This window comes from Carex rostrata, chromosome 28 (genome assembly GCF_964058835.1).
Source record: "Carex rostrata chromosome 28, lpCarRost1.2, whole genome shotgun sequence".
In the NCBI taxonomy this organism is placed as follows: domain Eukaryota; kingdom Viridiplantae; phylum Streptophyta; class Magnoliopsida; order Poales; family Cyperaceae; genus Carex; species Carex rostrata.
In genome coordinates, this window is record NC_135945.1 from 2,901,987 (window position 1) to 2,962,886 (window position 60,900).

Genomic DNA, 60,900 nt, shown 5'->3' on the forward strand with positions numbered 1-60,900 from the left:
TTTTTAAAAAGATAGAAAATAAAAACTTACGGTTCAGCTGAGAAGAATGGTGAAAATAACGTGAAATGAATCTCTCTCTCAACTCTGTAATATAAATAAATTGCGTAGGGTGCCCTCTGCCCCCCGAAGCGGCCACTGTGCCCGCTGGCCCCCAAAGCGGCCAGCCCGCTGGACCTAGAAGCGGCCCATATAATCGCCCGCTTCCCCTCACAGCGGCCCGGTTCTAGCTGCCTGCTTCCCTTCGCAGCGGCTATGCGAATTTTACAATTTCCCCCACCCCATGGCGTTTTGATTTATTAATTTTAATAAAATGGTATTTTTTTAAATTTTGGCCATATACATCCATCTATACATATTTGTTTCTTTTGAAAAATCTCAACCGATCAAACCCTTCGAACACAAATCTCAAAGCTATTATAATATGTTAAACATTGGAGAGGGATTTGATAATTAACTCAATTGGAAATTGAATTCGGGTCCGCCATTCCTCCCTCTCTTCGTTCCTCTTCTCCTGTTCGCGCAAGACAGAGGCAAAGCCTCCTCTTCTCTCTTCTGTCTCTGCTTGGTGCGCCCCACACAAGCCTCTCTCCCTCTCGTCTCTGGCTGACCCGTGGTCCCACTCAATCTCTCTCTCTCTCTCTCTTCGTTGCTTCTTGGAGAAGGAAACAGAGAAGGCCACCCGTATTAAATTTGAACCTGACGCGGGTCTTGTCCATGGCAGAGAAAGGGTACGATTTGGAGCGCCTCTCTCTTCTCTTTGAGTATTTGTACCTCTTTTCTCTCTCTCGTTGGAGTTCTTAGTTTGTTTGATTTCCCCTCATGTGTTGAGAAATTCTGCCATTGCCCCTCTTTTTTGTTTTCCTTTGGTTATTGCAAAATTACCCGACCCGTTAAGGATTTGGTGGTGCATTCCGGTGCTGACTTTGTTGGTGCTTCTGATTTCTCTGTTGTATCGGTGTGGTGGTGAATTTGCTAGTTGACAGCCGTGAAGCGAGGTGCTTCCTTAGTATCGGCCACTTTCCATCTTCCTCTCTATTGCTTGCTAAATCAGGTAAATCTTCTAATTTTTTGTTTGATTTCTCGATTGTTGTTGTATCAGGTTTTTGAAGTGTTGAGATTGCTTGCTCGGGTTGTTGATTTTCTCAGCAAGCCAATGCACGTGGCTGTGTTGCCATGCTCTCTGACCTGTGCCTTGGCTGTGCTCCTTGCTCTGTTCTGGTTCTATTTGCCTTGACCTGTGCCTTGCGCTGTTTTGCTGGCTATGCGCTTTGCCTCTGACCTGTTGCCTTGTTTTCTGTTTTGCTGGTCTTCCTTGTGCTTGGCTGTGTTGCTGTTGTGTTGACTTGCGAAGTGCTGGTACCAGTGGTACTAGCCCAGTATACTACTGGTATTGTGCTGATTTTGTGTGTATACCAGCCATTGAACTGATAGGGACCATTATGCAAATTATCCCTAGATGGTGTAAATAATTTAAGTAAAGGGGGCAAAGTGTAAATTGGTGAAATTTATATATATGGCCGGCCATATGTATGTATTTATGTTAATTATGGGCCTTTAAATCAAATGGAGTTGGATTAAAAATAATTGATAAGTCAAATGGGCCGGAAGGTATAAAGGAATCGAATTAAATCAGATGCTTACGTAAACCAAACTAAAATAACCCAACACATTTAAAATAAAATAGAAGTTTCATAATAAGTTTTTAATTTAAAACATTTCTTTAAACATTTTCGAACTTGTACTAAAACTCGTGGCTAATTAATAAAGGACAATTAATTAGCAACGAAAAATATTTATTTGACTTGGATTCTAAATTTTTATAAAAGAAATTTTGTATCTAAATTACAAAATGACTAAAATATATTAGAATCAAATATTAGTTTAGTAATAATTATACAGATTACATATTTTATTAAAATAGTAGCATTAGTCGAAGTTAATAATAAATTTACTTTAAAAAAGAATCGCATTCGATCGGTTATGGAAATGAGAGCTCATTTAAAATAAATTAAACTAAATAAGTAGTTAGAACACGTTTAAAAATACCGTAACTCACAGATAATTATTTTGCGAATATTTCGACATTAGAATTTTTACAAGAAATTTATCTTCAAATTAAATTATTAAAAATATAAATTATTTTAGAATTAAATTATATTAATTTAGATCAAAGTAAATAATTAATATCTGACTAACCAGTTCAGTCAGACTGACTGAATTGGTAATTTTTATAAAATCAAAATAATCGAGAATTTGACTTACACATTAATTGGGGCGAGGGTTAGAATAAATTAGAGTAGATCTTAATTAGTTATAATTACGTAATTTTAGATCAGCAGATCCCGTACGAGCTTGATCATTAGGCTGATCCGGCTGACCCGTAGTTCGGAGCATACGCGGAGCACGCTAACTTCGCTGAGGGTTAGCCACAGAGACTCCAGCCCTACAGGTGTGGGATATCTGAATTATCTTTTTCGTGGGCGTACTCTTACTAGTCGTTCCATCTGACCTGACATCCGCACTTTATTTTTAAGTAGATGCATTAAAACTTTAGAGCATGTTTATCCTTTCTGCACTGTAGATAGATTTGCATAAACCCTGAAAAACCTGAATTTACTGTATTTTAGGAGTAGAATAATTAAATAATATTATAAATATATTATTAGAATATTAGGTTATTAGTTGTCTCCTTCTCGTGGAAGACAATATATTATTATTATAATACGTGCATACGCATGCATTGGTGAGAGCTGAGCAGAGCCGAGTGACTTCATTCCGTTTTGGTGTCACTTGGCATGGGACGGCCCGACAGCCACTGAGATGAGGGTCACTTGATCCTTGGATGGCTTTAGGATTTATATTATATGTATAAACTTTGATTATATGTCATTTTCGATCATTTTACTATTTGATGTGAGCAGTTCCAATCTCAAGTTCTGTGGCATGATACGATTCGGGAATTTATTCCTTCCTTACATTAGGAGCTACTTTGCCTATAACGGAAGTTCCCAAGGTCCAATGCGGGCCTTGTGGAATGATGTGCATAGCATAATGCCGACGAGCCTTGATGCTGATCCTATTGGTCTGGCCGGACGATAGAGTTCTCTCTTGCTCATGAGGGAAGAGATTAACAATTTTACGACTTGCATTGTATGATTTCTCCTATTGGATATGTTTGGGTGATGAATCCTTAGGCAAGATGACACACCGAATTTTGATATAACCATCGGCTAGTGTGCTATTATCTTGTGGGCAATGCTCGATGCCACTAGGCAACGTGTATCATTGCACTCTGATCACAGTCCTTGGATTATATTGTTTGGATCTTTTGATCCTATTGGCACGGCACGGGGTGATTTACTTTATCCATATTATTATTATTATTATTATTGTATTTGGGCACACAGTGCAAGGAGTACTGGATTCCGACTTGATTTATATCCGATATTACACCTTGATTTTATTTTGGATTTATTCCGCATGTTGGCATAATAGAATAATTGCATCATGGCATCATTCAAAAGTATTATAAATTATATTAGATATTAATATAGGTTCACACATGTGCATATTTTTAATTGTATTCATTTTATAGATAAAAGTGCTTTGACCATAGAGGATCCCTGAGGGGATAATTCTGGGTCACATACTGGGCGATTCGTCGCTCACCCACAAGTTGTTTCGTGAGTTTTAGGTACAGGTTCTGGTGGTCCGCAGCAGGAGATGTTAGGAGCTGTCCCTGAGGGCCACACCACTTGACCTAGTTAGGGTTAGGCTTTTGATTAGGTTTACGAGTCCCGTATTTCCTGTGTTATATATATGGGCTCGATAGATCATGTGTCCCCTTCTATAGATGGTGTTATTTGGATACGAGATGGATCGAATTATATGTTATGTATGTGTATGTTTATTTATTTGCTATGTTAGTGATGCTTGATACTTATATTATTTTGCTTCCGCTGCTGTTTGATTTATTATTTATGATTAGCCTTGCGTGCTTAATGATTAATTAAGCACGAGGCGAGGTTGATCACACCTTAATCCAGAATTCCTGGTGTGGGGTGTGACAATAAGGGTACCACAGCATATTTTGGCTGACAAGGTTGCTTCAAAGGTTAAACTTTGGTGGAAATTTGCTAAATGTGTTGCTATTTTTTTATCAAGCAAGTACGCATTGTCATTTTGATTTATCACTAAAGAACGCATCGAATTTAGACTACGCTTGAATATTTTAGCATATTTAATATAACATTTTTGCTTGATGCATGGTGACAAGTACACGACTCCATAATAATTCATCACAACAAAGTAGACACTTTTTGCGAGGGAAAAAACGCTTTTATGATGGTCGTCCATCGCAAAAAGTACCGTTGCAAAAAAAAGTCACTTTTTTATCCTCACGAAAAGTGTCTCATTCTTGTTGTGATGTTTTAAAGTTCGTAATTTGAATATAATACAAATATAATGTAAAAAGAATTTGTTGTTTTGTAAATAAGATTTGGTAAATAATATGCCAATCTATTGCTATTTTGTTTTAAAAATGTAGTTATGTAAATTTCATAATTGTAGGTAAATAACACTCTGATGTCTGTACAATTCTGAAAATTCACAAATAATTATAAAAGATACCCAAGAAAATAAAACAAATATAATGCAAATATTATTTATAAAACATTATTAACATTCATGGCTAAATGTTACATTATTTTTCCACACAAGTTGTATTATTTGATAGACCACAGGAGATCAATGTACTAACAATTTGGCATTGATAGATCACAAGTAACCCATCAAACATCTTACATGCATGAACTATTCAATAAAATTAACTCAAAATTGTCATAAAATTACTTACTGTTCTTGAGCAGCGGAGTCGTGGAGGTGCTAAAGCAAAGAAAGTGGCGGAGGCAACGCCTGGCTGCTCTTTTCTCGTGTTTCGCAGAGAGGAAGGGAAGGGGACAGAATCAACGAGATGGGAGAGATGGAGCAGGGCAGAGCAAGAAGGGGGCGGGGCGGAGCAATAAGGGAGCGGGGCGGGTAGGATTTGGCGGAGCAAGCTGGCGGTGACGGGTGGGGTTTCACAGACAGAGAGAGGGCGCAACGGTTGGGGTTTCACGGACAGAGAGAGAGGGCAGCACGGGGTGGGAGTGGAGAAGAAAGGAGGTCGCTTCAAGATCCGTGCTGCGGATCTATAATTTAAAGGCCGGGCCGCTGATATTTTCCCCGCTTCCAAACAAAAATTTGGGGCCGCACATTTCCTTCAAGATCTGTGCGGCATATCTGTAATTTAAAGGCCGGGGCACGTATTTTTTATGTGGGGGGGGAATAATAATTCCGGAGCGCGGATTTTTTATGCGGGCTGGGTATTTTTAAAATTCCAGTTAGAACCTGGTTATTTTTAATAAAATATTTTTTTTTAGATATTTTTAAAAATCTCGGCCATAATATTATCAAACCAAAAGTTGCAATATTAATAATTATTAAGCCTACGGGCGTTTAAACAATAAAAAAAAAATTGCAATATTATCAACCATGCATTTATTTTCCGCTAGTTGCATGTTCCGTGATAGTTGTTTATGTGGGCCCCACCACGTGATTTTTGTCCACTTCTTACGTGGATCTCGAAAAAAATATATGAAGCGGGGATGGCATGTTGGATTATTATTTCTTCACCATTATAATAAAAAGATTCAGTTTAAGTTTGTCAGTTTTACCAAAAAAAAATGCGCCTAACGACATATATTTCAGAACACAACATAGCAATGTTATTAGATTCGGACCGGACATTGGCCAAGTAAAGGTCCGGATCATTGGTTTATTGGTCAGATCGGTGGGTCAACTAATTCATCTGTTGGTTTTTTGTAATTGTTATATTTGATGCTGAGATGTTATTTCTTACTTTACTGACGTTTTATTTGAAGTAATATTTTGTGTATATAATTTAATTTGAGCAAAGTCGTTAACTATATAATTAAAACGAGAATATTTATATATTTTCTAATTGATATACATCAGCTTTTTACAATTTATTACATAAAACATCAAAGTGACAATTTTCATAATTATTTTCAAATGTTAATAGTATATCAAGTCTTGTCAGCATAACATCTAAAAATGATACCATGTCTATATTTATGTAGATTGCAAATTTTTTACCAATTAAATATAACCCCCTTTTATAATAGAACACAAGCATGTACAGATTAAAAACAAATAGAAACTATTTTTACATACAAACAGAAACTTTGATAGAGTTGAATTGTAAATTCCATCTTTACACAACAAAATAATGTTACATACATACATACATGAAAAACAACTAACAACGTTTGAGAATATATGTAGCATATTTTTTCTTGCAATAAAAAATAAGAATTGATATTTTTTTGTAATATACAAAAGTTAACCACTAGCTCATAATATTTTTTTTTTGGCATAAGCTTTCAACAATCTAGTGCTACAGTGTATTTGGTCTTAAATTTAAAATAAATAAATTGAGAGTGAGTCTATGGTACTATGCATATTACGATTTGTTACCGTGCTACGGCTCTATATTCGAGTTCTCAAATTCTAACGGACGATCCGAACCGTTCATCTTGTTCTCCATATTAATATGTGTTTGGAGACCAAATTTTACATTTTTTTGAATTTTTTTTACTATTTGTTTAGATTTATTGAAAATCACTGTTTTTGGATGGTCCAGATTTTTCAGATCAAGTGATTTTCTAAATATCTAAAAAAATAGTAAATTTTTTTCAAAAAATGTAAAATTTGGTCTCCAAACACATATTAATATGGAGAACAAGATGAACGGTTCGGATCGACCGTTAAAATTTGAAAACTCAAATATAGAGCTGTAGCACGATAAGAACCCGTGATATGCATAGTACCATAGACATACTCACAAATTGATAAGTTACTTGACGTCTTGAGCTATTTCCCACTACAATTAAAAAATATTAAATAAAAGGATGAAGACAGGAAGAAACTTATGATAGTGGGATGCATTACTTTATGAGTGTAATTTAATGTTATTTAACTCATGTGAAACATATCAGTCCAATCGAGAAGGACCCACTTTTCTTTAGCCCAATAGTCCTTTTATTTAATATTTTTTAATTGTAGTGGGAAATAGCTCAAGACGTCAAGTAACTTATCAATTTGTGAGTATGTCTATGGTACTATGCATATCACGGGTTCTTATCGTGCTACGGCTCTATATTCGAGTTTTCAAATTCTAACGGTCGATCCGAATCGTTCATCTTGTTCTTCATATTAATATGTGTTTGGAGACCAAATTTTATATTTTTTTGAATTTTTTTTACTATTTGTTTAGATTTATTGAAAATCACTGTTTTTGGATGGTCCAGATTTTTCAGATCAAGTGATTTTCTAAATATCTAAAAAAATAGTAAATTTTTTTCAAAAAATGTAAAATTTGGTCTCCAAACACATATTAATATGGAGAACAAGATGAACGGTTCGGATCGACCGTTAGAATTTGAAAACTCGAATATAGAGCCGTAGCATGATAAGAACCCGTGATATGCATAGTACCATAGACATACTCACAAATTGATAAGTTACTTGACGTCTTGAGCTATTTCCCACTACAATTAAAAAATATTAAATAAAAGGACTATTGGGCTAAAGAAAAGTGGGTCCTTCTCGATTGGACTGATATGTTTCACATGAGTTAAATAACATTAAATTACACCCATAAAGTAATGCATCCCACTGTCATAAGCTTCTTCCTCTCTTCATCCTTTTATTTCGCTGATTTTATCAGTTTTGCCCAGCCGAGTTCACTTCAAATTTGAAATTTGTTTTGAACCGGCTTTTTTTATCAAATAGTTCAGTGATTTTTTTGATATAATTGGCCGGTTAAATCAATTTTTTCCGGTCTAAAAGCATAACCGATTCTTTAAACGAACCAAACTGGATAGATGACCGGTTTCAATTTTTTCTGATCTGCATATCCGGTCCAGTCCGATTCTAATAACACTGCAACATAGAGACAGTTAGGACCCGTTTGGCAGATTACTATTCATCATAGGAAAAAAAATTTGCTCAAACTGAAATTTTTATTCCCACGGTGAACAGTAAAATTCAATTCAAAATTTTCAAAATCCATACTCATTCCTATTCCGAATAGTTAAAATAGTTTGATCAAAATTTTACATATTAATATTTTCAAAATCCATACTCATTCCATATTAATATGCTGAACGGGCCCTTATTATACATCATGCGCAAATTTCAACGAAGATCAATGACTGTAATTAGTGGTTTGCTAAACCCGTTAGGGGTTGAACCCGTTTTGCCCGGCCCGTACCCGTTACCCGTGGTACCCGTACCCGTTGCCCGGGTACAAACGGGTAGACGGGTAATAAACGGACCGGACAACATAATTTTGAAAAAAACCCGTTGTACCCGTACCCGTCTACCCGCCAACCCGTACCCGTCTACCCGCCAACCCGTACCCGCCTACCCGTACCCATCTACCCGTACCCGTACCTGACCCGTTACAAAATTTGAATTTCAAAATTTTTTTGGCGGCACCATATAGAATTCAGATCCAGTGCAATACCTGACTTTGTAGAATGAGATCTGAGTCATCAATTTTAATTTGGCATGAATCTCAAAACGGACTCCTAAATCTAAACTCCATCCGGGATGTCCTTTAACTTGGCACGAATCTCAAAGCATAAAAATTCAGAAAAAAACAGAAAGGAAAAAAAAAAAAAAAAAAAAACCCGCCCTTACCCGGGATACCCGTACCCGTCAACCCGCAACGGGTACGGGTAATAAACGGGTAGGGTAGTGGTTTTGGGAAAACTACCCGTCTACCCGTTGCGGGTTGTACCCGTACCCGTCCTACCCGTCTACCCGCCCTACCCGTTACCCCTAACGGGTTACCCGGAACGGGTCACGGGTAACCCGTTAGCAAACCACTAACTGTAATCGAGGATCGAATAACAAGTTCGGTAGATATATTTCCGTTTTTGCTAACCATTTTCCACTAGCTGCATGTTTGGTCAAACAATCCAAATTATATATTCTTTAAAGAAGGTGAGAGTAGTTCACGTCGGCCCCACCGCGTGGCTTTTGTCTACATTTGTTGGAATTGCACAACTCTGCTTTTTCAAATCAAACTATCTATTTGTTTTGAGGTTTGTGCTTAAAACTCTAATTTTTAGATTAGAGTGAAAATTGTAATATTCGGATTAGTAAAAATATTGTTTGAATTATACATATTCTGCCACAAGCACATAGACCATGGGAAATAATCACACCAACCACACTTTGGAAATCCTTGTTAGTTGTAAAAGATTTCATGGAAGTCTCAATTACATATATACCTGGAAATGGTCTTCACATCAGATTCTGGCAAGACAAATGGAGGGGAACTCCTATGATGTACCAGTATCATAATCTATACCAGCATACATCGGAACTGGAATTGAACCTGCAACAGGTTAGAGGGCAAGGACAAGGGCAATGGGATCTGCACTTGCATAGTCAACTAACAGAGGAAGCACACGAAGAAAAAGAAAAGCTCATGCAGGATCTACAACAGGTCACCTTGGAGGGACATATACATGACTCTATTATTTGGAACTGGACTTTGCATAAAACATTCTCAGTGGCATCTTTTTACAGGGTCATGACTCACCACCCAGTAATTGAAGATGCAAGATCAACAATATGGAACCTAAAGGCGCCACTCAGGGTGACCATCTTTACTTGGTTAATGTTGAGAAGGAAGATACTTACTGTTGACAATCTCATAAGAAGGGGCTGGCAGATGTCGAATAGGTGTATTATGTGCAAAAATGCGCAAGAAACAGTGCAACACTTGTTTGGGACTTGCTCTTATATCACACAACTGGTACAAGTCATCACCAATACAATGCAAGGCATGCCTCACTGCCAATACTTTACTGATAGAAGGTATGAGGAGGCTATCGTGATATCTAGATACAAGTTCATCAGAAAATTGCAACTCATAGTATGCTTTGTACTTTGGAGAGAGAGATGTAGAAGGATATTCATGGAAGAAAGCAAAAATTTGAGCATACTGACAATGGAAGTACGGGCAGAGTTTCAATCTTGGTTCACTGACACCGAGTAGCAACATATACTGATAGATGCTATTCACTGTATTTCACCTTCCATTAGAATTTCTCTCTTTTTTTTTCAATTTTTACTTTTTCTTCATGTTTTTCTATTTTTCTTTATTGTTTTCTTTTACGATTAAATAAGCCTAAGGGAAAAATTGTAAAACCTGACACCCCTGGTGTCTGATAAATGAAACTTAGAGGTTTGACCTCTAAATTTTCACTCAAAAAAAAATAGTGAATAGTTTTAACCGATAAATAATAGTGTTAACAATATGCTAATTAAGAGAAAAAATATAAGTAAGTGGGGTCTTAAATGATTTGTCACAACGTGGAGATAACATAAAATAATAACAATTTTGTCATTTCGAGATTGTGTTGACGAAAATCCGAGAAATAATTATTTTTCTCTCTCTTCACATTTTTGAATAGTAGCTATTTCAACATTTACAAGGAATAGAGAATAACAGCTATTTTAACTATTCCGAATCGCAAAAAAATGTTGTTTGAATACATATTGTTATTTCGAATAGCCGCTTCTAGAATAGCCTCTATTCTTGACACATCCAAACATACCTAAAAGATGATATGTTGAAGCATACTTTCTTTGTGAATAAATTATATGTTATTGTACGTAGTCTTAAAAACCTTATTTTTCTATATTTTTCTTATCATTTACAATAGTTGTTATCTCCAACAAATTAAAAATAATTAAAATTTAAACAAAAATAAGAATGCAACATAAAATATTAGCTAATAACAATAAAAAAATGAAGATATATATATATAACAATAGAATGGAAAATCAATTTGTAAAAATTAAGAACCAACTGCTTTTTACAATTACAACGCCAACAATAAACAACTAAATTAGCAAAATAATGGGTTTCAAAAGTTCTCCATTTTACAAATTTACCTCTCTGATAGGGAATATTACAAAACATGGAAATTTTACAGATCAATATTGTTTATTACCAGGCTCAGAATAGCATCCACAATCTCACACAAGTAGCAAAGCACTGGTAAAGTGCAGATTAGGATCGGTACAATCGATATTGTTTATTTTATTTTTTTGAAAACTTGGTAGAGACTATCAAGTATGAATTATATAAATGTGTTTACATCACAATCCTACTTAAATATACACAAATATATGCTACTCTCTCGTCCTTTCTGTACCCAACATAAATCTATGGTATGTTGCACTAACTCCCCTACAAAATTGAAACCATAGCATCTCATTTTCTCGATAATCTTAGTTGCGAGTAGTGCCAGAGGCATAATCGAACCTCTAAAGATTACCTCATTTCTCTATTTCCACACATGCCACAACACACTATAAATCTATGGTATATATGTTGCAATATGAACTAATGCCATCCATATATAGACGATGTTACATATGTAATGATTGATGATGATTGTAATATAGAAAATGATCATATTGTTTTGTAGTTCTTTTATATGTAGTGGTTGGCCGTCTAGGTAAACAGTAAGGATACTAATAATTGGATCTGGAAGGGTAATAGAAGAGTACTGTTTGAATTAATACTCAATATGCTTTTTAAATATTGAAAAATGAAATGATATCTCTTTCCATTGTATTTTTAATTTTCGAATCTCAATACATTATTATTGGACTAAAATAAGAGACAATTGATCCGAAATTAAAATTAGATTGCATCCACTTTCCATAGCCCATAAATGGGGACTCTCACACATATCAAAACAAATAAATCTGAAATTAGCAACCAAGCAAAGGCCAAATGGAGTAACAGAACCAAGGATGGTGGAAATATTAGAGTCAAGCTTGGTGGTTCCATCAGAAAACACCCCGAGTGAGACGCCGGTGCTGTCGAATCTAGACCTCATTTTTACGAGCAACAAGCTCAACTGCACCTTATATCTATACAAAAACACCACTGCTGCCAATGACTTCTTCTCTGCCGAGCTCTTGAAGTCGGCTCTCGCCAAAGCACTAGTGCTATTCTACCCTCTCGCTGGACGCTGGGTTGTTGGCCATGATGGTCGTCACCAGGTAGTTTGCAATGCTGAGGGAGTACCCTTTGTGGTAGCCCAGTTGGACCGCACCGCTGATAGCATCCAATTCGAGCCGATGTCGCCAGAGCTCATAGATCTTTTTATTCCTAAAGAGGAGCATCCGTCATGCCTCGTAATGCTGCAGGTTTGTACTTAATCTTAAGATAATATTATAATTAAGTCTTAATTTCACAACATTCCAGGTAGTGTTAATTTGATCACAAAAATTAATTAATTTTGATTAATTCATGAGAAAGAATTTTAGTTATTTAACCAACCACATGCATGCTCCTTGCTCGGCAGGTAACCTATCTAAAATGTGGTAGTGTGGTACTAGGTATTTCCATTACACACATTATAATGGACGGTCGAAGTTCTTCGCATTTTTACCAAACATGGAGTACAATAGCACGAGGAGACCTAAAAAGCATCGTCCCACCCTCCTTTGACAACACCCCACTTCGAGCTCGGTCTCCACCAAAAATCAGCTTTGATTTCCTGGAGTACACAACAGATGAACAAATAAAAAGAGATGATCATCCGGATTCTTGTGTTTTAAGTGTGTTGAGGCTCTCAAAGGAACAAATTAGGCACCTCAAAAACCGATGCAGCGAGGGTCGCAATCACACGGCTACCACTACTGTTTCGACCTTCTCTGTAGTTTCCGCACTAGTCTGGAAGTGCTATTGCATTGCCAAAGGACTCCCTCCCAACAGTAAATCACGTCTCTCTTTTGCTGCTGACTTGCGCAGCCGCCTAAGTCCCCCGCTCACAGCATATTGTGGAAATGCTGGGATGCAGATCTCTGCATCATCCGAAGTGTCAAAGATTATGTCAAATCCAATTGGTGATTTAGCAGCAACCGTGAAAGCTGCCGTTGATGGTCTCACTGAGGAGTACATCAGATCATTTATTGATTACTTGGAAGTGAATTGCAACAAGAAAGTCAGAGTGAGAGAAGTTCCAGAATGTGATCTTCGTATTCGAACCATTCTTGGATTGAGATTATGTGATTTAGATTTCGGATGGGGTGCTCCGCAACTTTATACATGGGAACGATATACAGAAAATAGAATCATCTACATAGTGGATGAACTGGGAAAAGACGGTTGTATAAAAGTTGTTCCTGCGCTTGATTCTTCAATCATGCAACGATTCAATAAGGTGTTCTACGAGGAGCTGTTGTTTGGACGTTCCCATTTGTGATGAGTGGTGAAATATTAAATAAATCGAGGTAATGGAAGTAAATGTTAATTATAATAAGAATTATTGCTTGCTATTTTGTTGGCTTTTTGTCTTTTTTTTATATATATATTTGATTTGCAATGTTTTCATGGAGGTACATGTGTTATTCCAATTAATGTTGTTGAGATAATATATATTGTGTTTTGTTATATATATGAAGTGAGCTATTAGTATGTGCATGTGTATTGGGTCTAATATATAGAATATTAAAGAGCTTAAACATAATTTTATGGTGTTATTTTTGGTTTTTACAAGTTAGGTTACTAATTTATATACATGTTGGATGTAACAATTGTTCATGTTGAATACAGAGATAAATTATAGTGCGTCTTTAGATACTTTCTTGTCATGAGTTATCTTATTCTTCCTCCTTTTTTCTGATCCCAACGCAACACCATAAAATTATCAAACGAAAAAATTAATGCCAAACTAATGCCAACAACAGTGTCAAGTCGAGGGAGATCTAATTACACCTTTTCTAATGCCAAACTAATGTCAACAACAGTGTCAATATTGGGTTTGGATCTGTTGTTAGCATTAGTCGACCAAACTTTATGAGGGATCCAATTATATCTTTTCTAGGTTTGGATCGACTGTTTAAAATTTAAAATCTCAAAAATGACTTATAAAAATATAGTGTCAAGATGTGTGTCACCATAAAATAGTGTAATTAGATCCCTCCCCATATATATATATATATAGAGAGAGAGAGAGAGAGAGAGTGAGGCTACGCTACTTCGCGAATTAAAAAGGGTTATTTTAATTCGCGCTCATATCTCTAGTTTCGAAGTTCAAATAGCCGATTTAAACGTTAGCTGTTTAATCTATATTAAAATATGCTTGGAGACCAAATTTTACATTTTTTTGAATTTTTTTACTATTTCTTAGGATGGTTTGAAAATCGTTGTTTTTATTAAAATTCTGCACCATTAAAAAACAGCGATTTTTAAACCATCCTAATAAATAGTAAAAAAATTTCAAAAAATGTAAAATTTGGTATCCAAACATATTTTAATATAGATTAAACATCTAACATTTGAATCGGCTATTTGGACTTCGAAACTAGAGATATGAGCGTGAATTAAAATAACCCTTTTTAATTCGCGAAGTAGCGTAGCCTCACTCTCTCTCTCTCTCTCTTTCTCTATATATATAGATTGTGACTAATATGTTTCTGGTAGCACTTCGGCCGAAGTGCTACTGGTCCAAATTTCAAATTTTAAAATCCAAAAAGTCAATCTGAACCGTTAAATGTGATCTCTATATTGAAATGTGCTTGGAGACCAAATTTTACATTTTTTGAATTTTTTTACTATTTATTAAGCCACTTTGAAAATTGCTGATCCAACGGTGGCTTCTGATTTTACTGTTTTGTTAAGCCACCGTTGGATCATCAATTTTCAAAGTGGCTTAATAAATAGTAAAAAAAATTCAGAAAAATATAAAATTTAGTCTCCAAGCACATTTCAATATAGAGATCACAGCTAGCAGTTCATATCGACTTTTTGAATTTGAAATTTCAAATTTGGGTCGGTAGCACTTCGGTCGAAGTGCTACCGGAAGCATATTAGTCACACTATATATATATATATATATATATATATAGATGAGCTACGCTAGTCCATGGAGTAAAACGCGTTGGTGCTCCATGGCACTATATTTTTATTTTGAAAATCCAAACGACCGATCCAAACCGCTCAACATGATCTCCATATTGAAATGTGCTTGGAGACCAAATTTTACATTTTTTTGAAATTTTTTTACTTTTTATTAAAAAATTTTGAAAATCGCTGAATGAACGGTCCAGAAATCTTTACTGTTTTTTACTATTGACAGTAAAACAACAATTTTCAAAATTGCTTAATAAATAGTAAAAAAATTCACAAAAATGTAAAATTTGGTCTTCAAGCACATTTCAGTATGGAGATCACATCTAACGGTTTGGATCAGTCATTTGGACTTTCAAAATAAAAATACAACGTGGAGTACAAATGTGTTTTACTCCATGGAGTAGTGTAGCTCATCTCTCTCTCTCTCTCTCTCTCTCTGTATATATATATATATATATATATATATATATATATATATATATATACAGAGAGAGAGAGAGAATGGCTAAACTCAAAACGTTTTTTTCCTAGCCCCATTAAAAAACGACTCGGTTTTTCGATTTTCAAAGTCCAAACAGTCAATCCAAACCGTTAGATATTCAATCTATATTAAAATATACTGGGAGACCAAAATTTACATTTTCAGAATTTTTTTGCTATTTGTTAAGATGGTTTGAAAATTGTTGTTTTTCAATGGTGCAGAATTTTAATAAAAACAGCGATTTTCAAACCATCTTAATTAATAGTAAAAAAATCAATAAAATGTAAAGTTTGGTCTCCAAGCACAATTTAAAATAGATTGAATAGGTAATAGTTTGGATTGACTGTTTGGACTTTGAAAATCGAAAAATCGAATCGTTTGTTTCGAGAGTTAGAAAAAAACGTTTTGAGCTTAGTCATTTTCTCTCTCTCTCTCTCTCTATATGTATAGGGGTGTTCATCGGTTCGGTTCGGTTAAAACCGAACAAAAATAGTCCAACCAAAGTTTTGTTCGGTTTTCAAAAACATAATCTGTCACACCCCGCGGCCACGAGGCGTGACAGGGCCCCGCCGTAAGCATACAACTCCATGTATGCTTACAAGGCATTTACAATATTTTCATCACATCACAATAAAATACATAAAACAAGTTTATATATATAGTTCAAGTACAAACTGTCTGGTACAAGTAGATCATAAAAAAAGGTATCTCGTACGGATACCAACCATAAGGTGTGACATAGAGAGCACGATACAACAAAACAAGATATGCCTCTCTAGTCAAATAACAAAATAACTACTAAGGTAATCTGGTGTCATATACCACAGGCCTACTAATCGCGTGCCTCTCCAGGATCAGCCGCACCTAAACCTGAAAAGAACCCAAAAGGGTGGGGGTGAGAATAAATTCTCAGTGCGAAATTTGCCACAATCAGGTTATTGGACTTGCAATCAGACTCCATGTTCAAAAACGAAATCCATACAAAATCACATTAGCAGTTCTATAACAAACAATATATATATATGGATGCACATGCTTGACAACAAGAATCGAATGAAAAGCAACTTAAGGAATTTCCAAGATGAAGTTCAAACAAACACATATTTGGCCTAACTCATTTTATTATGGCTGGTAGCATCTATAGATGTTCAACCGAGCTGGACCCTTTATCAAACCCACATCTGTAGGGTTACTGGCACCTACAGATGGCCCACCGAGCTGGACCCCTTTATCTGACACCCATCTATAAATGCTTTGGCTTAACCATTTACTAAAGTCTGGTTCCAAGTCATAAAATGAAAATTCACATGAAATAAATCAGAATGTCGTCATAGTCAATTGACCGTCCAAATGCATTACCACGTAGGGTAATGCCCCCGAGCCACAGACGTCACACATAGGTCACCCACCATCACAATCAACATGTATATATATAGTCACCCACCCCTCGTCCCAACCGGTACTGGGATATCTCGAGGGCCGTTCACCTAAGGCCATTAGGATCCTGGGATCAAAGCCAGCTTGCAGACTTTGCAAATTCATTCACATATCATCTCAAAGTTAGCTGATACAGCTCAACCTTGCCATTTCATTCACATATCATTTCACAATCATCAATTTGTGGTGACCTTTATCCATAGTCAACTCATAAGATAACAATCAAAATGACAACCATACAAATATGCAAATCAATCATACCGCAACAATTCAGTTTTAGATGTATTATGCACACAATTCACATAATTCTAATTATACAACAATCCAACATACAACATGATAATTCCAAGTATGCAACAATCAATCACACAATATGACAATCGGAAAAGATAATTTAATTTCTGAAAATGAAATATCAAACAAGTCCAAGAACCCCGCACCTGATTATGAAAAGCGTCTCGCGCACCTATGGTTCGGACGTCTCGAAAGGTCCCGCAAAATCTTGCTCAACCGAGCCTACACCTATATCAACATATATACTTAATTCAATCTTTGTTCGACGATTGATATGCTTACTTGAGTGATATTATTTTCTTTATATTTTCCTTAACATAATCCATATAACTATGTATCCACCTTTTTGATGTTAAAAATAGAGAGTGCTATTGGAGGAAGAGTAAACAAGAATACAAAATACATGAAAAACAGAATTATAGACAGCAGCCCTAAATTCTGACCCTTGGTTACTAAAACTGCAATAACTTTTTATAGGAACCTCCAAACGACTTGAAACTTGAACCACTAGAAATTAGACTCCGAGACACATCAAATAGACTCCTTATTTGTCCAGAATGATTTAGAATTGCCCATTAAAATTAGGTCCTTAATCAGCCTAAAATCTGTCCACTGTGCAGTCACGAATTTAATGTCAAATCAAGTTTATTCATCAACACTTGCTAATTCGATTCAATACTTTGGACATCATAGAATATGAAAAGTTCGACTTTTAGAATTCCAATTGAACAACAACATACACAAAAGAGGGTACAAGGAAAAGAGATCAACTTATAAAAGTTCACATCTTATACCTAAAGATTACCTTCTTAACAACAACCAAAGAAGAGGAGTGACCAATTTATACTATCATCCTTTTTCATTCACTTTTATTACTTGACATCCATAAAAATTCACACAACTTACAAATTGGTCTTATCAACCATGCACATTCCCACACATAGAAATAATTTGCAAAAATACTCATTTAGCTCTTGCCTATCCCAAGGCCGAAACACAATTGAGAGGAACAAGGGTTATCAACTTATACCAATTTAGTCATCTATATATATTTATTTTTGTACCAATTTAATGCTTGAACATATAAAAAGATTTTAGAGGTAACAATTCAATTTCTCCACTACACAAACCCTAGATTAATCAAAAACGAAATAAATTCCATATTTTTACCAATTTCCCTACTATACAAACCCTAATTCAATCAACACCAAATTAATTTCAAATTTTAAGAGGGTGAGAGAGGAACTTACCGATTAACACCTTTATTTGTTGGATTAGACTAGACAAATCAAAACCCTTCTCTAATTTTCGGATTTGAAACAAACCCTAAATGGAAAAATCAAGATTTAGTTGAAATTGAGAAGAGAGTCACCAAATTAACACATAGAAGCTTAATGGAGATGAATTATGCATAATTTATACAAGAATTTCGGATTTGGAGCAAAACCCTAGCAATGAAGATGAAATTCAGATTTTTTTGAAAGAGAGAAGAGAAAGGAGTTACCAATGGAGAGACTAGATGCCTACTAGAGAGGGATTCAACAATTTTCGACTTCTTTCTTCATTTTCTCAAGGACCTTTGATGGATTTTAGAGGGAGAAGAGACTGATCTCTCTCTTTTTCTTTCTTTTGGCGGACACACCAAGGGAGCAGCAGCAACAGAGAAGGGAACGGAGGGAGAGAGAGAGAAAGTTGAGTTGTTGACATGCATATTTGGGAAATTTTCTAAATAGACACTCCAAATTGTTGGATATTAATAAAGGAAGCAATTGCACCTATAATTATGCATATGAGATCATATTTTATTCTCAATTTATATAAGATGAAATTTTCATGATTCGATTAAGTTTAGTTATTTCGAAAATTCAGACCAAGTTTATAATTGTTTTTTTAATTTTGAGACTCCTAGTTTGAAAATAAAAGTTTCGATTATGTTTTAACATTCAAATTTTTATTTTATTTTTATTCTTGAAAATTTCTTAACGTGACATAATCGAACCAACCGAATTAAATTAATAAACCGAAATAACCAAAAAATTCTAAGACTAGTGAAGAGCAAAAAACTCCGAATCAATTTTACAAGATCACCATCTAAAGTTTTACAATAGATCACCACTAACTTTAGCAAGTATTAACCAAATACAAAATTAATCAATCAAAGTCTTGAGTTTCACGAGATCTAGCTGGACTTTGAAATTTATTTTAATAAAATACACTCCGAGATCAATTTTTAGTTTTACCCAAAAAAAAATATTTTTTATTAAAAATAACCACGGTTCGGCGAAATTTTTAAAAATACCCAACCCGCGGAAAAAATCCACGGCCCGGGATTTTTTATTCTGCCCCGTGGAAAAAATCCGCGGCCCGGGAATTTTAATAATTTTTTTTTGGAGATTATGCTGTTCAATTTATTTGAAATTTATATTAGATTGAATTGTTAAGTTGGAGGTTTGTATGAATTTTATTTTTACGGTGTTGTACGAATATTATTACGTGTTTATAATTTGACTTTTAAAATCATAATAGTTTAATATCAAATAGTGTATATAAATAAATAAAATTTGTAACTTATATATAAAAATTAACATGAACCGGGTTTTTTTATGTGTTTTTTTACGGCCCGGATTTGACATGAACCGTGTGGGGTTGAAATTTCAAAAAAATTGAAATTCAAAATTAAACGGGTAAACGGGTAGGGTACACGGGTACGGGCACGGGCACGGGTTCATGGCGATCCGGGTACACCCTGTTGTTTTACCGAAAAAACGGATCCGGCCCGTTTAATGTCCTTACCCGTGTATCCGTCCTATACCAACGCTCGGGCACGGGTACCCCGCCTCGGGTATTGTTCATACACTAGTCCTATATCATGAACAGTTCTAGATCTGCCAAATGTTGATTGAGTATTAAAGAATAAAAATAATGTTTGCCACTTGCGATCCTATTGAAAGCTATTAAACCTTATCTTTGATTATATAATACGAGTAGGTAGGACTGGCAAAAGAGCTCGTGGCTCGTGGCCCGCTTGGTATTTGCCCGTGACTCGATCGGTAACAGCTCGTTCGTTAGTGGATCGAGTTAAAATTAGCTCGCTCGCTACATACTCGAGCCAGAATTAATGAGTTTGAGTTTGGCCTGGCTCGGCACGAGCCAGCTCGGTCGTTAACGAGCTATTTAATATGCATAGTTTAATAGTTTAATCGGATCCGTTCACTTCAGATTGGGGATATTATGGTCTATGGATGTTATAGTCAGTGTTATGGCAATTGCACTTTGGACTGTGTTTAAGTTGATTGGTAATTTTATATGGAATATGTGTGAATTAATTATAAACAATTAAGTTAATTTGTATTAATTTGTTTGATTTGGTATGCATGAATTTATTCTGTGAATATATTTGTATGAATTTAGGATTTTGATATATTTGTTGTTACGTTACGAAACTTTTACAATTACTTTTTAATGATTTAAAGGCAAGAATCGAAAATCATGCTAACAAAATGGAAGTTTAAACCTTAATCAAGGTTCCCCTAAATAAGTAAATTAAGTATGAATCGAAACCGCGTCGGAATTTCGAAGTTATGAACCTTTATAGGTCCAGTGCGTCCGCACTGGTTGTGAGTGCGGGTGACTGACCCGCACTGGATTATGTTTTCCTTAGTTGTTTTCTGAATTTCTTCTCAGTGCGTCCGCACTGGAGTATTCTTCTGTGTTGATTGAATTTCTTTCCAAAATCCGTCTAAGTACTGAGTGCGGGTGACCGACCCGCACTGAAATTGAGTGCGTCCGCATTACGCTCAGACATTTCTCTTGTTCAGTGCCGTTTTTATGAAAATTTAACTAATTATTGAGTGCGTCCGCACTGGAGTATTCTTTTCTGTGTTTTCAAGCTGCCGAAATTCTGCCAAGTATTGAGTGCGGGTGATTGATCCGCACTGAAAATGAGTGCGTCCGCACTCGTGTATATTTCTGTGTATTTTCAACTATTGAAAATCTGTTCTAAGTGCTGAGTGCGGGTGGCCGACCCGCACTGAATTGAGTGCGTCCGCACTCAGGGTATCTTTTCATAAAAGCCCAAAATTTCTTTCTTTCTCTCTCTTCCCCTCCGCCCCTTTCCCCATTATTTTGTGATTTTCGCCAAGAGAGAAGAAAAAGAGTGAGAGAGCTTCCCTTTCCTCTCAAACCCCCGATTGTTGCGAGAAATCGAAACTGGAACCGAGTAAGCGCCCGTGAATCTCTCCCAACTCCCTGATTCGGTATTCTTTTCTCTCCTTTTCTCTTTCTAAACCTCAAATTTTCTCGATTTCTTAGATTCTCATTTTAAACTCGAGATTTGTGTTCGAATTGCTCGAGGATTAGTTCCTCTACACTCCTTGCTTGTTTATTTGTCAATCTTTTTCTCGATTTCTTCCGATTTGTGGATTTTGGATTTCTAGGGTTTCGTGCCAAAACTGAAATTGGGCATAATCGTGAATTGATTTGCTTAACCCAACCAATTAGACTTGTAATCGGTAGGGTTGCCTCCTGATCTTGAATTTCTAGAACATTTAACGACTGATTTGAGATTTGACCAAATTAGGGTTTAACCAAACGGTAAATCGAACTGTTACGAGAACCAAAATAGAGAACTGGTACCTAAATCGTTACCAAATGGAGAGTTTGTATGGTCCAGAGGACCTAGAGGAGATTGTGTGCGGTTTTAGAGGATTTTGGTAAGAAATAATGAACCGAACAAATTGATACCAAAAGCATAAAAATTGATTAAAGAAGGTATAAGCCCTATAAGTAACTCGAGTAAACCTCTCGATCGTGAACCAATGTTAAACCTAGTATACGTGCTATATAGGTGTAGGCTCGGTCGAGCAAGACGTTGCGAGGCATTTCGAGACGCCTGAACCATAATTTAAGCGGTACGCTCGTCGTATTCAGGTGCGGGATTCTTGGACTTGTTTGATACTTTATTTTCATGAATTAAACTGTTATTCGTTTGTCATGTTGAATCTCATTGATTGCATCATTGAATTGTGTAAAGCATTTGCATAGCCCAATCAAATTAAACTCGAATTGATATGACTTGAATGATTTGCATACTGGTATGGTTGTAGGTTGTGTCGATCTATTATGATCTGATTTGATTGAAAGTCACCACGATTTCGATATGTATGTGAATGGATTTATGAAGTTAAGCGCTTGGATCCAATGAATTTGCAAAGTCGGGCTGTATGCTGGCTTTGATTCCCAGGATCCTAATGGCCTTAGGTGAACGGCCCTCAATGTTTTCCAGTACCAGTTGGGATGAGGGAGGGTGATTATGTTATGATGTGTGAATTGGAATCGTGGGTGACTGGTGTGTAACGTCTATGGCTCGGTGGCATTCTCCTACGTGTTAATGCATTTGGAAGGTCAATTGAATATTACGAATATTGGAAACGATTCCAAAGAGAATTTTCTTTATGTGACTTGAACCAGACCTTAATAATTGTTAAGCCAAGCGATTGCAGATGGGTGTCAGATAAAGGGTCCAGCTCGGTTGGCAATCTGTAGGTGTCAGTAACCCTACAGATGTGGGTTTGATAAAGGGTCCAGCTCGAAAGAACATCTGTAATTGCTACAAGCCATAATGAGTCGAGTTAAGCCAAATATATGTTGTGTTTGAAATTCATCTTGGAAATTCCGTGAACTGTGTTTCAGGTTGATAAATTGTTGTCGAGCACTGGCATTCTGTTATTTATGATTATATATATATATATATCTGTTTGCATTGTTATTGTTTGGGTTTCATTTTTGAATATGGAGTTTGATTGCAAGTCCAATAATTCAAACTGTGGCAAATTCACACTGAGAATTTATTCTCATCCCCACCCTTTGGGTTACTTTACAGGTACTGGTGCGACTGATTCCGGAGAGGCACGAGAGTAGTAGGCCTTAGTAGCTTACCACTTGATAACCCTAGATATGTTTCGATGTATAGTTTTAGGGTAGGCCTCATGGTTGGTATCCGGATGAGATACTTTTGTTGTATTATACTCTGACCAGACTGTATACTCTGATTTGTGTATATATAAACTTGGTTTATATTATTTAGTTTTGAATTGTTAAGTATAAATTGAGTAGCCTTGTAAGTATACACGGCGTTGTATGCTTACGGCGGGAGACTGTCGTATCCCGTGGCCGCGGGGTGTGACGTTTGTATGTATGAATTTAGTTGTAAACTTAATTTATAGTAGTTGATTTGCTTAATTACAATTGAATTAAGAGCATTCCTCAGTAATTAGTCATATAAATATTATTTTGTTTTAGCCATAATTGATAAGATGTGTTATGAAAATTTAAGATATAGCAGGAAATAAAATATACAAATTTATAAATCTGCCAAGCTAATAACGAGCTAGCTCGGCTCGCTCAGACAAGTCACGAGTCGGTCTTGAGCAATAGTTTTAGCTCGGGACCTAAAATCTAGACTCGCTCGCTCAGCTTGATACACTAACAAGCCGAGTACGAGTGTGGCCTAGCTCGCTCTTTAACAGCTCGTTGCCACCCCTACGAGTAGGTGACCCACTGGCCGGCTTTTTGCTTTACAAGATTATAAAGATAAGGGGTACCCACAACTGCCCCGCTCTCTGCTTGAGAATTGACACACTAAGCTTAATTACTAGTGCATGCTTTGTAGAGAAGCAAGAGATTAATAAAATGGTGGAGGTAATTAATGGAGTCGACCTTGGTGGTTCCCTCTGAAGAGGCCCCTAGAGGGAAGCCTGGGTTATCAAACTTCGACCATGTTGCACCACCTGTGTATATCACTACAGGAATGTTACAAGTTTAATATATGAAGAAGCTGAGTATGTGTTAAACGATGATTTTTCTAATTTACTCTAATGGTGAACTATTTATGTTCCAGATTAAAGGTTTAATTTTTGGTTTAAGGGTTCTTGATGGTACAAACTATTGAATTTCGCAAATACATATATACTACAAGAATGGGATAAAATCCACGAGGGATACTATCAGTATTCCCTCGCGGATACAACCCAATTCTTGTACATGTATGTTTTGTATTGCGTTGCTACATGGACAAGATGATATATATTTTGTAATGTTACAAACAATATAAAAACTTAAAAAAAATAAAAATTCAATTAAATTTGATGGTACAAGTAGCTATTTTTGTCTTTTTCTCTATATATATATGAGGAGGGATCCACTTACATCATTTTTTGGTGACACTGAATTATATCTTACATTTTCAAAATTTTCAAAGTCGAAATAGTCGATTCAAGCTGTTCAATGTGATGGATATATTAAACTGCGGTTGCAGATCAAAGTCTACATTTTTTGGAATTTTTTTACTATTTATTAAGTTTTTACAAAATCGTTATTTTCGGACCATTGAATTTTTGTACTCATCTTAATAAATAGTAAAAAAAAATCAGAAAAATATAAAATTTGATCTGCAAGGACATTTTAATATATCTATCATGTTGAACAGTTTGGATCAACTATTTGGACTTTGAAAATGTAGGATGTAATCCATTGTCACCAAAACAGAGTGTAAGTGGAGATCTAAAATTCGGTGTCGCCAAAAAAAAAAAAAAAAAAAAATGGACCGTCTTTGCAGCATATCATTAATTGGGCATGTGGGATCCATTATTAAATGCTGAATACACCTAGCCTCCTAATTTGGTCCCTGGATTCACTTTTTTTTTTTTTTTTGGTTTAAAAGCCGAGGCCCAGTTTCATTAATAAACAAAACATAACACTGACACAGACAATGGGAGCTGATCCCCCTGGAGAGCAAACTATCTCTCCCAGCACAAAATATTTGTATCACCTACCTCCCTGGATTCACTTGGCACCATACAAATGAAATAATAAAAATTGCATTTTGCACTTTACGGACTATTGCATGTGGGATCCCATATACGGACTGTTCAGCATTTAATAATCGATCCCACATGCCCAATTAATGATATGATCGATGCAAATTAAGATCGATTATTAAATGCTGATTCCCACATGCATGCCCAATTAATGATATGATGCAAATTAAGATCGATTATTAATCACAACTTTTCACAAGAGATTACATTTGATATATATAAAAACCCTCCTATAAACACACAACTGCACTTCTCTCTGCTTGAGAATTGACACACTAAACTTAATTGCTAGTGCATGCTTTGTAGAAAATGGTGGAGGTAATAGAGTCGACCTTAGTTGTTCCCACTGAAGAGACCCCTAAAGGGAAGATTGGGTTATCAAATTTCGACCATGTTGCACCAATTGCACACACGTGCACTGTATATCACTATAGGAATAATGAAACCAGGGACTTCTTCTCAATTGAGGTCTTGAAGACTGCATTGGCCAAAACACTGGTGTACTTCTACCCCCTCGCTGGCCGGTTTATGATCGGTGAAGGCAATCGTAGAGTGATTGATTGTAATGCTGAAGGAGCACTCTTTGTCGTGGCTCGGTCGGAGCACAGTTCTGATGACATCGATTTCCAGCCTTCGCCTGAGCTGAGAAGACTATTTGTTCCAAGTGCGGCATCACCAACTCTTATGTTAATGCTTCAGGTTAATTTGAAACATAAACTTTTTACTATAAATACAAGCATATAGGTACATCATTTAGTTCACTCTCTCTCTTACATAATCTTAGAAAATTTCTTCATCTATGGTTGCCTTGTCTCACGCCTCGCCTGCAATGCCCCGCCCCTCACCTTCATCAATAAATAATAGAAAATTCAAAAGACCCAAATCAAACTAACCGAAGATCTAGAGAGATATCTTAGTAAATTATGACGAACTTTTTATATACAACATATTATTATTTTATTTATTTAATAGTTTCCATATTTTAAAATAATGAGATAAATATAATTTATTTATATTTTGTAATTTCAGGTACATGACGTATTTAATATGTATATTTATTTGTTATATTTTTGGAATTAATCGTATATACTACCAATTTATTCAGTATCTATTGTTATTCGGTTCGTTATCCGTTATCTTAATGGTTAAAGGATAGGGTAAGGATAATGTAATATTTAATGGGTAAAGGCAGGTATGAGTAAACTAATTTTATATTATTAGTATTATTCCACCTGACCCGTATCGTACCCATTGACACCCCTAATTTAACCCTCTCATGAACCTTCTCTATTTTTCTAAATATGAGTATCTATTTCAACACCATGACAGGCTAGACTATGTCATGTTCTTAATTTGAAATATCGGTGCTATTGTTTGCAGGTAACATATCTCAAATGTGGAGGAGTGGTGCTAGGAAGTGCAACTAATCATGTCTTAGTTGATGGTCAAAGCGCTTTCCACTTTTTCCAGACATGGGCTAGCATTGCACGAGGTGACCTTGATAGCATGATAATTCCCTCCTTTGACAACACCCCACTTGTTGCTCGTTCTCCACCATCTATCACCTTTGATCATCCCGAGTACGAAAATGCTCAATTAAAGCATCCATCGACCCCCATGTCTCGTGTTACATCCAAGTTCAACCTCTCAAACAAAGAAGTTAGCTCCCTAAAATCTCAGTGCAAAGAAGAGAGAGTTTCCACCTTCTGTGTTGTTGCTGCACTTTTTTGGAAGTGCTACTGCATTGCCCGAGAACTTCCTCCCGGCACTGAGACACGCCTCTTATTTAGTGGAGACATACGTAATCGTGTACACCCGCCACTTCCGGAGAAGTTCTTTGGTAATGCTGTCATCAGAAGGTCTGCAATTGCTCAAGTATCCAAAATCATATCCAACCCAATTCAAATTGTAGCTAACACAGTGAAAGCTGCTATTGATGGGATTACGGATGAGTACATTAGATCCTTCATTGACTACGTGGAGGTAATTAAAGACAAGGGATTATCCCTAGTAAAAGAGCTGCCAAAATCTGACTTGCGCATTGCTAGTCTTTCTGGAATGCCAGTGTACGATGCAGATTTCGGATGGGGTGCTCCACAGTTGATGACAATGGCTGAGGTAAATGGAAACAGTGTTGTTTACATCATTAGCGAACCGGGAAAAGATGGTGGTTTAGCAGCTTTTGTGTCCCTTGATTCCACCATTATGCAAAAGTTCGAGAAGGTCGTTCGTGAGGAGTTGTGCAACAGTCTTCAAACTTGATAATTGATATACTGGTGCCGTCTAGTACTGAATATAAATTTGTCAAAATTATGGAGAACTTTCTGTAATTTCTAAGGTTTATCGTGCCATGCATTTTCCTTTTAAGTACAATGTGTGAGTTTCTTCCTTTGTTTTGGTTTTATTGTCCTTTTTGTTCTGAATGGTTGTGATTTAGAATGTCAATAAATTATAATAGTTGACATATTCTTAATAAAGCCCATCAGTTGAGATTTGTTTTTCCAAACTTAATTGGAGTCTCTTGATTAATACCTTAGAAATATGATTGTCTGTTAATGTGCATTGTTCTATTTGTACTTATTCTCTAGCCACGGCCTTAATCATTCATTTTTTTCTATAATAAAAAGAATCTACAGATGTAATTGAATAAAGGTTGAGCGTATTGTTACTATGGGGATAAAAATGGAACAATTTACTCTCTTAGTTTCTGTAACAGTTCTCTGTCGACCCTGTTATATATATACGAAAAAACAATCATCGTTAATTAATCCAGTATTAGAACCTCCTCGTCTCATTTATGAAGCAACGATGGACGTATCATTATGGGTTCATTAAGCCTAGAGGGGGAGATTCAGGATAGTCATTGTGTACTCCATCCATGTTGTGTACTGTAACTACTAGGTTTTTTTTTTGTTGGAGTTAAAGTAATTTAGGTCTTTGTAAATAAATTATCTTTCAAATATTTATTATCAAGATTGTTATCAGGATCCATTAATTTATTATCTTTCAAATATTTATATCTATGAATTTAATTAAACTTGAAAGACCACAGTGTTTTAAATCAATTTAGTTAAAGTAGTTAGTTAAGTTTATGGAAGTTAAAATATGTTTAAGAGATGAGGTGATGATGCGGAGATGCGAGGTTTACGATTGGGGATAAATACTTACAAGTATAGGTATAAATACTTGCACGATGATGTATAAATAATTGTGTGATGATGAGCTCGAAAGTATGTTATCATAGATCTCATTTGAAAGATAAAATTACGTAGAATACGTTCGTGGTTTTAGATTCGCAAAATTCCTCATAAATCGTGAAAAATGTGGATGACATTGAAAAAAAAACCACCTCTAAATATGTTTAAGAGATGGGAGATGATGGGGAGATGGGAGTGGGGGGATTCATATAATTATTCTTTTTTATATGTTATGGATACAAATTTCAAGATATATTTCTCATTAGAAAAATACTATTTGTTAAATTACTTATAATTATATTGTAAAAATTATACAAATGAATGATTGTTTATTGAAGAATTAATAACGAATATATAAGTTGGAGTATTATATTATAAATATCACACATCTGTAAATTGTAAACGATCAAGTTTTAATTAGTAGATTTAAATTTAATAAGATAAGAATATCGATAAGGAAAAAAATATTTATTTAGTGCACCATAAAAGTAAAATAATAGCTACCATATATTTTGCAACTAACATTAACAAAATAAATCAACTATATTATACCAATATTTTGAAATAAATTTACACTAGCTAGCCTGCCATCTATATTGGCGAACAAATGCGTAAAAGAAAAACATAATAAGCTCTTTTTACCAAGCTTTTGTAATTTTTAAAATTAACAAGGTCAAGAACAAAAAAAAGCAATAATTAAAGAAACAGCTGTTATGTTTGGTTGGAAATTATTTCTACAGTTTTAGCCGTATAACAGTTCGTGAGACATACAGTTCTCTATAAATGTTATATCTTTCACACGGATTGCAACACAGATTAATCTACAAAAGAACAATTAAAGAAGGAACAAATATCTGTCCTCTTTGGTTGGGCAATGTTGGTGATGTGGGCCCACAAAGGCACATGACTAGTCTGACACTAATATCTGTAGTAATATTTTTGGAAGGGACACTGATTTATGTACTTAATTTGTCTCATATCGGTGTACTTAGTTTCTATATCAGTGTCCCTTCAATCTAGTCTGACACTGATATCTGTAGTAATATTTTTTGAAGGGACACTGATTTCTGTACTTAATTTGTCTCATATCAGCGTACTTAATTAGTTTCTATATTAGTGTCTCTTCAATCTAGTCTGACACTGATATCTGTAGTTAATTTGCGAATTTGCATATGTATTGTGGTTGCGAGGATTCATATCCAATTTCTGAGTTGAAGATGGATTCTTTCTAGTTAGGTGATAGAATGAGAGCAGCTGAGTGTGCTAGCATCCATAGCATTCATCAGCTGAGGAAGGAATTGGGAAGGAGGAGGTTAAATTTCTTACCCCCAAATTGAATGGGAACAAATTTAGAAGAAATAAAGATAGAAATTCTCCCCATTTACCTCTTTTCACACCTAGGTAGCACACCTTAGGTTCTAGGTTTTGCATCTGTGGGTGTATTATGCCTCAGTACCAGCAACACAACTGCTATCCTGTAAGTGCTGTTCAGCACTTATTTTTTGCGGGAAACTGACAAAGAGGCAATTCCAGGGGCGTTTAATGATACTTGGACTCTACATTATATTTAGAAATTAATTAGTATGCAACATCTAAATTTTTTGAAGTGACACTGATTATCTGTACTTAATATGCCTCATTACTAGAAACACAATTACTGTCCCATAAGTGCTGTTCAGACATGGGATTAAGTTGGTTTTAAGGCACTTATTATGATTAAGTCGGTTTCTAAGCATTTATTGTGATTTTTTCGCAAACTATATTCACGGAAACTGACATCAAGTCAATTTCAGGAGCGTTTAATGGTACTTGGACTCTATATGTGATTTTGAAATTAATTGTTCGCAGCACTGACACTTGTACATAATATGTCTCATTACCAGAAACACAACTGCGGTCTCATAAGTGCTGTTCAGACATGGGATTAACGGTTTCACAACATTTATTATGCTTTTTATCACAAACTATATTTGCGGGAAACTAACATAGAGGAAATTTTACTGGGATTTACTGGTAATTGGACTCTACATCTGATTTAGAAATTAATTAATTTGCGACGTCTAAAATTTTTAAACGGACACTGACACATGGGATTATGTTGGTTTCACGGCACTTATTATGATTTTTATTGCAAACTATATTTGTGGGAAACTGACATAGAGGGAATTTCAGGGGCGTTTAATGATACTTGGACAGTACATCTGAGTTAGAAATTAATTAGTTTGTGACATCTAAAATTTATAAAGGGACACTGACATTTGTACTTAATATGCCTCATTACCAGCAACACAACTATGATCCTGTAAGTGCTGTTTAGACATGGGATTAATTCAGTTTCAATGCATTTATTATGATTTTAATAGCAAACTAAGTTCACGAGAAATTGCATACAGGTAATTTTAGGGGCATTTAATGATTACATCAGTTTCTTATTCAATTTTAAAAACCCTTATAACTCGGGTATTTGGGTTCGAGTTATCCAGAATCATTTCTCTCGAATTGACTGCTCAAAGAGTATCGCACATGGGTGAGGAGTGCCATTGTATTCTCAATTTATCTCCTTTAGCATTGGTTTCGTCCAATTTGATCTTCTCCGTCGCCGGCAACTAGGAGAGAAGGAAGAAGGAAAGAGGGAGAGGCTGACAGGTAGGGTCCATCTCTGCACTGTTCTGTATTTTCCTTCTTTGAGTCTTGCTTACGCTCAGCTCATGGTGAGCCATGTATAGACTTGAGCATGGTGTATAGAGCACTGAGTGTATATCGTTTGAAGGGATCAAGAGCGCTGAGGCATTAATCCGCCTCAGGTTAATTTGCTTGGTCCCAGTGTATGACAGACCAAACCACTGACAACTCGGTTCACACGCTATCTTTTGGCACACCGAGTTCACCCATCTCTGGGCTCCAGCGAAAATAGTCTGAAGAGGGTGACTGGTGGGCCCAGGGTGTAAGGTTATATTCTGGCGCTCCAATTTGCACACAGAGGGATTAGGGTAAATGCTATGGGTACCCAGAGCTATGTGGCACCAACCAAAGGCTGCCATGTCACCAAACCTTTGAAAATTCATAACTCTTCAACCATTTTGAGTCAGAATCTGTACAACATATCAAAATTCATGATTTGATATGTAGAGCATTATCATGAATCTTAATATTCCATTTTCATTCATCTTGGAGAGCCTTCACGCATATTTGGCATTTTCCAAGCATTCTTAATATCGCCAATTTCCTGTATATGTAATTAGCAATATTTTAGGGTACAACACAAATAAATGATAAAAATTGACTATATAAAATAACTTATAAAAAAATTAATTTCTTTGACTACTTGTCCTTGTAGCAAATAAGTTCAAAACTTTCAAAAATTTGCATGTAAATGCATTACTCATGAAATACATGGATTTCAACTATTTGGATTCGGCGTTTGAAGTCGATCCGATATATTTTTGGAATTGTGCTCACCAAACTCTCTAGGTGAGCACATCACACCCTAGCTTTGGTCATATATATATATATATATATCTGAGTAAGGCTATGCTACTTCGCGAATTAAACGGGCTGTTTTAATTCGCGCTTATATCTCTAGTTTCGAAGTCCAAATGCCGATCCAAACCATTAGATGTTTAATCTATATTAAAATGTGCTTGGAGACCAAATTTTACATTTTTTGGAGTTTTTTTACTATTTATTAAGATGGTTCGAAAATCGCTATTTTTTACTATTTTAATATATATATATATATATATATATATATATATATATATATATATATATATATATATGCACTTAAATGTTACATTGCCAAGTGCTCATGGTGATTATCTGTATGTAAAAGCAACCGAAACGGATGCTTACACTAGTGGAAAAACTGGAATTAGGATCGGCCTATCTGGATTGCTTATATTAAACCTCCGATACTAATACCTACCTGGATCGATTTTTTCAAAAAAACCAATCCTAAAAACTATTCAGATTGGAATTTTTAGTGAACCGATCGTAATATATACACCATTAGGATCGGTTGTTTATAATAACCGATCCCAATAGTATTAGGATCGGTTATTATAAACAACCGATCCTAATGGTGCATATATTAGGATCGGTTATTTATAATAACTGATCCCAATACTATTAGGATCGGTTATTATATTATAAACAACCGATCCTAATGGTGCCGTTCGGCAAGGGTCTTCTTAAGCCTCCTTAATGCTAAAGGAGACTCCTTTAGCTTCCTTAGCCGCTTAATCTTGCTGAACACAGGTTCCTTAGCTCGAATTAAGATAACCTCCTTTAGCCTCCTTTTGCCCGGATCTTAATCCCTTGCCCCTTCCTTAAGGCACCTCCCCCCTTCTTTTAGCTTCCTTTAGCTATCTTAATCCTTTGCCCCTTCTTTTAGCTTACCGAACAACCCCTCCTTAGCGCGGATTATTATTTAATCCACCATGTGTTGCCGTACAGCCCCAATGGTGTCAAATTAGGATTGGTTCTTTAAAATAACCGATTCTATTAATATTAGGATCAGTTATTAATAATTAAGCGATCCTAATAGTTTATTTGGCGCTAGGGTTTATTCTGTTTTGCGCCTCTGTACTTAGCTAAAAAATTTGAGTTTCATCCCGGCCTCTCTCTCTCTCTTTCTCTCCCTCTGTATTTAGCTCCTACGCAAAGGAAAAGAAAAGGGAAAAAAATCCTGCTCGAGGAGAGCTCCACCTGCACCTACGTTGTGCGAAGGGAAGAACCCCCGCCTCTGCTCCGTCAGCCCCGCCTCCGCACGACCGCTCCACCAGTCGCTCAGCATGCCTATCAACCTGTGCCAGCCGCTACCGCTAACCCTAGCCGGCCGCCTCTACGGTAAATAAAAAAAAATCCACCTGTGCCCGCTCGGCTTGCGCCTCCCTTCTACTCCGCTTGCGCCTGCACAAAGAGAATGGCCATGCCGCTGCCTGTGCCCACTAACCCTAGCCGCCTCTGGTAAATCCCCTTCTCTGAATATCGAAATTTCTTGTTAACCCTAGTTGCTAATTCTGTTTATTAGATATTGTTTAGACTTTGAATTTGCCATGTACCCAAAGGTTTCAGTCTTCAGTTTTCATTTCCACGCATAATAGTATATTGATGTAGTTCGTTTAAATGGGAAATGTGCAGAAATTGGGACAATTGGGTTCACCAAGGATTATATTCTGTTTTAATTTTTTAAAATTATTACGATTTTATTTGGTAAATTATTTACAATATCGGATCTGTTGTAACTGGTATGATGAAAATAACTACCAATTCAGGATAGGCTCAATGAAAACCGTCTTTGCTTGAACTCTCATTCCGTGAAAGTTGGAACATAATTCAGTTTCAATATACTTCAATTGCACATTTAAACAACAAATATCTTAAGGAAAATGAAATTAAAGAGGCTCACTGATAGTAGCATATTTTTACTGATAAAATTGTATTATGGCATGATACTGATGCTTATGAAGTCAATTTTTCATAATTTGCCATGCTGAGACTAATATGTACGAGTACTAGCCAGCATGCTATAATATTTCCTTTTAGATAGAGAAAAAGATTTACCCAAATTTTTTTTTAGGGTAAGGTGGCAATTTGCACATGTTATTGCAAAATTTACCCAAATTATTGCACATGTTATTTCTTACATCATGTTGATTTGTGTCAGTGTTCAAGAGGGAGATCATGCTATCTCTATGCCATTCCAAATCAGGTCACTTAATATTTTCAAGTTTTTTACTATCAACTTCTTATAGTTTTGTTTATGTAGTCAAGCCTATCTTAGTTTTCTTTATGTAGTCAAGCCTATCTGCCAACCTAAGAGCAAGGTACTGACAAGGACAAACCTAATAAACCAAATTTGCAATCTCTGCTTTCTCTTGACAAGGTAAGCTCTCCTTCGGTGCTCAACATGATATTCCTTAATCAATGAAATATGGTTTGTACTTAGCTGTGTGAGAGTCTTTAAGTTTTACTTATGTCACAATTTATGTAGCTGCCTGTTTCATCAATTCTGCACATGTAAAGGGCAATTTAGACATTTATGAAAGCTGTCTTCTCTTTTTTGCACATATCAATTTACAGCTCCAGATTGAGTGGTATTGCTTTCTAAATTTCCAGGACAATGAAACCTTCATCCATGATTTATTTCAGTATTTTTGGGGTTTTGTAGCTAGGCTAAACCTTCATCCATGCGAATGGGAAACTATGCTTGCTCATGCTGCCAGTGGTCAGGGCATTTCTGGTACTTGGTTTTCTTTTCACGATCATATACTTTCTTCTGAAAAAGAATTATTGTAGACTCCAATGCAAAGTCTGAAGTAGGATTCTAGGTATGCAATTAATGTTTTAATTTTTAACCATGATGACCTTGGTTTCATGCTTATAAAGGTTGATATCTAAACCAAGAACCTGCGCAAAATCAAATGGAACCGTGAATGGGCCAGCTTGAATTGTACCATACAGGAGGCCCTAATTTTAAACAAAATAATATTTCTGTCGAGATAAAGAGCCGACTAATATTCAGAACTGACCAGACCAGCACTGTTGAGATCATATATTGTAAAGCTTTGTCCAAAGTGATATTCTGATGTCAATTTTCTTTTAAGGTCTCCACAAATGGCTCGAAGCGATGAATGTGAGTGACTTCTTAATTTTTAAGGTCTCCACAAATGGCTTGAAGCGATGAATGTGAGTGACTTCTTAATTTTTTCACTGCTAAATGTGGTAATTGGTTTATTTATATGATAATTTGATGTGGTAATTGGTTTATTTTTTCACTGCTAGATGTGGTACTCGCGCATAAGGATTAGTCGGTACTTGAAACTAGTTGGTGCTTGTTGAAACCGTATCACTAGTACGTAAACAGGGACAGTGAATCTGATTAATTGCTAGTATGGAGTGAGGAATCCCTCGTTCTAAGATTTATGATATTTGCTTTTTTTTGTTATAATATGTAAATCTTTTTAAACATTTTTTATGGATGATCATTTATTGCCTAATATCCGTTGCTAAGCGATTTTTTATGGTTGTGCTATGAAATATTGGTGGTTTCTTTGATAATGATCCTGAGTAATATCTTTTTATCTTGATATGTAATATTAAATTTTTTGGATTTAAATTTCTTGTTATAATACGTAATGCATTATATCTGGATTCACAAAATATTAGTTCTGCAAAAAATAAATAAATTAGAATCAGTTGTTTAAAATAAATGATCCTAATTCTGCAAAAAAAAAAAGAAATTAGGATCGGTTGTTTCAAATAACTGATCCTAATTAGTACTATTAGGATCGGTTATTTTAAACAACCGATCCAGATTAACACCCATTAGGATTGGTTGTTTAAAATAACCGATCCTAATAGTACTAATCTGGATCGGTTTTTACAAATAACTAATTCTAATTCAAACTTTTAGGATCGGTTGTTTAACCGATCTAGATTAGTTTCGTATTAGTATCGCCTGGATCAGAATTAGTTAAATTATGATTCTAATTTCAGTTTTTCACATATATTAGTATCATATTAGTATCGCTTGGAGCACTACCAATTCGTTTTTATCTATGTTGTGTTGTATTGTAATATTAAATTTACAAATTTTCTACTCGAACGATCATGTTTGGGTATTTACAACGTATATCTTTATTAAAGTAGTAAAATATATAATTACAATTTCTTCATTTTTAAATGGGCAGAAAAATAAATAAAAAATATTAAAATGTACTTGTTCTGTATAATAGATAATATGGAGGGTAAAAAAAAAAGAGTGTAAAAAAATAATAGTTGAACATCATAAAAGGGTATGGGAAAAAATAATGAAGTGGGTAAAAAGAATCTGTTGAATATATATAATAAATCCAGTGGAGGATCTTCTGTAGACGTATGATGTAATTCTTAGAAATTGAAGGATCAAATTATTAGTTTTTTTTTTTTTTAGTACACCCTAAACATAGTTAATATATCCATTTTCCAAAACAAAAAAGAATTAATATATTCTTCAAGGAACGTCATAGTAGTTCACGGGGGCACCACCACTTGAATTTTAAAACGCAAATGAAGCAGCTGCATGGATCGCATGTTTCATTTATTTATTAGTCTTAACTCTTAAGGGATAATTACTTATATGCATGACAGGAGGGCACAAAGTTTCATTATCATCAATGATTAATGGGTTGCTCAGAGCTTTCGTATGTGTACAAGCTTTTCAAATAATTTAGTCTTATTGTTGAAATATAGAAATATATTCAAATTTATTTTCTAATATATAATTATATAACGGCAAATTTGTAGGGAATAATGCTATTATTAATAGAATATGATGTAGTGCCTTGTAATTAATAGGATATGAAATAGTGTGTTGTAACGGCTTTTTATTGTCTTGCAAGTATAAATAGAGACTTGTAATCAGAAAAATAAAATTGCAATATAATATGTTTTCTTAATTTCTTATCTCTCAGTCTTACAAAAAAATAACACTTATGCTTAGACGATAGCCTTATTAACATAATAACTATATTTGATTAATAAATACCTATTATCTGATGTTAGAAACGACCATAAATTTAATTTACGTTTTCTGATATTTTTAATAATTTGTTTAATTTATTAATCTATTAATGAGGTACTTTAATATTATAGCAATACATATGTTTTAATTCAAATATATATTAACGATTTTTTTTCCTTTATCAAAATCAGCACTCACAATAATAATTTTTTTTATGTGGTCAGATGGTTAAAAATTTATTTTTTTATTTACTATGATTTTGTGCAAGCTCAACCTGATAAGCAGTATATTATATCTCTAACCTTAATTTTACCTTAATATTATATCTCTACGTTTGATCAGGTAGGCAATTTGACTATATCAGATTCAGATAACCCCGAAGAGGTAAGTTCCCTTGTGGAGTCAGAGGAGGATCCGACACTTGGATTAGAGGGGTTAAACCTCTCTGACTACCTGAGGGAAAGAGCAGAAATAAGAGGTCTATGATGCTGGCTTACTGACTCTGCCTTTCCCTGATTCTGGATCTTCTTCTTTTGCTAATCCCTCTAATGTAGTTGTTTGTTCACTTGCTCTCAGTGATTGTCTTAATTGATGATGTAGTTGTTTTGAAATAATCACTTTACCTAGCTGAACTCTTGAGCTCTATTTTAGGTACCTCTAGACATTGCTATGGATGTCTAGTTGGTTGTTGTCTAGTTGCTTCTATTGATTGAACAGCTTTTATTTCAATATGAAACAGGTGGGTTTCCCACTTTAATAAAAAAAAAATAGACTATATTAAATATGTAATGATTGGTTATCATGAATTGAAAGTAATCATTTTTGTAGTTTTTTTATATACAAGGAGTTGTTCACCGTATAGGCAATAATTGTACCTAGAAGAGTTGTAAATAGAAAAATATGGTAAAAGAACAGTAGGGATAACAATAGTTGGAATGGTAACATACTGTTCGAATCAATACTTTATGTGCTTTTTAATTAAAATCAGAGATCACAAATTGATCCGAATCTAAAATTATATTGCATCCTCTCTCCACATCCCATAAATGGGGACTCTCACAAGCACTCAAAACAAATCGATCTGAAACTAGCAACCAGAGAAGACCAAATTAAGAGAGTAATGGAGCCAAGGACGGTGGAAATATTAGAGTCGAGCTTGGTGGTTCCATCCGAGAACACGCCGAGGGAGGCAATGATGCTGTCAAAGATGCACCGCCATTTGCCCCGCACTCTCAACTACACCTTATATCTGTACAAAAACACCCGTGGTGCCAATGACTTCTTCTCTACTGAGCTCTTGAAGTCTTCTCTCGCCAAAGCACTCGTGCTATTCTACCCTCTCGCTGGACGCCAGGTGGGTGATCAGATAGTTTGCAATCCTGAGGGAGTACTCTTTATGGTAGCCCGGTTGGACCGCACCGCAGATAGCATCCAATTCGAGCCAATGTCTCCATGATGGCGATCATATCATGGCAAGTTTGCAAGTGAGTAATCATGAACAAGGAAGCATGTTCTGGAGCAGATCACAGTTGGAAGATCCAGGTCTAAGTCAATTTGCAATTAATTCCTGAAATAGTTTTCTAGCCTACCCTTGATTGAATTCCTAGCCTCGCCACTGATCGTGGCGATGGACCATTTAAAATTCTGCAACGCATAGGAGACAATGCATACAAGGTGGAGCTACCAGGAGATTATGGTGTTTCAGCCACATTCAATGTGAAGGATCTTACTCCATACCATGGCGAAAATGAGCCGAACTCGTGGGCGAGTTCTTTTCAACCGGGGGAAAATGATGGCGATCATATCATGGCAAGTTTGCAAGTGAGTAATCATGAACAAGGAAGCATGTTCTGGAGCAGATCACAGTTGGAAGATCCAGGTCCAAGTCAATTTGCAATTAATTCCTGAAATAGTTTTCTGGACAGATTCAAAACAGGCCAGTATTTTGGGCATAACTTTCTCATACGGACTCCACATTTAGTGATTTAAATTTCTGTGGAAAGCTTGTGAAATGGGCTACAACTTTGATGTTTTGGGTTTCTTCAGATTCCAGATTCCTCTAGGTGATGGATGCGTGTGAACATAACGTGGTCATTGAAGAGTTATCTAGTCAGCAGTTTTAAATATTTTCTTGAGTCTTGTAGCAACTTCTGGAATGTCCAGGAGAGTCTTTTGAGTTTCTCTAGATTTTATTATATTTTGGTAACAGCAATATTAGTTAATGTTATATTAATTATCTAAGAAACTTTCTAGAGTTGTAAGGAGGCTATATAAAGCCCCAAGTATAATGTAAGAAACAGAAAATTATGAAATAGATGAAAAGTTTATCTTTGAGTTAAGTTTATTTCCTCTTTAATCTTGCAGTGAGTTGAGAGTATCCTCCAGTTGTGATTTTATCGTTGAACGTGTGCGCGTCTTTGAACAATTCTAGCTTGAACGCTATCAGTTGGTATCAGAGCCAAGTTGAAGATGGTGCGACCTAGAACACGCAACAACACTAACCGACAAGAGCAAGAGACACGTGACATGCGAGACATTGAGTTGAGACAGGTTGTCCAACAACTCCAGCAGCGTCTAGAGCGCGTGGAGGCCTCTGGGCGAGACCGCGATGACTCCTATCGTGGCTCAGATGGCGAAACATACCGTGACGATGATGAAGAATACAACCCCTTCCACGACAACCACACAGTGGCGTCCAGTGATGAAGAGGCTCCCCATCAGCGACACACCTGAAGGAACCAGCAGGTTCGACGGGCTTTTAATCTAAAGGCGGATATTCCGGTGTATGAAGGCCGTATACAACCTGATGAGTTCATAGATTGGCTCAACACGGTTGAACGTGTCTTTGAATACCAAGATATCCCTGAGGAAGAGAATGTGAAAATTGTTGCCATCAAATTGAAGAAACATGCATCTATTTGGTGGGAGAAGCTGAAAATGAAGCGAGCCCGTGAGGGTAAGCAGAAAATTAGAACTTGGGAGAAAATGGTGAAAGAGTTGCGGAAGAAGTTTTTGCCCGAAGGTTACTTGCAAGAGGCATTTATGCAACTACATGGCTTTGTTCAAGGTGACAAAACGGTGGCAGATTACACTGAAGAGTTAGACCATCTCATGCTAAAGTGTGGTGTTGTAGAACCTGAAGAGCAAACCATTGCACAATATCTTCGTGGACTTCGCAAGGAGATTCATGATGTGGTAACTCTACAGCCCTTTATTTCTTATCATGATGTCTTTAAGCTTGCTACAAAAGTAGAAAAGCAGTTCAAGGAGAAAGAAGTCAGAAAATCAGCAAGCTTTGGTGGTAGCCGAACTTTCAGCCGTGATTATTCAACTAACCGGGGAAGCAATTCACAAACAGCCAAGCCAACAACAAATAAGGTGACTCAACCTCTAGCAAAGGTGGTGTCGGCTGGACCTTCTAGACCCACATCTAAAACTGTCCAATGCTATCGTTGCAAAGGGTACGGTCACATAATGTTTGAATGCCCAAATCAGCGGGTGTTTACCATTGTTGAGGAGCCACTAGAAGAAGAGCATGTGGAATTTGATTCTCCACCCGTTTTTGATGAGCCAACAGAACATGAGGATGTCATTTATGGAGATATGGGTGAGATGTTGGTGATTAGACATGCCTTAAACTCCAGCCCAGTTCAAGATGATGTATGGCTTCGCAACAACATCTTTCATACGCGATGTACTTCACATGGAAAGGTATGTGATGTTATCATTGACAGCGGGAGTTGTGAGAATGTTGTTTCTGAAACTATGGTGCAAAAACTGCCACTAAAAACTGAAAAGCACCCAAAGCCGTATAAACTTTCTTGGTTGCAAAAGGGTAAATCAGTGCAAGTTGACCAGCATTGTTTAGTAAATTTTTCTATTGGTGAAAAGTATCGGGATGAGGTATGGTGTGATGTAGTTCCTATGGATGCTTGCCACTTACTTTTGGGAAGGCCTTGGCAGTTTGATAGAAAGGTGTATCATGACGGTTTTAAGAATACATATTCTTTTGAGATGAATGGTGTTAAAATTACTTTGGGCCCTTCCAAGATGGATATGATGCCGAAACCAACCCTTAAGGACAACAATTTCATTCTCTCAAAATCTGAATTTGCTGAACTTTTTGAGGAATCCCAAATAGCTTTTGGATTGGTGGTAAAAGAAGTTCAGCAGGAAAGCCAGAAAATTCCAGAATTATTGGAGCCTTTACTTGAACAGTTCCGGAACCTTGTTCCTGATGAAATTCCAGCAGGTTTACCTCCTATGAGAAGTGTGCAATATTGCATAGACCTAGTCCCTGGTGCAGTATTGCCAAACAAGGCAGCCTACCGAATGAACCCAACAGAAAATGCCGAGTTGCAGCGGCAAGTAGATGAGTTGCTGAGCAAAGGTTTGGTGCGAGAAAGCATGAGTCCTTGTGCAGTTCCAGCCTTGCTTGTGCCAAAGAAAGATGGTTCATTTCGCATGTGTGTGGATAGTAGAGTGGTAAACAAGATCACTATCAAGTACCGCTTTCCTATTCCTCGTCTTGATGACATGCTAGATCAACTAAATGGAGCTAGAGTGTTTTCAAAGATTGATCTTAGGAGCGGGTACCATCAGATTCGTATGAGACCTGGTGATGAATGGAAGACGGCGTTTAAAACACGTGATGGATTGTTTGAGTGGTTGGTGATGCCATTCGGACTTTCTAATGCTCCTAGTACTTTTATGAGACTAATGAATTTGGTTTTTAAGCCTTTTATTGGCAAATTTGTGGTGGTATATTTTGATTACATACTCGTGTATAGCACGGGTGCAGCAGAGCATTTGGAGCACCTCTGCCAAGTCTTTGAAGTGCTGGCTGAACAGAAACTCTACGTCAATCTGAAGAAGTGCGAGTTTCTAACCCACAGCTTGGTGTTTCTAGGCTATGTGGTTTCAACTGATGGCATTCATGTTGATCCTTCTAAGATTGAAGCCATTCTCTCATGGCCAACTCCAGCCAACATTCATGACATAAGGAGCTTTCATGGACTGGCCTCATTCTATCGCCAGTTCATTCGTGATTTCAGCACTCTTGTCTCACCAATCACCGAGTGCTTAAAGGGTGGTGTGTTCAAATGGACGAAGGAAGCTCAAACCAGCTTTGAGCTCATCAAGGAGAAGATGACAGCAGCCCCTGTCCTTTCTCTGCCCAATTTTGAAAAGATTTTTGAGCTTGAATGTGATGCATCTGGTGTAGGCATTGGTGCAGTTCTCAATCAAGAAGGACGGCCTATTGCCTTCTTTAGTGAGAAACTTTCAGATTCGCGCAAGAACTACACGACATATGACAAGGAGTTTTATGCAATTGTGCGCGCTCTTGGGCATTGGAGACATTATCTCATTTCCAAGGAGTTCATCCTCTACTCCGATCACGAGGCACTAAAATTTATTAATGGACAGCACAAGCTCAAGCCGAGGCATGCAAGATGGGTGGAATTTCTGCAAGGCTACACATTCCACATCAAACATAAAAGTGGAGCTTCAAATCAGGTGGCAGATGCTTTAAGTAGACGACATTCCTTGTTATCCACAATGAAGGTAAATGTTCCGGGGTTTGAATTGATCAAAGAGTTGTATGCTGAAGATGAGTTATTTGGCAAGGTGAAAATTGAATGTGCAAAGGGACCATATAAAGAGTTTATGGTGAAGGATGAGTATCTCTTCTATGGCAACCGATTGTGCATTCCAAATTGTTCTTTGCGGTGGCAGATTATTAAAGAAGTTCATGATGGTGGATTAAGTGGTCATTTCGGGCGAGATAAAACTGTTGCTTTACTCCAAGACCGCTTCTATTGGCCAAAAATGATAAGAGATGTGAACCATGACATTCTGAGGTGCCGCACTTGTCATCTAGCGAAAACCAAATCCCAAAATTCTGGACTTTACACCCCCCCTTCCTGTACCTATTGCACCTTGGGAAGATGTGAGTATGGACTTTGTTATGGGACTACCCCGAACTCAACGCAGCAAAGATTCAATCATGGTGGTGGTTGATCGCTTCTCTAAAATGGCACACTTTGTTCTTTGTGCGAAAACCATGGATGCCACTACTATAACAGATCTTTATTTCAAGGAGATAGTGAAGTTGCATGGCATTCCAAAAACCATCACATCTGATAGAGATCCGAAGTTTGTTGGACATTTCTGGAGAACTCTTTGGTGCAAGATGGGAACAAAGCTGCAGTTTAGTTCAGCATATCATCCTCAGACAGATGGACAAACTGAAATTGTGAATCGAAGTTTGGGCAATCTGTTGAGAAGTTTAGTGGGTGATAACATACGCCAATGGGACCTTGTTCTACCTCAAGCTGAATTTGCTTACAATAGGTCCAGCAGCAAGACAACTGGTAAAAGCCCATTTGAAGTGGTGTATGGATACAATCCAAAGTCTCCTCTTGTCCTTGTTTCATTACCAGTCAACCAGAGTTATAGTACAGATGCAGATGAGCGAGCTAAGGCAATCAAAAACTTGCATGAACAAGTTAGAAAGAGAATTGAAAAACAGAATCAGAAGTATGAAAGGCAAGCGAACAAGCACCGCAGGGCTGTAATTTTCAAAGAAGGTGATCTTGTGTGGGTGCATTTGAGCAAGGAAAGGTTTCCACCTGGTCGTCATGCAAAACTCAAACATCGTGGCGAGTGGCGAGTCCAGTATTCTACAGGGGTAGGCACTTGCCTACCCCTGGAATATAATTTTTTTTTTTGGACCGGGCTTTTATTATGGGCTTGCCTACCCCAGTTTCTAAATCTTGCCTACCCCAGCCCAAAATTCAAACCTATGCGAAGGAAAAGAAGAAGAAAGAATCTGTGCGCCTCTCCTGCGCGAAGGAAAAGAAGGATGGATCTGCTCAGCCGCACGGTGCCGGTGCGCGTCTCTCACGCCTCAGCTGCTCTCTCCTGCGCCTCAATCGCTCGCCTCTCTGTGATTCTCTCTGCCATGCGAGTACGCGATAGCTCCACTCTCCTCTCCGCCGTCTCTACTGTCTCCGCTCGGCCTCTCTTAGTCTCTCCACCGTTTCTGCCGTCTCTCCTCCGTTATTTGTCTCCTCTCTTCAGGTATCTTTCAAGAATTCTATGGTTACTGTCTTAATGAACTTGCAAGAATTCCATGTGGTTACTGAACTTGATGATGGATGATGAGTCAATTTGATTTTCTTTGCTAGTAAGAATGTGCAGTGGTGTCAGATGAGTCAATTTCAACAATTCAAGGTTATGATTTGCAATTGATTAATTAGCAATTGTGTCAATATCAACAATTCAAGAATTTGATTTCCATGTTGATTGCTAAATTTGGCACGCATCTGAAATGGGGGCGTTTTTTACCATGTAATTTTTGAAAAATAAGACAGCTGATTACTGCTTTCTTTTTCTTTACTTGTAAATATAGCACAGTATAATTTTGTTTCATAAATTAGACTAGACAGGGTATTAAAAGCATGTTGTTATAATAAATTGATGCTCTCTGTATATATGAAAAGTCTTCAAAGTCCTGTAATTAGATGTCATATATATATTTGTTATATTTGAATCTGTCATATATATATTTGCACGGATAATTAGAAATTTAGAATTGCTTAAACTCTTGCTTAACTCTATTTTTTTCCTTTGAATTTGTTAATAGAGAATGGACAGATACTACATGACGGCACCTAAATTTCCAATTGATTCATCTTCACAAAGATCATAACAAATAGGGCCTAGCTTAGCATTGATATTGCCAGTGGCTACGGCTAGTGTTGAAAGGGTATTTTCGGCGATGAATTATGTGAAAAACCGAGTAAGGAATTCAATGGGAGACCAATTCTTGAATTATTGTTTAGTTATTTACGTTGAGAGTGAGTTATTTGATGAGGTAGATGATGAACGAATTATGCAACAATGGCAAAATATGAGTAACCGTAGAGAAAAGCTCCCTCCATTGACTTGATTTTGTAGCATTAATATATTTCTTGTTTTTTGATATGTAAAAAATATTTGTTACAAACTTTTGACTTAGTTGAAATCTTTGATGTTCATTTATGTTAATTTTTTTTATTACAACTATTTATATAGTTATGCTTGCCTACCCTTGATTGAATTCCTAGCCTCGCCACTGATCGTGGCGATGGACCATTTAAAATTCTGCAACGCATAGGAGACAATGCATACAAGGTGGAGCTACCAGGAGATTATGGTGTTTCAGCCACATTCAATGTGAAGGATCTTACTCCATACCATGGCGAAAATGAGCCGAACTCGTGGGCGAGTTCTTTTCAACCGTGGGAGAATGATGGCGATCATATCATGGCAAGTTTGCAAGTGAGTAATCATGAACAAGGAAGCATGTTCTGGAGCAGATCACAGTTGGAAGATCCAGGTCCAAGTCAATTTGCAATTAATTCCTGAAATAGTTTTCTGGACAGATTCAAAACAGGCCAGTATTTTGGGCATAACTCTCTCATACGGACTCCACATTTAGTGATTTAAATTTCTATGAAAAGCTTGTGAAATGGGCTACAACTTTGATGTTTTGGGTTTCTTCAGATTCCAGATTCCTCTAGGTGATGGATGCGTGTGAACAGAACGTGGTCATTGAAGAGTTATCTAGTCAGCAGTTTTAAATATTTTCTTGAGTCTTGTAGCAACTTCTGGAATGTCCAGAAGAGTCTTTTGAGTTTCTCTAGATTTTATTATATTTTGGTAATAGCAATATTAGTTAATGTTATATTAATTATCTAAGAAACTTTCTAGAGTTGTAAGGAGGCTATATAAAGCCCCAAGTATAATGTAAGAAACAGAAAATTATGAAATAGATGAAAAGTTTATCTTTGAGTTAAGTTTATTTCCTCTTTAATCTTGCAGTGAGTTGAGAGTATCCTCCAGTTGTGATTTTATCGTTGAACGTGTGCGCGTCTTTGAACAATTCTAGCTTGAACGCTATCACTCCAGAGCTCATAGAGTTGTTTATTCCTAAAGAGGAGCATTCGTCGAGCCTCATAATGCTGCAGGTTTATAATTAATCTTAAGATAATATTATAATTAATCTTAAGTTAATTTGATCATAAATATTAATTAATTTTGATTAATTCATGATAATGAATTTTATTTATTGAAACCTTTATCTGTTCATCAGTTGTCCCTCATAATGCTGCATGCTCCTTGCTTGGCAGGTAACCTACCTAAAATGTGGTAGCGTGGTACTAGGTATTTCCCTTAATCACATTATAATGGATGGTCAGAGCTCTGCTAATTTTTACCAAACTTGGAGTAGAATTTCCCGAGGAGACCTAAAAAGCATCGTCCCACCCTCCTTTGACAACACCCCACTTCGGGCTCGGTCTCCACCAAAAATCAGCTTCGATTTCTCGGATTACACAACTGATCAACAAATAAAAAGAAATGATCGTCCGGATTCTTGTGTTTTAAGTGTGTTGAGGCTCTCAAAGGAACAAATTGGGCACCTCAAAAATAGATGCAGCAAGGGTCACAAGGACACCAGTGTTTCGACCTTCTGTGTGGTTTCTGCACTGGTCTGGAAGTGCTATTGCATTGCCAAAGGATTCCCTCCCAACAATCAATCGCGTCTCTATTTTCCTGCTGACTTACGCAGCCGGCTAAGTCCACCGCTCACTGCATATTTTGGAAATGCTGCAATGCGGGTCTGTGCGGCATCTGAAGTGTTGAAGATTATATCGAATCCAATGGGTGATGTGGGTAGATCCGTGAAAGCTGTCATTGATGGACTCACTGATGAGTACATCAGATCTTTTATTGATTTTGTGGAGGTGAATTCGAACAAGAAATTCTCAGTGAGGGGAACTTCCGAATCTGATCTTGTTGTTCGAACTGTTACAAAGGAAATATGTGAGATAGATTTTGGATGGGGTTTACCGCAACTGTATTCGTGGGAACGATGTACAGTATGTAATGTTATCTACATAATCAATGAACCGGGAAAGGATGGTTGTATAAAAGTTGTTCCTGCGCTTGATTCTTCAACCATGCAACGATTCAAGAAGGTGTTCCACGATAAGCTGTTGGAATTAGACGTTCCCTCTTGTCATGAGTGGTGAAATTTTTGAAAAATCGAGCTGATGAAAGTAAGTGTCAATTAATAAAATTATTGCATGCTTCTACTTTGCATTGTTTCTCCGTACGTGGTACTTGTGTATTATTCACAGTAGAAATTATCGGTATTGGTATCGGGATCGGTCCCGGCCGATACCTATACGGGATCGGGGTATCGGATCAGTATCGGCTCAGAATCGGGATATATTTTTTTTCTTTATGATTTGCTACGTGAGGATCGGCTCAGGATCGAATCGGGGTAGGCCGATACCGATCCGTATCAACCGATCCGGATTGGTATCGGCCGATTATTCCTACTATGGTATTATTCAAATTATTTTGTTGTGTCTGTGTTTTGTGTAATTTGTATTTTGTTATATATATGAAGTGAGCTATTAGTATATGTATGTATTGGGCCTAATATAGAGAATATTAAAGAGCTCAAACATAATTTTATGGTGTTGTCTTTGGTTCTTAAAAATTAATTAGATCACGAATTTTTATAGATGTTAAGCTATGTAACAATTATTGCTCGTGTTGAATACAGAGATTAATATAGTGCGTCGACTTTAGAGACTGTCAGTAGTCACTTATCTTGTTCTTTCATCTCTTTTTTGATGCCAACGTCAACATCATCAAATTAATTAATTATCAAACCAAAAGTTCCAATATTATCAACCATGCATATATTTTGCGCTTGTTGCATGTTCGTGATAGTTGTTTATGTGGGCCCCGACACGTTATTTTTGTGCACTTCTTCCGTGAATTTTGAAAAGAAAAATATATGAAGCGGGGATCGCATATATGTTGGATTATTATTATAGCATCATGCGCAAATCTCAACAAAGATCAACGACTGAGATCGGGGAATAACAAGTTCAGCAGATATATTTCCGGTTTTGCCAACCATTTTCCACTAGCTACATGTTTGGTCAAACAATCCAATTTATATATTCTTCAACGAACGTGAGAGTAGTCCACGTGGGCCCCACCTGGTGTTGTCAGTCCTTATCCTGGAATTAAAAATTTAATAAATGGTAAGAAGCACTTGTTCACTAAAAGATGATATGATTAAGCAAACTTTCTTTATGAATAAAATATATGTTATTCTACGTAGTCTAAAAAACTTTCTTTCCTATATTTTTCTTATAATTTAATATAGTAATTATCTCCAACAAATTAAAAATAATTAAAATTTAAAGAAAAATAAGAATGCAACATAAAATATTACCTAACAGCAATAAAAATGAAGATATATATATCCTCATATATATAACAACGGAATGGAAAATCAATTTGTACAAACTAAGAACGAACTGATTTTTTACGGTTACAACGCCAACAATAAACAACTAATTAGCAAAATAATGGGTTTCAAAACACAATGAATTTAAGATAGTCTCTCTTGAGATGAATTCACCTTCTGCATTTAAGATTTTCTAAGTTAGCAATATTCTCTTGAAGAATTTAATTCCTCATTTGCTATCGTGGGCAATAATGAACTAATTAACTAATGCCATCCATATACAGACGATCTTATATATGTAATGATTGATGATGAATTGTATATAGTAAGTGATCATATTGTTTTGTAGTTCTTTTATATATAGGAGTTGTTGGCCGTTTAGGATACAGTAGGTAACAGTAGGGATACTAATTAAAGACAAGGGATTATCCCTAGTAAAAGAGCTGCCGAAATCTGACTTGCGCATTGCTAGTCTTTCTGGAATGCCAGTGTACGATGCAGATTTCGGATGGGGTGCTCCACAGTTGATGACAATGGCTGAGGTAAATGGAAACAGTGTCGTTTACATCATTAGCGAACCGGGAAAAGATGCTGGTTTAGCAGCTTTTGTGTCCCTTGATTCCGCCATTATGCAAAATTTCGAGAAAGTCGTTCGTGAGGAGTTGTGTAACTGTCTTCAAACTTGATAATTGATATACTGGCGTCTTCAAACTTTCTGTAATGTCTAAGGTTATCGTGCCATGCATTTTCCTTTAAGTACAATGTGTGAGTTTCTTCCTTTGTTTTGGTTTTATTGTCCTTTTTGTTCTGAATGGTTGTGATTTAGACTGTCAATAAATTGTAATAGTTGACATCTTCTTAATAAAGCCCATCAGTTGAGATTTGTTTGTCCAAACTTAATTGGAGTCTCTTGATTAATACAGAGTTGTCTTTAAATATGATTGTCTCCTAAAGTGCTATAGTTTTGGGCTTTCTTTAAGAAAGCTTGGATCCAAATACTACTTGTGAATTCTTCTATTTGTACTTATTCTCTAGCCCACGGCCTTAATCATTCATTTTTTTCTATAATAAAAAAATTCTACAGATGTAATTGAATACAGGTTGAGCGTATTGTTACCATGGGGATAAAAATGGAATAATTTACTCTTAGTTCTCTGTCGACCCCGTTATATACGAAAAAACAATCATCGTTAATTAATCCAGTATTAGAACCTCCTTGTCCTTGGGTACGTAATTCCATGGCTAATTAGTTTTTTTAATTGGAGTAACACAACACACTGACAGCATTGAAAGGTGGGGAACAGAAGAAAGCTCTGTATATGCTCAGGTCGTCTCATTTATGAAGCAACGATGGACGTATCATTATGGGTTCATTATGCCTAGAGGGGGAGATTCAGGATAGTCATTATGTATACTCCATCCATGTAGTGTATTTTAATTACTAGGTTTTTTTAGTTGGAGTTAAAGTAATTTAGGTCTTTGTACATATATATATATATATTTTTAATGAAAATTATTGTTGGCGGTACTTCACCATTGACCATAAAAAATGAAGCTTTTAATTGTATAGAATTAGTTGTCTATAGTTTATCCACAAAAAACTGTAATTTGACTTGCGCGTATCCTATAAAATTTCAATTATATACTGTAATCTCATATAACGAATAATATACAAAACACACTTTAAAATTATAACATCCAGCGGGACCACTTTGTGTACTTGTAACTTGCACAACTTGTCAAACTAACTGTACTTGATACGAGATCACTTGGTGTATTTCTCTAACTTACAGTTAATGACAATTTTAAAACCTTCTAGAACATTTTAAAACAGAACCACTTCTCAAACTTGCAGTTTTTTTCAAATTAACCCTGTAAATTATGCAAAAAAAAATTTTGCATCAAAATTATTTTTTTTAAATGTTCATAATTTTTTTCTTGAATTATTAATATTTATATATACATCTATATCCTGTAAATTAACACTACACATACTGTAAAACATACAGATGTAAACTGCACAATCTCAATACTATAAAATTCTAAAGTGTAAACTATAAAACTAACAGATGTAAACTATAAAATATCAATACACCAACTATTCACAACCACATTATTAAACATTAATAACTGTTCACAAGATGAATGCTGTCAAATCACAAGATGAATACTGTAAAATTACAAGATCAATACTCCATATCGCATTTCTATCATCTCTTTCCTCCAGATTTTCACTATATGAATATTGTAAAATCACAAGATAAATACTGTAAAATTAACAGGGTGAATACTGTAAAATGACAAGATCAATACTCCATATCGCATCTCTATCATCTCTTTCCTCCAGACTTCCATAAGATGAATACTGTAAAATCACAAGATGAATATTGTAAAATTAACGGGGTGAATACTGTAAAATGACAAGATCAATACTCCATAGCGCATTTCTATCATCTCTTTCCTCCAGATTTTTACTAGATGAATACTGTAAAATCACAAGATAAATACTGTAACATTAACGGGGTGAATACTGTAAAATGACAAGATCAATACTCCATATCGCCTCTCTATCATCTCTTTCCTCCAGACTTCCATAAGATGAATACTGTAAAATCACAAGATGAATATTGTAAAATTAACAGGGTGAATACTGTAAAATGACAAGATCAATACTCTATATCGCCTCTCTATCATCTCTTTCCTCCAGATTTCCATAAGATGAATACTGTAAAATCACAAGATGAATACTGTAAAATTACAAGATCAATACTCCATATCACATCGCTTTCATCTCTCATCCATATCACCTCTCTCAAATCGTCTCCTCATATCTCTTCCATATTGAAATTCAACATAAATAAAGAAATAATTACAAGATCCGTTACTGCATCAAATCAAACAACAAATTCAAATAAAAGTTCAAAATAAAAAATTCAAATCAGACATTGAGATAAAAAAAAATTAGAAAAATTTAAGCACCAAATAAACAGGAATTGTCTTATTCCTAATTCTAACAGTAAAGAAATTATGATACCATAATATACCTTACCACTAGATCGCAATGAAAATTCAATATAGAAAAAGTGAAGGAAAATTAGGGAACAATAACAGAAAAATAAGCAACATGGAAAAACGAGCTCTGCACCAGCAGTGAATGAAGGTAGAGCGAAGCCAATTGATTTTATATATTCGAATTGGTGCGATATTACGAAGCCAATTGATTTTATTCGAATTGGTGTGATCTCTCTACGAAGAATGTGCCGCTGGAGTAGCTTTCCCGAGAATAGGTCGAACTGGATCTATATTGTTTTTTTTTCTAGATCTGGGTTAAAAGTTAGCGAAAATGTGAGAGAAAGATGGATTTCATTTGGAACTGAGCGTCTGTGATTGATTGAATAAAATCACGACGAAAATAGAGATGAGAAATCTGAAAGAGGAAGGAAATCATCTCAGCAAGGAGATAATCTGATCAGAAATGAAGTTTTTGAAAATAAGATTCAAAAAAGGAAAGAGACGATCGGGAAAGAAGGTTTAAATACGTGAAATCTGGTAAGATTTTGAATTTCCTTTGGAATGTGGGGACCGAGTCCGTTAAAATTAATTAAACGGGAAGTTGATAAGGTATGTGGACAAAACGTAGACAAATGTATATGGATGGAAACATTTTCTCTAAAAAAAACCTGTCTTAACTTGCATCATCGATCATTGAATCAAATTGTTGAACTTAAACGTCTGACTATGAACCAGAATGACTAGAACAGTATAATCCTAAACACGATAGATAAGGTATATTAGATATGTATGTGTGGGTTTCCCAAATATTTTAGATAATAGTTATTCGATTTTCATTTCTGTTGTAAATGTTGATTGTTGTTTGATTATTAATATTGGGCATTTGCATTCTTTAATATAAAGAGTAGAACTAGGGTGTTTTTAAGTTCATCAAATTTCTTGGTGAATTCAAATCTAAAACACATCAATTCAGCTTCAAATGACGAATCCGAACCGTTAAAATCAACCTACCTTACGAGTGATGCATTAACATGTGAAAATTTTAAATATTCGAATTACACTAGTACAAAAAAACCCTTTCATTGACCCTCAATCACCGACTGTTTTAACATGTAACAGTCAGTGTAGAGACTGCGTGGCAAAATCATAAATAAGAAGAATTCCAACACTGACTGTTCAATTGTAAACAACCGTCAATGAATCAACACTGACTGTTTTTTTTGTTAACCGTCAGTGTTGATCACCACCTACACCGACCCTTTTATTAAAAAACAGTCAGTGTTGAGCTGTACACCAACACTGACTGTTGTATTAAGGGAAGCGTCAGTGTTGCCTCACCCTACAGTGATTGTTTTTTTCAAAAAAACCGTCGGTGTTGAGCTGTACACCAACACTGACTATTGTGTTAAAGGAAGGGTCAGTGTTGCCTCACCCTACAGTGACTGTTTTTTTAATAAAAGGGACCGTGTTGATAGTATACTTTACAGTGACTGTTTTTCTAATAAAAGGGTTAGTGTTGCCTAACCCTACAGTGACTGTTTTTTTAATAAAAGGGTCAGTGTTGATAGTATACTCTACAGTGACTGTTTTTTTTAATAAAATGATCAGTGTTGCCTAACCCTACAGTGACTGTTTTTTAATAAAATGATCAGTGTTGATAGTATACTCTACGTGATTAGTAAAATTTAACATATTCTATTTTAAAAAATATTTTTTAATGGAATTTATATTAGTAATATTTATTCAATAATTAATATTATAACATGTTTATTGCTTAACTAAATTATTTTGACACATTAAATTATATAGTATTACATCCATGTTGAATATATGACTCAGATCTTTCTATGCATCAACATGAAACATAAACTCTTGTTTCGTGAGTTAATGAAGACGCACGAGAATATATCATCTGTGGGTCGATCGGAACCGTTTAAATTAAAGAGCACTGCATTCATTGTCTTATATCCAAGTTTGATCAAAATTTGTTCTTATTAACCCATCCATCTAGTTAATCGAAAATTGAAGCATCGTATGGCCATAAACACTTCGTGTTAGATCGAAACTCATACATAATAAAACTTCCAAATTTTTATGTTGGTTATGTTCAATGTTCTCCCTCGATCATTTTAAAACAGATTTGGAATGATTTTACTGCAAATCGACCGTTGATTTTCTGCTTGAAAATGAACGGTCTGATTCCAAACTTCCTTTCATGTTTATTTTATTGTCAATTTTTTTGTAATTTTTCATTCACTGACTGTTTTTATTTTGGAACCATCAGTGTTAATAACTTTACTGACTGTTTTTATTTCAAAACTGTCAGTGTTGATACACAATACTGACTGTTTTTATTTAGAAATCATCAGTGTTGAAGTCACAATACTGACTGTTTTTATTTCGAAACCGTTGGCGTTGATATCCTATACTAACTGTTTTTATTTCGGAACCGCCAGTGTTAGTCATTTTATACACTGACTGTCTAATAGTATTGAACCGTCAGTGTTAGTCATTTTACCTATTGAAATTTTCAAAACTAAGTCCTTCCGTCTCCCTCCTCTAAAATTTTCATTTCCCTCTATGACTGTACACATGAGTCCAAATCTAGCTTCAGAATTTTGTTTCCCTCCAAAATAAAAATTTCGCTCTCAACTTGCCGAAATCATAATTTCATAACCCTACCCTTTCACTCTCACTCGCCAAAATTTTCATAAGATCTTATTCCTTTCGATCAGCAGCTAAAAAAATTTCATTTCCCTCTTCTAGGAGAGACAAACCCCGCTGTCTTCCAAATCTCTCAAAGAGACCAAAATTTCATTTCCCTGCTGTCTTGCAAATCCCGCTGACTCTCGACGAGCACACCTCCGCCTCCGCCTTGCTGTCTCTCTCCACAAGCACACCTCCGCCTTGCTCTCTCGCTCTCTCTGAGCATAAACCGAGCACTGAGCACAAATACCGTAAGTAATCCATTTCATCATTTAATTCGGTTTAGTAGTCCATGCACTTGAAAAACTTGGATTTTTTAGATGATTTTATTGAATACATTAATGCATTAAAGGTGTTTGATGAAAAGCTTGGATTTTTTAGATGATTTTATTGAATACATTAATGCATTAAAGGTGTTTGATGAAAAGCTTGGATTTTTTAGATGATTTTATTGAATACATTAATGCATTAAAGGTGTTCGATGAAATGCATGATATGTACCGACTACCGAGTCTTGTTTTATGTAAACCATATCAACATCATGTTATAAGATAGTAAATCAAAATTTTGTCGTGAAAGGAAACAACAAATGAGATTATACAGAAGAGAAAGTTAGGTCCTCAACTTGAATGAATCAGATTTGAGTCAAACTCTTCTAGTTATTTTGTTGCTTATTTGTGTTGCATTAATTAGTACCTCACTTTGCTTTAAGATTTTCTGGTTAAAAGGTTTATCCGCCTTTAACCAGTGATCATGCAATTCAGCAAAATGAAAAAGAGCACTTGTGTTCAATGTATTGCACTTGTGTTCGGTAAGAGAGAAGATAAAAAATGAAAAAGAGCATTGAATTCAGCCTTAACACTTTGTATCTGTTGCTGAAGTAGTAGCCTTGTCTCCAAAAACCCTTGTGACAACAATCCAGTATGTGTGGGAAATCTGGGTGACTTGACCGGTATAAAGAAACACTACTTGAGAAAGCACGGTGAAAAGAAGTGGTATGCAGTGCAGTCTGATTGGAAGGAGCATGTGAAGGGTTGTGGTACTAGGGCGTACCACTGTGACTGTGGTATCATTTTTTCAAGGTTTGTCTTCAATTATGACCTTTTTATTTTCAATATAAGTCAGTCAATATTTTTTTCTATCTCGTTCCACAGCATTGATCTAGTAAGATTGTGCTATTAGAATAGGAGTGCATTTTCATTTTTATGCATACAAATTTTCAGTTTTGATATGAGACACGGGGATGGAGGTTAGAAAAATGACAATAGTCTGTTCTTGGACTAATATGTCTATTATATTTCATAAGATCTTATTAGTAACTATGCACATACATGCAAGTAAATTGAGTTGATGAAACAGTGGTCATACATGTGAAATATATAAAAAAAACTACTTTACAAAATCATTATGGGAATAGCCCACTGTTTCAGTACATTCACACTATAATTTTGTAAATAAATCAAAGAAAGGGATTAATATGTAAATATTCTGAAATAAGAATGCAAGGATCAAAATGAGTATGTCTCAAAAGAGCATTTGATGATTTTTCAAAATGAGTATGTCTCATGCATATCTAATTTTGAAATCATGTTTAAAATTGATAACTATGTCTGATAACATTGATTTGAACTGTTTTGACAAATCTGAAAAGATCAATAGGTCAAAATGGGAAAAACTCCATTGGGCATCGAAAAGGCCAGGGAAGAGAGGATGAACTCGAATACGGAGAGGATGAAACAATTTGGGATTCTCACTCTCTCATGCGATGTCAAAGGTTTATCCAAGAAGAAGATCAATTCAACTGGTTCTGTGCTGGTACCATCCTTGTTGTTTCTTTGTGCTAGTTGTACCGGTACCTGTGCTGGTACCAGTCCTGCTGTGTTGCTTTTGTGTTGGCTGAGCTACCTAGCCCTTTTTCTTTGTTCCAAGTCCGATTGTGTTGCCTCTGCCCTTTTTCTTGTTCCTTGTTTTGTCCTGATATGGGTCTGGTTACTGTCTGGTGCTTGTGATTTTGCTTATTCATTTTACTTAACTTAAAATTTGACGTTTTTCCTAATGTATGTATTTTATGATTGAACTTGATTCATTTTTCATATAACTTGAATAAAATTAACTTCTTAATCTGTATTCATGTAGTGTGATTTACTAACAGAAAAATATACAACGACGCAACTTCATGCAATAACACGACAATGGTGTGCACTTTTCTTGGACAACTTCTAAACTAGTTATAACAAATGCAATGTTGTTAATTTCAAATGTATATTTAGTTACTATGTGTCATGTAAATTTTACTATAGTGTGGTTTTTTTGTGAATGAATATGTTATGTTATTAAATTGTGTTGTCTTTTGTTTATGTTGTGTACATTATTTGCATGATCTTCTATTTAACAATCAATGAATATAGTAATATATATGGCTAGCAAAAATATAGAGTGATATCTCCATATTTGATCTATTGTTCCGACCAATTCTTGTACCAAAATCTGCGTTTTAAACCACCAAATTGCGTATTTTACATTGAATATCCATAGAATGTGGTACAGCTGCGATTTCATTCTTATTCATTGATTGTTTGATTTTGATTGCTTGATTGATTCTTGATTGTCTACTGTTAGATGTCTATAGCATCTCTTCTAGTAATTTGACATTGATGTTTCTTGCAATTGTGATTGAGTTTGTGAGGTAGATCTAAGATCACTAGTAGCCGAGAGGTGAACTTTCCATTATCGAAAGGTTATGGATACTTCTAGCAAACCAGACAATCAATTTAGGTTAGATACCAGTAGGTGAGAGCTACAGGTTGAAGCCTCGCACAAGAAATCAACTTAGATACGAACACATGTCAGCTCAGCTCGAGGGCTAAGCGACCCTCATCAGAGATGATGCGAGTCGCATCAAACGGGTCGCATCAGAGATGATGCGAGTCGGATGATAGGTCCAGAGAGGGCAAAGTTTGGGATGAAACCTGAAACCCTGGGAACGCCTTTTATCATTGTTCAAAACCAAAACCTTTAATTGCTTTCATTTACTGTTAATTGAATTGTCACTTGAAATTAGGGAATATAAACAAACCAAACCCAACTTTCTACACTTCTAGTACCTAACTCAGATTAGTAAGAATTTAGAGTCAAATTATACCGTCCCTGAGGATCGATACCTTATTATACTATACGAATAGGATTGTGCACTTGCAGTCTTAGACGAAAGTTGATTCAAGGTTTAAACTGGTACAGCTAGCTGTACCTGAAACTTTATAGCATACTTTTGTAAGTGAACATAGAGGCTAGCCCTGATACAGGCAGAACCATGCCAAAATTTTTACGCCAACACTGACTATTTTTTAACCATCAGTGACTGTTTTTTTTTTTTAAAAACAGTCACTGTAGGCACCCTACACTGACCTTTTTTTTTTTTTTAAAACAGTCACTGTAGGCATCCTACACTTACCGTTTTTTTTAAAAAAACAGTCACTGTAGGCACCCAACACTGACCGTTTTTTTAAAAAAACAGTCACTGTAGGCACCCTACACTGACTGTTTTTTAAACCGTCAGTGTAGGCTATTTACAGTGACTGTTTTTTACCCGTCAGTATTGAGTATCTATACTGGCGGCGCCATCACTGACGCCTCAATAACAGTCAGTAAAGGGTTTTTTTAACAGTCAGTAAAGAGGTTTTTTGTACTAGTGTTAATTTAGCATAAAGTCAATCGGTCAAAATTAGAAGGTTGATAAATTAATTTTAATGCATTCATTTTTTGAAAGTTTTTTGACCGCTTGACTTTATAGAAAATTAATTCAAATATTTAAAATTTCCACATGTAGACACATCACTCGTAAGGTAGGCGGGTCTCAACAGTTCGGATTCGTCATTTAAAACCGATTTGACAAGTTTTAGACTTGAGTTCACCAAAAAAACCTAGTTCTCCTCTAATATATAAGTTAGGCTAATATATAAGTTTTGAACTTAAGAACACCCTAGTTCTACTCTAATTTATAAGTTGAATTGATAATTATTATGTTGTGGATATTTAATTCTGGATATGATTTTCTTACAGTAGCTCAAAATAAGTTCCGCACTGAGAATTAATTTTATTATTTCTAACTCGTTCATCATTTGTGGGTTAATTTGTATGTTCATTAATTAGACGAATGCATAGAAACGCTTTGGAGTTATATTTGATAACTTGGCCACATAAAGGCATGAGATTTAGGATATTCAAACTGATTGGCTGTCGAGAGCATTGTTCTAGACCCGGTCGCCATATTCTGATAGTTTTCTCTTGTAAATATTTTAGGATGTAGCAAATATGTTACGATGTTAATTAGTAATGCATATAAAAGAATCTATGCCTCGCCTGCATTCAATGAGAAATAAATGCCGCAGGATGTAGGGTGTGACAATTCTCTAGTTCTAGCATGGTACAAGTAAAATCTGGTACCAATTCATTCCTTAAATTGCTAAATTCAACAAATCGAGATGGGAGTTCGAAAACCCTAACAATGGCAATAAAACTGACTTCTCGTGCTCTGCACCTTATGACAGCAGCTCCTCCAGCCTCAGTCGCACTTACAATCGCCACCTTCAGCCCTGCTCTATCACTAGAGAAGCATCAAGATAGGGGGATAACTGGAGGCAAATACCTCAGATTGATCAGAAAGAAGTGAACTGGAGGCTACATGATCTTTGCAAACGGAGGTGAGAAAAGTTTACTGAATCTTTAACAGAGAAAAGTTTCTACGTCGTGGGCCTCTCCAGTTCAGTTTAAACTGTAGTCTCCGTTCCTGTGCTGGGCAAGCTGGTGAGGAAGTGGTCCGGCGTTGGAAAGCTTAAAAGTTGGGCATAATGCACCGTTTATGAAAAACATTATATTTATCATTATTATTTAAATAATTCACATAATTTTAATAGTATGATATTTCACCGAAATTTTTATCCATAACATATATAAAAATTACAATTAAAAAACACCCTAAGATATTTCTCAAAACACTCTTCCAGCTGAATTATTCAGCAGAAGTTTCTATGAAGCTCGCTGGATAATTCAGTCAGCCTAACATAATATGCATCGAGCGGAACTAAAACTTAGAGTAAACTTTTTTTTTTAAATATCGCGCTTGTTAATTTACTGTCTTTTGCTTACGGCAACTGAATAAGTACTAAGTTAATACTATTCTTTATTGGTTATAGCTATTTACTATTTCACATTTACAATTCAAATAATATTTTTACTAATCTAAATAGCATCATTTTTACACTAATGTGAAAATCACTATTTTTTTCTCTATTCACATTTACTATTATCAAATTTTACTATTTCAACTATTTTAGCTCCCACCCAAACATATATAGGTAATCCGAATTCGGGATCAGCAACCTTGATTGAAGATGTTGGCTTAACCAAGTGTAATAGTCCGTAGACTGGGTTCAAGAATTTGTTTTGTCAACTATTATATACAGATTCTTGGTGTACATGAACCGGGTTTAAAAAAATATCTGGAATGAATTAAACGAATATTTTCAAAGATGAGGGTTCAAATGCCTCCATTTTTTGTGTCTTCATTTTTTAAAACTTTAGTAACTCAAAATTTGAAATTTAAAACTCAAAATAAAACTGTTGGATATAATCTAAATCATTCTATCTATGCACATGTAAAATATTATGATATTTCAACTTTATTTTGGTTGTCATCAAGAGATTGTAAAAAAATTTACTAATGTGGATAATTTCGAGACGTTGATTTTTCAACTTATTAATTCACCTAAAAATAAAATTAAAATGTGATAATATTTTATGAGCATATAGAGGAAATAACGTAGATCACATCTAATGGTTTTATTTTAATATTTATAATTTAAATTTTGAGTTATTGAAGTTTTTAAAAATATAAGCATTTGAACCCTCTTCATCTTCAAATTCACCAAATAATCTACCTGACATTAGTCCCGCTAAATTATCTAGCGTAGACTCCAAGCAATCCGTAGAATAATCTAGCAGGAAATTTGTTTTTCAAAATACCCTCAGAACGAGGGTTTGTTTCTAAAATCTAAATTGTTTTTTATATGTTATGGATACAAATTTCGAGATATTTCTCATGAGAAAAATACTATTTGAAGAATTAATTAATATATAAGTTTGGGCATTATATTATAAATATCATACATTTGTAAATTGTAAACGCTTAAGTTTTAGTAGATTTAAATTTAATAAGATAAGAATATCGATAAGGAAAAAAAAATATTTATTTAGTGCACCATAAAAGCAAAATAATAGCTACCATATATTTTGCAACTAACATTAACAAAATAAATCAACTATATTATACCAATATTTTGAAATAAATTTACACTAGCATGTCATATATATTGGAGAACATATGGGTAAAAGAAAAACATAATAAGCTCTTTTTACAAAGCTTTTGTAATTTTTAAAATTAACAAGGTCAAGAACAAAACAAAAGCAATAAAGAAACAGCTGTTATGTTATGTTTGGTTGGAAATTATTTCTACAATTTTAGCCGTATAACAGTTCGTGAGACATATAGTTCTCTATAAATGTTATATCTTTGACACGGATTGCAACACAGATCAATCTACAAAAGACCAATTAAAGGAGGAAAAAAGATCTGTCCTCTTTGGCTGGGCAATGTTGGTGATGTGGGCCCACAAAGTCACATGACTAGCAAGGAATAATTCAGTCTTGGGTCCTGGTAGTAATTTTTTTTTTTACTTTTTTTTTTACATATTCTTCAAAAAAGTTCTAAATTTTTATTAAATTAACAATAATATATTTCTTCTTTTATGTTTCTAAAAATAAAAAATATTCAATTTATTGTCTTTCCTATTAAAATGTATTTTAAAATTATAAATTTCTCATTTAACCTTCATTTTTAAAAGAATATCGTGTTAAAATGCATGTGAAAAATATTCGGTTTTCATTTTCAAAAAGACAAATATATAATTTTAATTTTTTTATGAAGGATATACAAAAGATGATAGAGAACCAAGAAGAGGATAATAATAATAATTAACCCAACAAGGAATTTGCATCT

The 60,900-nt window shown here is 35.5% G+C and overlaps 2 protein-coding genes and 2 long non-coding RNA genes across 7 annotated transcripts; 3 read left to right on the plus strand and 1 right to left on the minus strand.

Moving 5' to 3' along the window:
* The first annotated feature begins 11,786 nt into the window (after positions 1–11,786).
* Positions 11,787–13,552, plus strand: LOC144545898 (hydroxycinnamoyltransferase 4-like). The gene is made up of 2 exons (XM_078294466.1): positions 11,787–12,306; positions 12,465–13,552. The coding sequence occupies exons 1-2, from the start codon at positions 11,908–11,910 to the stop codon at positions 13,365–13,367; spliced, it is 1,302 nt and encodes a 433-aa protein (XP_078150592.1). The 5' UTR covers positions 11,787–11,907; the 3' UTR covers positions 13,368–13,552.
* A 3,811-nt stretch (positions 13,553–17,363) lies between these two features.
* On the minus strand, positions 17,364–18,887 carry LOC144545549 (uncharacterized). Its single transcript, XR_013508545.1, has 3 exons — positions 18,733–18,887; positions 18,479–18,554; positions 17,364–17,456 (listed from the first exon to the last, which is right to left on the minus strand). It is a non-coding gene; the product is annotated as an uncharacterized LOC144545549 (long non-coding RNA).
* Positions 18,888–23,810: 4,923 nt separating this feature from the next.
* LOC144545899 (hydroxycinnamoyltransferase 4-like) lies at positions 23,811–49,009 on the plus strand. 2 transcript variants are annotated; one of them, XM_078294467.1, is made up of 3 exons: positions 23,811–23,927; positions 25,424–25,804; positions 26,486–27,426. In XM_078294467.1, exons 1-3 carry the CDS (start codon positions 23,919–23,921, stop codon positions 27,365–27,367), a joined length of 1,272 nt encoding a protein of 423 aa, XP_078150593.1. In that variant the 5' UTR covers positions 23,811–23,918; the 3' UTR covers positions 27,368–27,426. The 2 variants fall into 2 exon arrangements, 1 of the variants encoding a protein (XP_078150593.1); XR_013508622.1 differs by lacking the exon at positions 23,811–23,927 and adding an exon at positions 48,858–49,009 and having other exon boundaries at positions 25,358–25,804; positions 26,486–27,443.
* LOC144545927 (uncharacterized) lies at positions 32,940–35,343 on the plus strand. Of its 3 annotated transcripts, none has more exons than XR_013508636.1 (6): positions 32,940–33,270; positions 33,971–34,015; positions 34,102–34,189; positions 34,423–34,546; positions 34,911–34,992; positions 35,089–35,343. It is a non-coding gene; the product is annotated as an uncharacterized LOC144545927 (long non-coding RNA). The 3 variants fall into 3 exon arrangements; XR_013508635.1 differs by having other exon boundaries at positions 34,475–34,546; XR_013508634.1 differs by having other exon boundaries at positions 34,102–34,546.
* Positions 49,010–60,900: the final 11,891 nt, after the last annotated feature.

Excerpts from the sequence above, each read along its gene's own strand:
- LOC144545898 (XM_078294466.1), top strand. The coding sequence starts at position 11,908 with ATGGTGGAAATATTAGAGTCAAGCTTGGTGGTTCCATCAGAAAACACC. Across the intron at positions 12,307-12,464 it reads CATGCCTCGTAATGCTGCAG|GTAACCTATCTAAAATGTGG; the intron begins GTTTGTACTTAA and ends CTTGCTCGGCAG.
- LOC144545899 (XM_078294467.1), top strand. Across the intron at positions 25,805-26,485 it reads CTCTTATGTTAATGCTTCAG|GTAACATATCTCAAATGTGG; the intron begins GTTAATTTGAAA and ends TATTGTTTGCAG.